This window comes from Phascolarctos cinereus, unplaced genomic scaffold, assembly GCF_003287225.1.
Source record: "Phascolarctos cinereus isolate Bilbo 61053 unplaced genomic scaffold, phaCin_HiC Scaffold_3;HRSCAF=262, whole genome shotgun sequence".
In the NCBI taxonomy this organism is placed as follows: domain Eukaryota; kingdom Metazoa; phylum Chordata; class Mammalia; order Diprotodontia; family Phascolarctidae; genus Phascolarctos; species Phascolarctos cinereus.
The window spans coordinates 90508351-90580439 of NW_027555736.1; positions in this window are offsets into that span (position 1 = coordinate 90508351).

A 72089-nucleotide genomic window follows, 5' to 3' on the forward strand; every position below is an offset into this window, starting at 1 on the left:
TTCATATAGTCCTCTCTCTCTCTCTCTCTCTCTCTCTCTCTCTCCTGTCTCTGTCTCTCTCTGTCTCTCTCCCTCCTTCCCTCTCTCTTTCTCTTTCTCTCTCTCCCTCTTCCTCCCTCCCTTCCCCTTTTCTCTCTCTCTCTTGTTTCTTCCTCTCCCTGCCTCTCTCTGTCTTAATCTGTGTCTCTTTCTGTCTTTCCTTCTCTCCCTTCCTCTCCCTCCTTCCTTCTATTTTGAAATCAAAATTATGAATAAACATCACCCTACAGTTCTCTTACAATGAGCTCATCTCCCAAGTTAAGATAAAAAATACTATTTTAGATTGAGATACAGACCTCTGTCCTATTTAAATCCTGTGAATTTTAAGCTAATCACTGGTATCCTCCAATTTGACTTCTGCTCCCCTCCCCCATTCCCCAACACAATTAATATACAGGTAAGCATCATAAAACAGTTATGATAGAGTGTATTTAGGAAAACATGAAATAAAATAAAAATTAGGAAATAAAAAGATCCTAATAAAATAAGGAAATCATATATAAAATGCTTGTTAGCAAACAGATAACAGGGATGGGAGTTGAGGGAGTTAACCTTTTGCTCAGTCACTTGAAATGGATGGACACAACCAGCAATCTCTTGTCTCAGAATCTGTTTCACTAATGTCTGCAGAGGCTTCTCTCTCTCTCTCTCTCTCTCTCTCTCTCTCTCTCTCTGATTGCTGTCACCATTGCCACCTTGGTAGCTACTGCCAGTCTCTCACTTCTTGGCAGCTGTTTGCCCTCCTTTTTGCTCTCTTCTCTCCACAGTCTCATTAAAGATCTCTTGGTTTGGCAAGAAAGTCCATCCTTGAGATAGATTGAGATAGATTCAGTTTCTCCCAGAGTGACAAGAGATCATTTTCCCTCTGGTACTAAAATTCCCAGAATTTATAGTTACGTTTTGTATCTTATTCCCCACTCTGGGGAAATCAGACTGACTACATCCAAACCCTTTGTAACATATGTGCAGTGGTCTGTTGGGGCCAGCTTGAATTGGCTTTTGAGAACCAATTGTTAAATTCTCGGTTTTTACACTGCTGCATGTGTGTATGCTGAAAAGCAACAGATAAGATAAGCCCAGGCACACTTGAGCCCTGGCAGAACTGATTGGACAATCAGGAGAGTGCCTCACTTACTTCTCCAGTCTTACTCCAGAGGGCCTCCCTTCATATATTCTTCACTTCAGTCAAGCTGGCCATACCCTTTGACCCAGAGATTATACTACTAGACTTATCTCCCAAGGAGGCCATTAACAAAAAAGAAAGCCCTTATATTTATAGCAGTACTTTTTTGTGATAGCAAAGATTTGGAAACAAAATAAATGTCCACCAAACAAATTGTAGTCCGTGAATGTAATATACTATTACTGTGCTATTAGAAACGAAGACAATGATGAATACAAAGAAGCAAAGGGAAACCGATGAACTAATATAAAGTAAAGTAAGTAGAACTAGGAATATAATATACACAATGATCATGACATTATAAATGCCCTGAACAACAACCACAAAACAATCACAAGTGAATATTGCAAAATTACAAAGAATAAGCATGGCCCCTAAGAATAGAGATGAGGAGTCACTCCTACTCCCCTCCTTTGCAGAGGTGAGAAGTCCAAGGGTATGGTGTATTACATATATTTTCATAGTTTTTCGATGCTTCGACCAGTTTTGTTCCTGTAGATTTCTATAGATTTGGTTTACAATCCAACCTCTGTTTCTGACATGACCTTGGAGAGATTACTTCACCTCTCTCTGCCCCAGTTTTCTCAGCTGTCAGCTCTTTATGATTTTGTCCATGGGGCTACTCTTTCCATTGGTACAGATTGCAAATTCTTAGTGCCTCAGTAGATTGTCTTCATGAGTTACTGTGGCTGACAAAAATTAATCAGATGCTAACCTTCCTGTTGATGAACCATTTGGAGCGCGGACCCTACTAAGAGCTTTCAGGCATGACGGGATACTCTAGACGCCATGTTCCACTGCCATAGCCTTCAAGAACCCAGAGTCATCTTCATACCATGATGAGATATCTGAAAAGTCAAATTCTGCCCACAGGGCAAAGTCAGGAACAATCAATGGAAGTGGCAAGGAGGCAAATTTAGGTTTGATATCGGGAGGGAAAAATCTTCCTAACAAAAAGAGTTATCCGGAAGTTGAATGGGCTGCCTCAGGAAGTAGTGAATTGTTTGCTTCTTTTTTCAAATAATATTTTATTTTTTCTTCAATTACATATAAAAACAACATTTTAGCATTTTTTAAAAAAAGTTTTGAGTTCCAAATTCTATTCTTCCCTCCCTCCCTCCCTTCCTTCCTCCCTGAGGTGGTAAACAATCTGATATAGGTTATACATATGCAATCATATAAAACATTTCCATGTTAATAGTTTTTGTGGAAGAAAACTAGAACAACAAAAAAGAAAAAAAGGAAATAAGGAAGTGAAAAGTAGTATGCTTTAGTCAATATTCAAACAATATCAGTTCTTCTCCTGGAGGTGGACAGCATTTTTCATCATGAATCCTTTGAGATTGTCTTGGATCATCGTATTGCTGAGAATAGCTAAGTCATTCACAGTTGCTCATTGCACAATGTTGCTGTTACCATGTACAAAATTCTCCTGGTTCTGCTCACTTCACTCTGTATCAGTTTATGGAAGTCTTTCCAGGTTTTTCTGAAATCATCCTGCTTGTCATTTTTTATAGCCCAATAATATTCCATTACAATCATATGCCACAACTTGTTCAGCCATTCCCCAATTAATGGGCATCCCCTCAATTTCCAATTCTTTGTCACCACTAAAAGAGTTGCTATAAATATTTTTTACAAATAGGTCTTTTCCCTTTTTAAAAAAAATCTTTTTGAGATACAGACCTAGTGGTATTGCTGGATCAAGGAGTATGCACAGTTTTATAGCCCTTTGGACATAGTTCCAAATTTCTCTCCAGAATGGTTAGCTCAGTTCACAGCTCCACCAACAGTGCATTAGTGTCTCGCTGGCTGTTTTCAGACAAAGAATAGACATTCACTTATTGAAAATGTGCAGAAGGGTTCTTTCTCAGATTCAAGTGGGACTAAATGACTGCTGAGCTCCTTTCCAAGTCTCGAATTCTGTTATTCTGTGAAATGGGGATGATAATTCCTATCTTCTCTACCCCAAAGAGCTATTGTAAAGATCAAAGGGGCTAAATGACATAAAGGCCCTTTGACAAGTATAAAGAGCTGTATAAGTCTAACTGAAGGTATTCTGAGAATGTCAGACAAGGAGACAAGAATGTCACTATGGTCTCTCAGTTGCAAACTATTTCCCACAAAATAAGTAACTTTCCAACAGCATGATTTTATTTCACACCAATTGATAGGTGCTGTAGAAGTTGGGCTGCAAGTGACTCACTTAGGGCAGCTGTTAATGTTTGGTTCTCACAAAGAATTGAAACCTATGTTTGATTGTCAGGAAATGGGGCAGCAGTCATAGAGAGATGTGGAAGAAAATCACAGCATCCCAGAATCTCAGAGAGGAGAGGGATCTTATCCTGCCCAACCCACTCTTCATAGCAACGAATGGTTATCTAGCATTTGCTTGAAGATGTCAAGTGAGGGGGAACCTACTACTTCCCAAAGCAGCCCATTTCACTTTTGGATAACTCTAATTGTTTAGAATTTTCTTTTTTCTGCTGAGTGAAGTGAGCAGAACCAAGAGGACTTTGTCCACAATAACAGCCACGTTATGCAATGAATGACTAATATTGTTAAACTGAACCCTTCTCAGCATTATGAGGATCTAAGACATTTCCAGAAGCCTCGGGATGGAAAATGCTGTCCACATCCAAAGAAAGAACTATGGAAGTCGAATCGCTATCACTTATTTTTACCTTCTGTTGAGTTTTGTTTCGTCTTTCTGATGGTTCCTCCTATTGGTTTTAATTTTTACTTACAACTTCACTAATGTGAAAATATGTTTAATGGGTATGTAAATGTAAAGCCTATATCAGATTGTGCGCTGTCTTGGGGAGGATGGGGGGGGAGGAAGAGGGAGAAAAATTTTCAACTCAAAAGCATGTGGAAGTTATTGTTGATAAATCAAAATAAATTAATAAAATTTAAAAAAAATAAAAAAATAAAAGCATATTTACATAAAAAAAGACTTTTTCTTTTTTCATCCTTTGAATAATATTTAATATTTTCCTCCAATTACATGTAAAAACAATGTTTAACATTCATTTAAAAATCTTTTTTGAGTTCTAAATTATCTCTTTACCTTCCTCCCTCCACCCTTCCTGAGACAGCAAGCAATTTCATAAAGGTTATACATGTGCAATCATGAAAAACATTTCTATATTATTCATGTTGTGAAAGAAAACATCCACAAAAACATGAAAAATATAAAAAAATGGAAAACAATGAAAGTAGTATTCTTCAGCTTTGGAATAGATCAGAGCCATGGTAAGAGCCTGAACATGGGCACAGGGATCATGTGAGTGGAAGGAAAGGGATGCATATGAGAAATTGTGGAGTTTATCACATACTTTCTTTCGTTCTTTCTTTTTTTTAAGGAAATGGATTTTTGTTTTTTTGCTTTTTGGTGAGGCAATTGGGGTTAAGTGACTTGCTCGGAGTCACACAGCGAGTAAGTATCAAGTGTCTGAGACTGGATTTGAACTCAGATCCTCCTGACTCCAAGGCCAGAACTCTATTCACTGCACCACCTAGCTGACCCCATACACTGTTTCTTACAGTGAAATAATTCCATGATAAATTACAGATAACAGAAGAAACATAGGAAGAATTGTATGAGGAAGAATGAAGTAAATACTACCAGGAAAACAATATACCTAATTCAATTCAATAAACATGTATTAAGCACCTACTATGTGCCACGCACTGTGATAAGTGCTGGAATGACAACAATAAAGTAGGTAGACAAACTCTAAAACAAAGACAAATGCTGAGTAATTGTAATGACTAGTCCTAAATGTAGGGAAGAAGAAATGTACCCGCCCTATCATCTTTTTGTAGAGAAATGGGGGACTATAGGACAAGGATGTATATAATGCCACATCTGGTCACTGTATTGTTTGGTTTGGCTTTATTGTTTTTCTTTGTTACAAGAAAGGGTGGGTCCAGAAATGACTGTGATATAAAATTAAAAAATCATCAACAAGGTTATTTTTAAATAATACGTAATACAATGAAAACATTTTTTAAAAAAATGTTATGGAGGTTGAATCAGCAGTTTGGTAACTGATTAATTAAGGATGGGTGAATAAGACAGAAGAGTTGTGATGACTTTGAGGTTATAAACCTGAATGACTGAGAAGATGATGATACCATTAACAGAGGAAAGGAAATTAGGTAGGTAGAAATGTGGGTCGGGAGTTATCAAAAGACACTCTGAATCCATTGATTTTGGAATCAACTGCATAGACATAACACTTAAACCCATAGCTACTGGTATCATTAAGGAGGATAGCATAGAATGAGAGGCCCGGAGAAGCATGGAAGCTCTCAGGGGAGGCCATTCCAGCTCTGATTGTTAGGAAGTTTCTCTTTCCATCAAACCTGAAGGTATCACTCTGCTACCTCCAGCAGCTCAGAATTTAAGAGATAGAAGGGCCCTCAGTGGCCACTGAGGCCAGCTCATATATAGAAGGAACTCTGACTATAACATAGCTGATATGATTATCCAGCTTCTGCTTCAAGACCTCCAGAGTTGGGACAATTCACCACCATTGGAAGCAACCCATTGTTAGAAGCAACCTAGTTGTTAGGAAGTTGTTCAGCTTTGATGAGCATGTCATCTATGCCCTTATCCAGTCATTGATTAAAATGCTTAATAGTACAGAACTAAGCAAGATTCCTGAAGCACTCCACTGGACATGTCTGCCTTGGTGACACAGAACCATTTAAAAATACTCCTTGAATCCAATTATCCAACCAGTTATGAATCTATCTGACTGTATTATTGTCTAATTCATATCTCCCTATGTTTTCCACCAGAATAGTATAAAACAATTTATCAAAAGCCTTTGCTAAAATATAGATAAGCTATGTCTCTACCATCCCTCTCATCTTCTAGTTTAGTAATCTGGTCAAAGAGGGTGTATGGGCTGTTCAGGAGGACTAGCACCTTCAGTGTGAGGACTTGCTGAATGCTTTTCAGAGCTGCTCATCTACCTTTGGTGTCCACCTGATTCACCCAGCTCTCCCGTGTGGCTCCAAGAAGCATGCACAGGGGCCCTACCTGGTAAACCATCTCAACAAATGGGCTAAGCCAGGTTGAGAGTAACTGACAGGCCTCAGATCTATTGGTGAGTTAGGAGGATGTCTACCACAAGCACATGAAGACTTTCCCTGGTGGAATGGGTGGATTGGAACAATTTGTTCCGATGGCCATGAAGGTGGCTGAAATAGGCGCCTTGGAACACTTAAGAGTTTTTTTTCAGGCATTGAAGACCCCAAGGTCATCTACTGCATCCTGAGCCATCACCAGTTATCTTGACTTTTGTCTTGCCACTGGACTTTTGATGACTCTGAAGAGAGAGTGAGGCTGACAATTTTGTACAACTCTGCCTCACTGAAATCTAATTCATGCACAAGTCAAGATGTCACCCATGATGTCACTGGTCTTCTTTGAAAATGAAAGACAAAAACAATCTGGTCAAAAAAAAGCCTACCAAATGCTAACAGACATGTTCTCCACACACCTGGAAAGTGTCAGAGCTAAGACCACAATGCAGGTAGCCTGATTCCCAATGGAATGTTCTTTCTACTTTGACTCATGCTAACCCTGATAGGTGGCCTTGATGCTAGTGTCTGGTGATTCTCTACCCTTCTGCTCTTGTGCTTGGGTGGGTGGGGGGAAACCAGATTTATTTGGATTTATCCATGTTACCTAGCAGCCTCATCATGCTTCCTAAGCAGTGGGCCACTAGGTTTGTCTCCATCACTAATTAGGCTGTGTGGCTTTGAGCAAGAGGCAGCATGGCAAGGTGGGAAGAGCCCTGGATTTGGAATCTGAAGCCCTGGGTTTGAATCCTAGCTCTGTTTTCTGCTACCAGTGTGATTCCGAGCAAGCTCTCCAGCCTTCAATTTCTTAATCTGTAAAATAAGAGGATTGTGTTAGATGATCGCTCACATTCTTTACAGTTCTAATTCCTATGAGCCTTTAATCTTAAAATCATTTAAGATCCCTGGGCCACCATTTCCTCATCCGTACAATGAGCTGGAGAAGGAAATGGTAAACCATTTCAGCGTCTTTGCCAAGAAAACCCCAAATGGGGTCATGGAGAGTCAGACATGACTGAACCACAACAAACAACAAAATGAGGAACTTAATTAAATGTTCTCAAAGGTCCCTTCTAGCTCTGAAATTCAATGTTGGATCCAATCTTCTTCACACAAAAGAGATTTACACAAAAAGCAATTTCCCAGGCCTCTTGTGGCCTGTGAAGCAGTCAATTTTTAAATGATTTAACTGAACAAAACATTTGATGGGTGCACATTTGGTGCAGAGCACCATGCTAAGCCCTGGAGTTATATAAAGATTTCTAGCAGTCTTTACCCTCAGGGAGTTTATAATCTAGTGGATGATGTCATACATAGATAAATAGCTGTACTACAAGCTAAGTCTACTTGGTGGGCAATGGGAAATCATTAAAAAGTTTTGAGTAGAGGAATTATGACTAAGTCTGTGCCAAAAAAGAACCTTGTGGCCTTGTATATTTTGGAGGGGGAGAGACCACAGAATTGTTGAAATTAATTTCACTGACTTTTACCCTTTTATACCGGTAACTATTAGCAATGAACTCTCAAAACAACAATAACAAACTCTGAACCCAGACATACTTCTAAGTACTTCCATATCATTAATATTTTTGTCATCACTTTCTTAGGTCTAGAAATCAACAAAACAATAAATCAATCCCCGATTTTCAGTTTGCCCATTTCTAAGGTGTAGATGCTCACACCGAAAATGTAACAGTTGACTCTGGATCCAGCTCAGTTGGCTTTAGCACTCCTGTCCTACTCAACTAGGGAACTCTCAAGCCTCAGAGCTTACCTCTTTGATAAGAGGTTCCTCCTTCTTTCCTGTCATAACCTCTCTTTTGAGGGATAGCCCCTGACTCCCACTTTAGAGTTTTAACATGTACCAGGCTGTCTTCTGAATAATACTTTTATTAGTGACTCAATTGTAGCTAGCAGGCTTCTATAGCCTTCAGATCTTTTGAAGCCACATAGATGATCTGCAGTTCATCCCCACCATGTCCATTGGTGAGTTTTGTAATTCATCTGCTCTGTGTGCATTTCTACTGAGCTAGATCTTACATTCCTCCAAACAAATGAAGGCCACATGTCTAGCGGTTCTCTGGACTTTGCTTTCAAGATCCAGGCAGGGAAGAGGTTTTGACATTACATCCTGCTTACAACTGCATTGTAAGCAGGCAAATCTAGGTATTCTCTGGGGCCCCTCAGACTCTGTGTGTAGGCTGGCTTTTTATTAATATAGATTAATGGGTATAAGCAGGGCTCTTGATTACCCCAGAAGAAATGGATTTCTAATGGTTACTCTAGCAACCACCCATGGCTCTGTTCATTATTATAGAGAAAGTGATTAAACCTGGCAGGATCTCACCTAATTGGTCATATTTTTAGCAGCATTTGGGTTTGTGATGGTGAAAATCTGGGGGAGAGTGTTGTAGGGGGTACTTAACAAGGTCTGATTCTTTCAAAATGAAACAAAATTAAAGGAGATAAAATAGGGCAAGATTGACTCAATGTTGGAATAATTTCTTATCCTGGCTTCCAACATCTGTCTGACAGGCCTTAGGGTATAAAGACTGAAATTGTAGTCAGATGACCTGGGTTCAGATCCAGGTTCCAACATTTACTATCTGGCATGACCATGGACAAGTTGTTTAATTTTTCCAAGCTTCAGTTATATAATCTATAAAACGGGAATACTAGCACTTGCATCATCTACCTTTCAGGGTTGGTGGGACAACAGTAAGCTTTAAAATTCAATAGAAATCTGAGTTATTCGGCATGGTGGAAAAATCACTGGATTTTGAGTCAGAGGACATTGATATGAATCCCACCTTTGCCTCTTATGTGCTGTTTGGCCTTGGGTTTTTCTCTGGACCTCTGTTTCCTCATTTGTGAAATGAAGGGTGTGAACTAGATGAACTCTAAGGGACTTCTCAGTTCTAAATCTACAATTAGAACCAAACCTGATAATCTATAATGCCATTTCAAGGACAACTGGTATTTTCCCAAAGGCTTTCAAAAACATTTAACAGACAGCGACTGAATACTGATCATGAACACCTCAGTTTTTTCTTTCTGCCAAACAGAGAAAAAAATCCATGTCGTACACCCTACTCTACTAAGGGATGCAGCGGCCCCATGTGGTTGAGCTGGCCCTGTAAGCCAGGAGCTGTCCAAATTGCTCTCTTTCTGACAAGAGAGCTGTGGGCATAACTGTCAAAAGTAGTTTCCCAGCACGGGGAAAGCTGTTAATGCTTTTTTAAGGCTCTTCTGTCAGGCCAGATGCCTGGTGGGTCAGTAACCTAAAGATTTCCCATCTTCTGCATGGGCCTTTTGTTCTTTTACCTAGAGAGAAGATTAATGTTTTTCCTGTGGAATTGGAGGCTTTCTTAGTTGGAAATCTGATGCTTTGAGCTATCTTCCTGGGAGTATTCTCTGTTCCTTTGGAAGAATTCTAGCATATTAGAGCTAGAAGGAACCTTAGCAATCATCTAGTCTCATTTTATATATCAATAAAGTGAGACCCAAAGAGGGCAATTGACTAATTTGAGTTCATACAGTTAAGGGTAGAGGGTAGTTACAATGGCCTGGTCTGAAATCATTATATCCTCCCTCTATCTGATAGATAGGATGTTAGAGGGCCTGGTTCAACCTAGAAATGATTTATTTCCTAGGTGAACTTTTCAGGCAGGGCAAATCAAGACCGGGCATGCCTTCTCAGGGCTGATATGTCTTTAAAATTCATTCATTCATTCATTCAACAAACATTAATTTAGTACCTACTATGTATTAGGCACTGTGCTAGGCACTGGGGATATAGAGACAAAAATGAAGCAGTCCCTGTTCTCAAGGATCTTACATTCTCTTGAAATAGCATACAAATGTGAACACAAACCATCTACAAAGCCAACGCAAAGAAATAGTGTGGAGTCACTAACAAATAGGGGAAACAGGAAAGGCCATGTACATGAGGCGGTACTTGGAATGAATTTTGAAGGAAGGTGGGGATTCTGATGTAACACTGTGCCTCAGATTCTCTCTTGGGCTTTGGCTGATTGTATCTGCGTGTGAAAGGACCAGGAACACTACTAAGCAGGCAAAAAAGATAAGAATCTTGCCCCACTGGTTTTAGCATTATCTCTGTGTTTTTCTCCATCCCATCTACTGAAGAGACTTAAGGTTGGAATCTAAAGGGTTTTGTGGTTATTGGGTAAATAATCGTTACTTATTTTATAATCAGAACTCCAGAGATTAAAATTAGGAGAAATGTGAAGTGTTCAGCATAAACTAGGGTAAGATGTCTGATAGCAAGATCTAAGTCTCTAGAATAGAAGAAAAATTGCGAAGAAAAAACTGTCTGAAGACATGGGCTGGGGAGAGAAGGGAAAGATCCTGCTTTTTGTGTCTGAGGCTGGATTTGAACTCAGGTCCTCCTGAATCCAGGGCCAGTGCTCTATCTACTATGCCACCTAGCTGCCCCTAAGACCCTGCTTTTTGTTCTAAAGAGCTTGGTGCTTAGGTGAGAATGTCTTTTTTGCGCTTATGGTGTTTAACCAGGACTCTGATGATAAACAACAATGAAAACAATAAAACCTACAAAATTCAACAAGAGGAAATGCTTCTTGCTGATTCAAGGCAATAATTTATGCTTTTTAAAAGAGTGGCAACAGGAACAGGTTTTAAGCTAAAAGAGCATGGTTGTGCCTAATCTTCCCTTGAGGAAAGAGATAACTGAAGAATTCAGCTGAGCCAGAAATTGGAGGGAAAGAGAAACTTCATGCCTTCTCATCTGGCAGAACAGTATCCAGATGTGTATCAGTCAGTTGAGCAGTGTCTAGAAGAAACTACCTGATCAAAAGGGAGCAGGAATTGTGGGATTAATGTAATGGCGTTACTAGAAGACACCAGTGGGCCTCCAGTATTAGATGTATAAGTTGCTTTTCTACATGTATGCTCTGGCACATGTGTTCCTTACATGTGAGCCTCTCCACACATGTTCCCTACAGCTGTTTACTCTTCCCACTGATGTTATATTTCTTCATGGAAGAGTATACCTCAGTGGCAAAGAATTGGAAATTGAGGGGATGTGCCCATCAGTTGGGGAATGGCTGAACAAGTTGTGGTATATGAATATAATTGAATACTATTGTGCTATAAGAAATGGTGAACAGGCAGACTTCAGAAAAACCTGGAAAGACTTGAATGAACTGATGCTCAGTGAAGTGAGCAGAACCAGGAAAACATCGTACACAGTAACAGCCAAAATGTGCAATGACTAACTTTGATAGACTTATCTCTTCTTAGCAATGCAAAGATCCAAGACAACTCCAAAGGACTCATGATGGAAAATGCTGTCCACATCCAGAAAAGGAACTATGGAGTCTGAATGCAGATTGAAGCATATTATTTGCTCTCTCTTTTTTTCCTTTTTCTTTTTTTTCTTTCTCATGGTTTCTCCCATTGGTTCTAATTCTTCTTTACAGTATGACTAATGTGAAAATAGGTTCAATATGAATGTATATGTAGAGCCTATATCAAATTGTTCATTGTCTTGGGGTGGGGGTGGGGGGAAATGGGGAGAAAATATGGTACTCAAAATCTTATGGAAGCAAATGTTGAAAATTTAAAATAAATTTTAAAAATCAATAAAAAAGTATACCTCAGGTTTACAAGAAAAATACTTAGTCATTATTTTTATTACTGTGTTATTTTATTACTTTGCCTATGCTTTGAACCAATTGTGTCTTCAGGCTGACTGTTAAAAGTAAAAACATTTGGTGGGAGCTCATGGGCTACAGTTTTATGTTTGAAGACCCACAAAGGACCTTGAGCCCAAAGCAGCCATTCTCTCAGGGACTGGCCCTATGTGTTGGGATGTGTATACTGCCAGATACTACCCCAAAAGTCAGAGGTTTGAAAAAAAAAGAGCTGTATCTGAGGCATGAGGGCAGAGGCATAGAGGCATAGAGGCATAGAGATGAAAGATAGCATGTTTTGAATGAGGACCAGCTAGAAGGCTATTTTGGTTGTACCATAGAGTACATGAAGGGGAATAATATGCAACAGCCCTAAAGGTGGATAGTAAAGGGCTTCAAACAACAGAGAGTTTTGTGTTTATCCCAGAGACAAGGAATTTCTTGAGCAGGATAGTGACACATCCTTGAGGAATATAAATTTGGCAGGTAGGTGGGAGATAAATTCAAAAAGGGAAACTAGGAGCAGGGAGACCAGTTAGGAAGAAGTCCAGGTGAGAGGCAGTTGAGGGTCCAACCTAAGATGTGCAGAGAAGAGAATAAGTTTCCTTCTGGCAGAGTTATAACTGTCTACCTTGAGACCTGGTGACTTTACTGGGGCTGAAATTCATAGAATCCTACATTTAGAATGAAAAGTGACCTTAAATTCCATCTTAGTCAAGCCCAAGGGTGGGAAACCTGTGGCCTTCTAGGTCCTTGGGTGTGGCCTTTTGACTGAGTCCAAGTTTTATAGAACAAATCTTTTTATTAAGGGGATTTGTTCTGTGAAGTTTAGACTCTAAGTTAGAAGCTAGACTCTAACCTCTTTATTTTATAGATGAAGAAACCGAGACAGGAAAGATGAAGTGATTTGCCAGTAGACCATCTTGTAGCAATGCTTTCAAGCAGAGCCTCCTAACTAGCAGTCTGGTGCTCTCTCCACTGTACTCCAGACATGTCCTTTAGATCTCTTCCCTTTCTGTTAAGTTGGCAGAGTCCCTACAATCTGGGTCAAAGACGGAACGGGATTCTTTCTTTCAGAAGGAATTTAGACTATTTCCAGATCCTCATCTAACACTGTGTTCTCAGCTGTGAAAATAAAAGATTCAAACACAAAGTCCCCTTTATACATTCTCAGTTCCAGTTGGACTGACTTTAGAGACCTTTTAGTCCATTCATTTTATGGATGAGAAACTAAAACCCAGAGAAACTGAGTTAGGTCACACAGACAGCAAGCATCAGAGCTCAGCTCATGTGACTCCAGTGTCCGAGTACTTAGTGTACTGCCCTATCTCACAGCGGGACATGGAAAGAACGTGCATCTGGCAGTTAGGAAACTGGATTCTAGTTCCAGCTCTGCCAAAAACTTGCTGGCTTTGGATCCTTTAATCTCCCCGACCATCAGTTTCCTCATCTGTTCAAAGAGCAGAGACTGAATCAAATGGGGGTCTAGGACACTTAATTATTATAGGCAAAGAACAGATATGCTAAGTCTGCCAAATTCTTGCTCGGTGATGCAAAGCCATGATTAAATGTCTAATTTGTGAACCTCTGTCTCAGTGAGTGAACAGCCACCTTCTTTGCCCTATTAACAACACTTAATGGTTCCTCCAATTTCTATCTGTGGGATAGATCTGCTGTGCTACCTGATAAGTAAGTCTTTGGTGACCTTTAAAATCAATTGCAATGGTAAGTACTCTGACTTCAGGCTCACTGGGTGGAAAGAGGCTGGCATTTTCCATTTGTCTGTGTCTCTTGGTGATAGGACATTTCAAAGAGACCCATTTTGACTTGTGGCAAATGACAATACAATGGGACACCCCAAATCTCCTCCTGCCAGGGTAAAGGGTAGGATTCAGAGTGGGGAAAGTCAGATGATTCTTCTAATCATTCCTTCTCAGCTACTTTCTGACAAGCCACATACAGCTAAGGCCAAAAGATTTAGAACTATTAAAAAATCAGTGTGTTTCTCTTAGATAAGAATTTTTCCAATATGACTTGATAGACATATACAATACTGAAGCTGGAGAGGATGATGGTAAAGACCACCTAGTCTAGCTCTTCCCATTTTATAGATGGGGAAACAAAGAATGTCACACAATTATAACTTGAGTCCCCAAACCCATTGGCATGAGACTTTTTCCTCATTGTGGAAGTCAATGTCCCAAGCCTGCATGAGAGACAGGGTAAAGTTGGCAAGAGCAAGAGAGAAGAGAATCTCTTTATTTTCTTTGGGTCTCTTGAGTCTTTTGGGGGTTCTGTAGTTGTTTCAGGTGCTTCTGACTTCCACCTTCAAGAGAGAAGGTGGATGATGCCAACCCCACTTCAGGTTGCTGAAGCTCCTTTCTACTCTGGGAAGACTCTGGGATGTAGTTGGCATGAGAGGAACTGGCAGTCTCCGTCATGTCCCCATCTCCAGTTTGCTACACTAGAGACCTCAGGGAGTTTCTCCTAGGGTAAGATCTAGGATTCTTTATTGAGTGGAGTTGCCTGACTACCAATGGTAAAGCTCCTTCAATCTGTATTGTCTGATGAATAAATGAATGAGTGAATGAATGCATACTTTCTCTGATTTCTGTCATGCTATCAACCTGAAGAAATTAGTTTCTTTACTAATTGCTTTGTGTGTTCAGTGTGTGTGTGAAGGGAGTTGAGTCTTGGATATATAAAGCTTGGATATAAAGCTCCTCCCTTCTCCCTTCCTCATTAATGAACAGCAATCAGAAGTCTGGCTTGAACCTGAAAATGATATCCCCTAGACAAACAATATTTAAGTGAGCAGATAGATATAATTCTAGTCTGGCATCCCATTTCTCTCTGAGGAGGGCAGAGTGGCCAAGCTTCTGGCCCTTAATGTCCTCCTTCCCCTCCTGGCAGGACCTAAAGTTTCTCTTGGAAAAGGAGACTAGAGAGCTCTATTTTTGCCTCCCTTCAAGCAACATAACACCACTCCCATGCCACATGTGGGGGAAAGCTTCATTATACAACTATCTAGCGGAAGAACCAGAACTAGGGCCCAGGACTTTTGACTCCCAGTCCTGAGTGCTTTGTAATTGTAGCTGAAAATACTAGAAGAGGTGAGGAACTCTCAGCCACTTTATCACTCTGTTACTCCTTTCCCAGACCAAATGATTCCATCCAATAGCTAGCATTTATAATGATAGCACTTATGTTGTGCCTACTGTGTACCAAATGTTTTGCAAATATCATCTCATTTGATCCTCACAACAACCCTGGGAGGTAGGTGCTATTAAGGTCCCCATTTTTCAGTTGAAGAAACTGAGGCACACAGAGGTTAAGTGGCTTGCCCAAAATCACACAGCTACTGAGTGTTTGAGGTCAAATTTGAACTCAGGTCTTCCTGACCATGCTAGCACTCTATCCACTGTGCCACCTAGAAGTCTAATGATCTAATATTTGCTATCATTTACATAACATTTCAAGGTTTGTAAAGTGCTTTACATATAACATCGTATTTAATCCTCATGAGAACTCCATAAAGTAGGTGCTATTATTCTCTACATTTTACAGATAAGGAAACCGAGGCTGAGAAGTTAAGGACCTGTACAGCGAATAAGTACATGTAAGAGGATTTGAACTCAAGTCTTCTTGACTCCAAACCCAGTTCTTTTATCTCCTTAGAATTACCATATCCCCTCTCACAGTATAATTAGGTATCTACCACCCAGGGTTGTGGTGAGAATCATATGAGAAAATATACTTAAAAGCACCTTGCAAACCTTAAAGCAGCTTATAGATGTGAACTATCATTATTATTATTAGACAGATGGCACAGGGGATAGAGTGGCAGGCCTGAGTTCAAATCTGACCACAGGCACTTACTAGCTGTGTGACCCTGGGCAAGTCACTTAACCCTGCTTGCCTCAGTTTCCTCATCTGTAAAATGAGCTGGAGAAGGAAATGGCAAATCACTCCAGTTATCTTTGCCAAGAAAACCTCAATGGGGTCATAAAGAATTGGATATGATTGAACAACAAAATTATTGTAGCTTATTCTAATCTTTTGGATGGAGTTACCTTTCTAATTTTTATCTCATTTATTTTATCTTAGTTCCTCAGAGTTCTCATAGAAACAGTCAGGAAATGCTGCTAGCCTGCTGTTATTCTATTAATAATATGACTACATTTTGTAATTGAACAAAAGTATTGGGATGTAAGCTCATTGTCTGTAAGCTCATCATTGAAAGCATCTTCAGCTTCAATAGCAGATAGACTAGATATGTTCATAAGAGGAGCTCTGTTTTTCTTTCATTCTCGTTGGGGATGGGTGAGAGAGAAGGCAGATTTTTAAAAAACAAAATTTAATTAAAAACCTTTAATAGCAGATAGAATGACAGGGCCGATATATACTTTATTCTCTTCCTTTGGTTTTAAATTCCTTTTATCCTTCATTGTCTTATACCAAATAGACAGACAAAGTGAGGAAGAACACAATGTGAAGAACAGAAACTTCCATCCCATTTTTCTGCAAGTTTGCTATGTTGGGGGCCTCCTGACATACTGAGCTACAAAGTTTCTTTTTCTTTTTCTTTTTTTTGGCTAGGCAATGGGGTTAAGTGACTTGCCCAGGGTCACATAGCTAGTAAGTGTTATGTGTCTGAAGCTGGATTTGAACTCAGGTCCTTCTGATTCCAGGGTCAGTGTTCTATCCGCTTTCAAAATTCTTTCAACAGTTCAGAGAAAGAGGAATCAACAGCAAACAACAGCCCTTAGACAGTTCAAATCCCTTCCCCTCTCTATCTTTCTCGGTTTTTCGGGGGGGGGGAGGAGGGGGCTTCTACCTGAATTTATGGTTAACATACTTAGTAAACCCTGTTTGAAAGGTAGCTTGGAGTAGTGGGAGGAGCCCTGGATTAGGCATGAAGAGACCTGGATTCTAGCTCTGACTCTAGCCCTAACTCACTCATTTCACCACTATTGACCTTCATTTTCTCATCTGTAAAGTGGGTTAGGGGGTAGTGAGTAAATCTTTTCTAGGGCCCCCTTCAGGCCTAACATAGTCAGTGAACAGTGAAAATAATGCTGTACCTGGAGTTAGGAGATTTGGGTTCAATTCTGTTCTTAGACATTTTTCTAGGCAACCACAGGCAAATCACTTAATCTTTCAAAGCTTCAATTTATCCAAAAAAAAAGGAAGTTGTAATTCTTACATTACCTAACTCATGGGGTTATTATGAGCTAAGTATTCTGTAAATCTTAAAGCATTATTAATTATTATATTAACATTATAAAATGATATGTTATAATCTATATCATAAATTATATAATAATAATTATTATTATCATCATCATCAACGGGCTATAATCATAACGGTCAAAGTGACCTGTCCCTTGCAGAATCCACCTTGAAGCTATAGCTTTCCTATCCCAGGGTTTATCCTCATTAGCCATTCTAGTCCTCAGACATGGTAAATAGAACCATAACTAGGAAAAGGCAAAAGAGACTTTGTCTCAGGGCACTATTTTTAGAAGGCTCTCATAGCACTTCGACAGAGTAGAAGCCATGGAGCTTAACAACTAGTTAGAAAAAATAATTAGTTAAATGAGAAGTTAATGGATGGCCTGGGGTGAAGCCATTCTCCACCCTGCTTTAGTTTCTGCACCCTCAGGCGGGTCTCAGTCTCCTCCTCTCCCTTCTAGGGGTATTATCTTATCCTATTTTCTTCTCATCTCAGAAGCAAAAATTCCTAATTAGCACCTCCTCCTACTGTTCCAAAGAGAGGCTAGATTAGAAAGAACCAAAATGTGGAGGCTCTTGGAGCACACCCCTCACTCCTCCCTTATTTTCTAACACAGTGGCTTCAGAGAGTGTCCTACATCCAGTCCTATCAGCTTTCTGCTCCAGGAGCAAACAGGGTCTGCACAATACAATGGTTGTTCTTAGCTGAAGAAGAGATGCTGTCACTGAAGCTGTCGTTTCCTGGTTACCATCCCTGAATGTTTCTGATTAAGACTTTAACACCTTATTGTCTCTCCTACCTGCCCTCAATATTCTATAATTTTATCAGCACTACTGTGTCACTGTTATATCCCCCTTGTTATTTTATCAATTGAGCTGGGAGGAAATCAATTGACCAAAGGTCAACCTCCTCCTTCTCTGTGCTGCACGCCCCGCCCCCACCCGAAAGCTACTATGCTCCATTCTAGTACTCAAAAATCTGGTATGGCTTCCTATACCACTAATAATGAGAAGTTCCATTTTTATAGCAATTTACTGTTCATGGGGCACATTCATTTCAACAGTCTTGGGAGGCAAGTAGGTGCAGGTATTATTAACACCGTTGTTTTATAGATGAGTCTACTGAGGTTCAGAGGGATGGAGGGCACCGCTATCTTCCTACTCATTCAAGTTTTCTACCCCAGAGTTATTCTCAATTCATCATTTTTCTTCACTCCCCCTCCCCTCCACGTTCAATAAATTTCCGAGTTTGTCCATCTCCAAAATCTCTCATATCCGGGGGGTGTTTAACAACCAGTTATCTGCAAAATGAATGAATGAAAATTTTAAAATGCCCAACTATTTTTAAAGTTTAATCTGCAGTATTAACATTGCTTCCTCAAGTCTAGACGATGAACGACACATTAAGTCAAGCCCTGATTTGTAGCATTTGCCAATTTGGGAGGTATAAATGTATCCCAAAGACTTAAGCTTTCTGAGATTAGGGAGCTTGCTTTATCTTTGTCTTATGCATCTCATATCTTTTGGTACAATGCTTGGCCCACATAAATGCTCAAAAGTTTGTAGTTATCAGTCACTTTTTTTTGACAAATATTTGTTAAGCACTGACTGTGTGCCAGGCTCTGCGGTAAACTCTTGGTCTACAAAGCCAAAAATAATGAGAAGTTCCATTTCTGTAGCAATTTACTGTTCATGGGGCACATTCATTTCAACAGCCTTGGGAGGTAAGTAGGTGCCATCAAAGAGCTTATGTTCTATCTTTGTCTTTCTTCTATGGTTTGTGCCAAGTGCACAAGGTTTGCTTTGTGTCCTGGCTCAGACATTCATGAAATGGGAGATCTTGGGCAAAGTCTTAGCTTATCTAAGCTTCAGATTCTTCATCTGTGATCTCCTCTTCTGAAGCTTCTGAATGAAATTGGAGGAAGTCTCTCAGCCATGTTAAATGAGGACGTTAAAAATTTATGTTACCCACCCTCAAATGGGCCTTTACTGCAGCAAACTGGTCATTTTTTCCCTTAATGCATTGCTTATCTCACTCACCGCAGAAGCCATTCCAAATTTTTTCTTCCCTCTTCAAGCTCCCCCATGCCTCCTCTCACCTCTCTCTCTCTCAGCTGAGGACCTTACCTCTTAAAAAATTAAGATCATTCAATGTGAATTTTCTCTTCTCTTAATCTCTTTTCCTCAAACCCCTTTGACATCATTTCCTACTTTTTCCCTCTTCCTCCCAGTATCTGACAAAGGGATGACCCTTCCCTGTGCCAAGGCCAAGCACTCTACATGTGTACTTCAACCAAACCAGTAGATTACATCACCAAAAAGTGCCACCACTCCCTGTAATCTTCTACCTTATCCTTTCCTGTTGCCTTCAAATAGGCCCAAGTCTCCCTAATCCCTTAGGAGCCTTCACTGTACACTATCATTGCTGTCCCACATCTTTCTTCCCATTCTCAGTCAGTCACCTCCTTGAACAAGTTATTTACACTCACTGCCTCCATTTTCTTTTCTCTTAGTCACTCCTCAACCCTTTGCAATTTGGCTTCCAATCTCATAACTCCACTGAAATTCCTCTCTCCAAAATTACCAGTGATCTTTAATCACCACATCTGGTGGCTTTTTCTGTCCTAATCCTTTTGACCTATTGCATTTGGCACTGTTGAATGCCTTCTGTCCCTGGGTAATTCCTCCTCTCTTGAGTTTTCATGACACGATTCTATCCTGGATCGCAGGAATCCAAAAGAGGGAATAATGTCCAATCAGACTAGAAAAATAGACTGGAGAGTTAGATTAGGCTTCCTAATTGTTTGACCAATGCATCTTAGTTCCCTTTGCTAGCTCCTCATCTGTACTGAAGGTGTTCCCTAGGGGTCTGTCCTAGGCCCTTTTCTCTGCTGCCTCTCTATTTTCTCTCTTGGTAAGCACATCAGCTTCCAGAAGCGTAACTACCATCTCTATGTGGCTGCTCCCAGATCTATATGTATGTATCCAATATCTCTCTTCTGAGTTCTAGTCTCATATCACAAATTGTCCTGGAAAGATCTTGAACTCAACATATCCAAATCTGAAGATTCCTTCTCCCTGAGCCTTTTTTTCTCTTCCAAAATTCCTTATTGCTATTGAAGGCAACAATATCCTGCTAGTGTCCCAGGTCCATAACCTTGGTATTCTCTTGGATTCTTACTCTCCCTTATCCTACATTTCCAATCAGTTGCCAAATACTGCTTTTTCAACCTTCACAGCATCTCTCACATCTCACTTCTTTTTTCCTCTCACACAATCTACCACCTTAGTTCAACCCTCATCAGCTCTCACCTAGATCATCACAACAGCCTGCTCTTAGGTCTTTCTGCCTCAAATTTCTCTCCATTCCAGTCCATCATACACACTGTTGCCAAAGTAATTTACTTTAATTCAGATCTGTTCGTATGACTCCCCCAATCAATCAAATTTGATGACGTCCTTGGCCCCAATCTATCTTTTCACCTCATTGGACATCATTCCATCTTCTGGACTCTGCAATCCAGCCAACTTGGCCATGCTTCTGTTCCTTTCCCATGATCCTCCATCTCCAGTCTCCACACCTTGGCATCAGTCTCTGCACGCACCTGGAATGCCCCCCTCTCTCCTTCTACCTTATAGAGGCCTTCTCTTTAAGTGAACTCAGGTGCCATCTTCTGCATGAAAACTGCTAGCACCCTCCCTCCCCAGCCACCATTAATTACATTGGACATGTTGGTATTTATTAAGTTTAATATTTATGCCATATATGTTTTCATATGTAAATGTCTCCACTATTAGAAGTTAAGCTCTTTGTGCATGGGGATTGTTTTGTACTTTCTATCTATTCCAAGCATATAGCACAGTACCTGACACATAGTAGGCTCTTACCTGTTGATTGATTGATCTGTAAAATGGAACAATTTAATTACTTAAAGGATTTGGGGAAGAAAGTACATTGTAAATCTGAAAGCACTCTCTATCAATGTGGACTAATTTCTTCCTTTCTCCTTCAAACCTCAGTTTTCTAGATGTTGTTCATCCCGTTGTTGTGATTCAGCCTCTCTGTTTGCCCAAACAACATGGTCAAACCATCCAAACGGTTCTAGCACAGCACGTAATTAACTTTCCATTTCTCTGATCCTGGGCTGGACACATTATTTCCTGTCTGCATATAATCGTGTTAGTGTTCTTTACAGCATAATCCAATTTCATTCATAAAATGAAATCTCATTTGCAGGAAAGTTAAGAATTACTGAGAGTTTGGGAAATATCAATAATTCCCAAGGAGTGTTCTGCCAAAGGTAACACTCATCTTTTTTTGTGTGTGTTGTTTGAGTCTATTTTCAAGACAACTGTTTGCTCTTTTTCTCTCTCCTCTAATTGGGTAAATTAGAATAATGACATGTCAGACTTGGAAAGATCTCAGAGAGTCTCCAAAACACCCTTCCTCACCTTTAAAAAATTTTTATACTTTAGGAAACTGAAGCTCGAAATGGGGGTGGGGAGGAGACTTGCCCAAGATCACATAGAGAGTGAGTAGCATAGAGAAGACATGATGGTAGGGGAGGAGTGGGGGGTGCCTACTCTCAATTTGGTGATCCTTAATTTGTCATGGTCAGTCAGAATGCAGGGTTTCTGGCTGAACTTGTGAGAGGAAGAAACCTCTTTAGAAGTTTGCAAAACTTTAAAATCAAAAATGTCTGAGGACATCAACACTGACCCCATGACACTGGCCAAGACATTTAAGCTCACTCAGCCTATCTGTACAATGAGGTCATAGCATCTATCTCCCAGGGTTGTTGTGTTTTGCAAACCTTAAGGCATTATATAAACATTAGCCATTACTATTATTAAAGTCGTTCTGAATCTTCTCTTCATCTTTCAAGGCCCAGTTTGTGTCTTGCTTCCTTCAAGAAGCCTCCTCCAATAAACCCAGTCAACAAAGATTTCTCTTCCCTTTGGGATCCTGAATTGTTTATAGATACTTATTGTCGTTAGATACTTCCCAATTCAAGATACTGCATATTCTCTTTTCATGTGTCTTTCTAACTAATTCACATTCTGAGGATATTTTGTGCCTTAATTTTTTGTTTTATCTCCCACGTCAACAAGGTCAGAGCCTTGCACGTAGTAGGTATTCAATAAACATTTGTTGATTGACCCTCATCCTAGAAATGGTGCCAGATGGATGGCTATAGATCTAGTTTGAGAATAACAGCTATTGACATAGATAAATGAAAATTCATCATTCTAGTCTCTAATCCTTGTTGTTGGGAATGAAAGCTTTGTTCAAAGATTTTCACAGTAACATTATACTTGTAAGGAGGAACTGACATGATTTCTCCCATGTGGAAGAGGCTGCGGAGCCTTTTTCTGGAAAGGCATAATACTGTGTAATGGAAGTGCCTTGCTCTCTAAGTTGGAGCACATGCAGACATTCTGTAACTGGTTCCAAAATAATAATAATAATAATAATAATAATAATAATAATAATAATAATAATAATAATAATAGCTGGTTTTCATATAGCACCTACTATGTGCCAGGCACTATGCTAAGCACTTTGAAAATTACATCTCATTTGATCCTCAAAACAACCTTGGGAGGTAGCTGCTATTGTTATCATAACCATTTTACAGTTGAGGAAACTGAGGCAAAAAGAGGTTAAGTGACTTGCCCAAGTCACACAGCTAATAAGACCATATATGAACTCAGTTCTTTCTGACCCCAAGACCAGTGCTCTCTGCATTATGGCACCTAGCTGCCAGTGTACTGATCACGAGATAAAGAAGCTGGCTATTGATTGGCTATGTAGCTGGAACTGGAATGCATCCAAAAGACACTAATGAGGGAGGGAATAGTACTTGGACATCTCTTTATTTTTCCTGTCTGGCTCTGTTTTGGTGAGTGATGATGCTATAAGGGAGTCTGACATGTGGCCCATGTTTTTTGTCTCTTTCCATATGCTTTTTCTTTTTTTTTTAGGTGAAAGAGATTAGAGAAGGCTATGGTCTTGTGAGCTTTGAAAGTTGTCAGTCAATAAACATTTATTAAGTACCTACTATGTGCCACACACTATGCTAAGCACTGGAGATACAAAGAAAGGCAAAAAATAGTCCTGTCCTTTAGAAGCACATAGTCCAACAGAGGAAACAACATGAAAATAACTATGTACAAACAATATATGTGTATGTGTATGTATGTATGTATATACACACATACACACATATACACATACATAAAGATACAATAAAATAGTATAAATTATATATACTATACATAATAAATTGAAGATTATTAATTGAAGGTTAGTGTTTAGGGGAATCATAAAAGGCTTCTTGAGAAGCTGGGATTTTAGCTGGGACCTGAAGGAAGGAAGTTAGCCAGAAGGCAGAGATGAGAAGCAAGAGAATTCCAGGCATGGAGACAATCAGTGAAAATACAGCATTGGAAGAACTCTATGTGAAAAATAGGAAGGAGGCCAATGTCCCTGGTAGAGTATCTTGATGGGGGAGGGAGGGAAGAGTAAGGTATAAGACGACTTGAAAGAAGGAGGGGCCAGTTTATGAAGGGCTTTAAATATAGGTCAGGAGAAGAAGGCACCAGAGACTAGGAGCTGAAGTCCATGACGGAATTTGCCAAAGGCAAAACAATGAGGAGCTCCTAAATGACCTGCCCTGCCAGGGCTACTCCAGTAGTAGCAGAAATGAGAATTCATTCACGCATTGGTTATGCTGCATTTGGAAGTGAACTTGGCTGGGCAAATGTGTTAAATTTGAGCAGACTATCTGATGGGATATAGGGGAAGAGAGTGACCCTAAGTATGGGGGCAGGAGGGGGCGAATATTCTGTTCTGTCTCAGGAAATATCCCTTTGTAAAAGCTAATCAATATCAATCAGTTAAATAGAACTGGGGCATTAATCAAGGATAATTAAGGTTAAGGGGCACACATTGGGAATGGGATAGCATTATAAACTGAAAGCATTAGAGGAAACTAACCCATTACTCCTAAGAGGTACCCTAGGACCCTGAGGGGAGATATAGTGGGTCTCACTGTGGGAGAATGTCTAGAGGATCGCCATGAGGTGATTGTAGAATACTGGAAGCAACTCAAACATCCAACTACAGGGCTATGATTAAAAAGTTATGGTACATTAATAAATGAAATACTATGATGCAATTAAGATAGACAAGTATGAAAGAATACAAAGAAATCCTGTGGGAGATAGAGAGTAACAGGAAAATTATTACATTATACTTTATGCAGTGGAATGAATGGATTAAAATGTAAGTAGTTACTAAACAAGTTTGGTTAGTTATATTGATGTTCAATATTGTTTTTGAACAAAGAAATAGTCTAGCTCCACAACCTGTTAGATCTGCTCAATATTCATTCTCAACTGGTGTCCATGGCATCTGGCTGAGCCTTTTGGCAAGTCAGCTCAGTTGGGAAGATTTCCCCAAGGATAACTTTGTAATGGCCCTTTGTTCAGTATGTTTGGCCATAGAAGCAGCAGCTTCTGTCAACCCGTTGGGGGAAAAGCTCTCTAGTTTCCTCTGCTGTTTAGCATCTCTACTCACCAAGTGGTCTCCACCATTCCTGAAGATTGCTTTTTACTATTTGTTATCTTGACACTTGGCTTCATCTGAGGGAAAGAGAACAAGATACAGATTTGCCTGCAACAAATAAGCAAGACTCCATTGGGTGATTCCCAACACATTTCTGCCTTTCCCTTCTGCCTGCTCAGGGAGCCCTGGGTATTTCTAATCTGCATCCAGGCACTTATCCTGGAGACAGCCAAGTTTCCGTTAATTAGCCAGTTGTGAAGTGTTGTAAGACAGAGACTATCAATTGTTTTGAAAGGAATTTACCCTTCTGGCAGATAGGAAAAAGAGACAGTTGACAGCTTGTTATGACTGATCTGCATCTCCAGATTACAGGGAATCAGGCCCCAAAGGAACGAGCCTTTCAAAGCTCAGAGCCGCAAGGCACCATACCAAAACAGGAGGGAGGATGCAGAGAAAAATACATTTTCAATGAAGCCAGGCTATTCTGAGTCAGGCAGCTCGCTATGGAGAGGAGGGAGGGAGGAGAAGCAAGAAAGATCATTTGGAACAAAACAGTGATGATGTTCAGGCCCTTTCACGAACAAAAAGCTGACAATTATAATCAAAACACACCTCAGAGTTTGACGATGGTAAGCAAGAAAAGAACACAAAATTGGATTCTCAGGATTTTTCTTAGAAAAGGTCTCTGTGTTCTTTAGCTCTTGATAGAAGTCCAGGGAGCTAGGGAGGTAAAAAGGTTCTAACAAAGGGTGGCATGTATCTGTGGTCTTGGTGCTAATAAAGACCACATTTTACAAAGGAGAAGCATGGAAGAATATGGGAGTCTATATAAGTAATGACCAGTATTGGACAAAGCCATATTCAGCCCACCTGAGACTATTGTTCAGCTGAACTGAGAAGCAATGCAGAGAATTGCTTCCTCTTACCTTTGACAGTGTTTATGTGGAAGAGATGCTGAAACCAAATAGGAAGGGCTACAGGGAGAAACATGGGACTTAACTGAATCCAGAGACAGGGTCCCATAGTTAGATGAACTTGAGACTTGCTGAAAATTCACTTCCTCACCTCCTCCTCTCACCAACTCCAAATGCATCTAAAGATAATGTTATTCTATTTTATCAGATAATTCAATCAAAATTAAATTGTCCAAGAACAAGGTTAATATTCCTAAAGAAGAGGTCTGACCAGATCTCCCCAGAGCCAGTACTTCCCTATTTCCTCTACCGAGAATAAAGTACAGCATTTGAAGTGTATTACCATCTGGCTCCAACCTGTCTTTCCAGACTGACTTAGCATTGCTCTCCTGCACGCACACTATCTTCTTGCTAAACTTGACTGCCTGCTATTGTGTCTTGCCCGTGGTGTTCTGTTTCTCAGTTCTCTCTATTTGCACAGGCTATCCCCCACATATAGAATGATCTCCTCCCTCACCCCCAGCTCCCTTCAAGGTTCAGCTTTGGTATCTTCCAACATGAGCCCTTCAACCTCCCTCCCAAAATTATTTTCTATTTACCTTGTAAGGCAATATGGTATAGTTGTGAAAGATTTAGTCTCAGCTAGGAATCTGGGTTCAAGTTCTGACTCAGATACATACCATCTGTGGGAGCCTGGGTATGTCACATTTCTTCTCCATGCTCTGGGCAGCTCTCTGAGACTATAGGTGCAGAGAAGTTATCGACCTGCCTTGGTTGAGATTCCCAGATTCTTTAGTACCTCTTCTTTGTAAAATGTGGCTGTTATTAGATGAGCCAACTGGAGCCTTCCCACCAAAACCACAGATCCATGCCAGCCTTTGCTGGACCCTTTTCATCTTTCTATACCCCAGGAGTTCTCTATATCAGTGAAATCACAGGTCCAGTCCCTTGTTTTACTTATTGTAGGTTTGTCTATACAATACCTGGCACTTTTAATAAATTCTTTTTCATTTATTCATTTCAACCATCTGTGTACACATCAATTGCCCCAAGAGAATATAAATTCTTTAAGGGCAGAGACTGTTTCATTTCTGTTTTCACATTCCCAGCACTTAGCACTGAACCTTGTATTTGCAATAATAATAATAATAATAATAACAACAACAAATAGGTGCTTAATAATTGCTTGAGGAATTGAATTGAAGGGTCACTTCCAAGGTAGTAGCAGAGGCAGAGCTAAACCTCAGGGCATCTGTCAGGGTTTTTTCTTACATGGATGCTCTGATTGGCTAGGTTCTAATCCCTGTAAGGATGCCTCATTTCTTTAGGAGTTCTGTGGTGAGTTCCATTGCCTCCACATAGAGAGAATTCAAACTGATTTCATTGGAATACTGTGGGGAGGGATGGGAGAAACTAATTTCAAGAGGCAGGGCGCCTCTCTGGGGTACTTGCTAAATGCTTTTTGGTTGCTGATAAAATAACCTAAATCTTCTAGTCATGAGACTTTGAAGCTACTGGTTCTCCTTTTGAGGTGATTTAGTAGGATAATTTTCCAAGTCCCATTAAATGCAGCTCTTGCTTGAAAGCAATGTAGCTGGCATTAGAATGGCTCTCAAAGGGTTTGGGAGGCACCCAACAATGTGTTTATATTTTGGGAGGATGAGATTGTTATCCTCAGTTCCCTTGGGTTTAAATGATAGCCTCTCATCACATTAGGGTGACAGGGTTCAAAGGTTCCCAGCCAGCTGACTGAAAGCTTAATTTGCATAAAAGACCTGAAGGGGGGAAAAAAAGGATTAAATTACTTCCAGCCTTTGTCTTCTCCTCTACCTCCCATTCTGAAATGGGAGCACAAGAACCAGAAGCGGAAGCCCGTCATTAAAATTTGGGGGTGTGTATCAGATGGAATAATATATGTGAAAGCACTTTGGAAAGTATACATTGAGATTGGCTGTTGCTCAGTCGTTCAGTCATGTCCTACTCTACGTGACCCCTTCCATGTTGTCCATGGGGTTTTCTTGGCAAAGATAATAAAGTGGTTTGCCATTTCCTTATCCATGTGCTCCAGTTTTACAGATGAGAAACCCAGGGCCACATAGCCAGTGAGTGTCCGAGGCCAGGTTTGAACTCAGGTCTTCTTGACTCCAAACCCAGTGCTCTACCCACTGCACCACCTGGTTGCCCCTTATACATTGATATACAAATATGATTTTGAGAATTATTACAATTTTTGAGCCATGACCAAATCTTCCTTGCCATGGGATAGGTTAGGATAGGGAGGGGTTGGATCTTGGGAAGAACTTGGAGAAGCCTCAATAATTACTCAATTGATTCGAGTGGCTGCTATTACCTTGAGTCCTTCATAACATGGTATCTACCTATTTTCCAGGCTTCTTACACTTTATTCCCATACACATGCAACTATTGTGGTCTATTTCTATTCCTCCCACACCATAATCCATCTCCCAACTCCACGTCTTGCACTGGCTTTGTTCCATCCCTGGAATATTCTTCTTCCTCACTCAACAATTCTTGCCTTCCTTGGTTCCCTTCAAGACTGAGGTTCCCATTTTCTGCAGAAAGGAAGCCTTTTCTGGTCTTGACTCCTCTCCACCCCAGGCTTCTACTCCTACCCCCACCCAATGCCTTCCCTCTCAGATTACCTATTTCATATGCCCATAATTATTTACATGGTGTCTTCCCCATTAAATTATGTATGCCTTCAGGGCAGGGATCATGTTTTTTGCCTTTCTTTGTGTTTCCAGTGCTTAGGACAGTGTCAGGCACATAATAAATGCATAATTACTTTATTTTTTTTTTCTTTTTGGTGAGGCAATTGGGGTTAAGTGACTTGCCTAGGGTCACACATAGCTAGTAAGTGTCACCACTTAGCTGCCCCTAAGTGTTTAATTATTACTGGTCAGCTCACTGACAGACTCACCTAGTGGCTTTCACTACCTAGCCCTTGCAATTTCTGATTCAACAAGGCAGGACACCAGCCTTATACAATATTATCCAAGAAGGAAAGGTCAGTAACTGAAGTGGAGGAGATTGACATAAAGGTCTTTCTTTCAGTAAGGGTGGTGTTCATTGGCTCATTTGAAAGAGTACCTTGCCTATAGTCAAGAAGACTCATTCATCTTCCTTAGTTCAAATCTGGCCGCAGACACTTACTAGCTATGTGACCCTGGGCAAATCATTTAACCCTGTTTGCCTCAGTTTCTTCATCTATAAAATGAGCTGGAGAAGGAAATGGTAAGCCACTCCAGAATCTTTGCCAAGAAAACCCCAAATGGGGTCATAAAGAGTCTGATATAACTGAAAATAACTGAATAACAACAACAATAACACATAGGCAAGGTGTGACAGATCTGTGATTTCAACTCAAGTCTTCTGACCCCAAATTCAATGCTCTTTCTCCTATAGACTACAGCAAGGCAGAGATAGGTTAGGCTCAAGAAGAGCTTTTCTGGCTGCCCCTCCCCCTCAGGTTTGGGGTAGGCTTTGCAAATTTCCTCTCTGCAGGCCTTTAAAGAAGAGAAGAGAAAAACCATGTGTGTGGTTGCTTTTAGCTGCATTTTTGCTTGAAGACACTGGGATGGATAAAATGACATCCCCAGCTTATTTCTAAGCTTTCAAATAGATGTAACTGCTTTTTAATGATCTCTCTTCACCAGGACTGAAATCTCTCCTCCTTCCCAATGACAGTAAAAGCAGTTAAGAAGCAAGACAAATCCTTTCTCCTGGGCATTGACTGCTCTACCAATCTGCTTTGCCTTCCTGTCATAATAGCCTGTGGAGGAAGGCTGGCTAAAGGGCCAGTTATCTGCCAAAAAAGGACAGGCCAATTTCAAGCACTTTCCATCCAATGGTCCCTCCTTTCCTTTCAGACGTACAACACATGAAAATTACTTGGTCTTGTAGAAGGAGAGAACTCCCTGTAAGTTCTCTTTACAAGGTAAAGGGTAGGGCAGGAGTGGGGAACTTGCAGTCTTGAGGCCACACGTGGTCCCAAACAGTCAAAGGGCCACACTTGAGGACCTAGAGGGCCACATGTGACCTTGAGGCCACAGGTTCCTCACCCCTGGGGTAGAGAGAAAGAGTTTCTGATGTTTGAAATTTTCCCTAGTTACAGAGCAGAAATCCTTGCTTAGGATAAGATCTGGCTCTCTGGCAAAGCAAAGAACAGGCTCATCCCTCCTGTGCGTTTCAACGTCTCCTCTCCCCACTTCTGAAGTTTGCACTGCCCTTTCTCATCCCACAGCCATCCATTGGGAGGCTACCATCCAAGTCTGGATCTTTCTGGACATATCCTCCCTCAGTCCTCCGCCTCTGTCTCATTGCTCAGAGCCTTGCTCTGTGTTTGAGAATTGCACATTGATACATAAAAACACCAGACTTGGAGTCAAGAGGAGCTGGGTCCTCGTATTGTCTCGCCTGCTTCTTTCCTGGGTGACCTTGGACAAATAACCCACCTTCTCCACAGCTCAGTTTTCCCATAAGTAAAATGAAGAACTTGGGCAAGATGACCTCTAAGGCTTTTAAGTCATTGATTACTAGCTGAGTGACCCTGAGCAAGTCACTTAACTTCTCTGGGTTTGGGTATCAGGTTTTTTGTCTGTCAAGTGGAGGTGCTGCAGGAGAATGATCCCCAAGTTCTTTTATACTTTAAATTCTTTTGTTCTAAGACCTTTCCCACCCACCATTCTACAAATCTATGGATCTCAAATAACACTTGCATTTAATAGATATTGATTTTAACAAGTAACCTAATTGACTAATATGAATTTCAGGGATTCCTTCAGGGCCAGAGGGAGAAAAGAAATATTCTCCTTATATAAAATTAGCTTTGCTTGCCCCCCTGTTTCTATCCATGGGGAAAAGCTGAAATTCATTCATTCATTCATTCAAATTTATTAAGTACCTACAGTGTTTTACACATTGATCTAGCTTCTAGAGGAGATAGAAGGAGAAATAAGGCTGTCCCTTCCCTTAAGGAATTTAACAAAAATAGATCAGTGAAGAGGCTAGGTCCTTAAGAGACTTTTCTCTCTCCCGGGCCCTTCTAGGTTTCCCTAGCCTTGTCCTTCCAGCAAGAGCATTGCTTATGCAGCTCATTACTTTGGGAACGTGGAATGTCCTCTGCAGAGGTACAGCCGGGGACCAAGTGGAACAAATGGATTTCTGCTTGAAGCAGCCTTCTCCTGGCCTCTCAAGGACAAGTGTTCTTCCTTCCAGCAGCACCAGGCTCTGTGGTACATGGTGTTCTCCACGTTAAGAGCACTCAGCCTGTAGTTTGGCCTCCTTGGCTCACAGCTAATAACAGCAACATCAAAGATGCTCTGAGACCTGTCCAGCAATTGGGTATTCAGAGCCAGGAGTTGCTTAATTGATGGAATAATTGTCAGAGAGTAGGGGCAGGAGGGAATACTCAAATCCATCCATACGTTTAGACTCTGAATTTTTCCATTATGAGTTCATGCTTTAAAAAAGAAGATGCTGATTATCCAGGGTCTGGAGAAATAATTATGGGCTCTCAGTTCATGAGAAGGAATTAATGCTGAGCTACAAAAACTGGGCAGTATCGCCCAGGTGCACCAGGCGCAAGTTGACAAAGTCTGTAAGCGGAGAGTCAAGAAATCTAGGGGATTAGGCCTGGTGAGCACAAATTTTCTGCTGTAAACAATTAAACTTCTACCCTAAGAAAATCACGAGGCCTCAAACAAGTAGTGCTCACTGTGAGAATGGTGAATCGAAGAGCTGTTGAAAACAAAACTAAACAAAACAAAAAAGTTGGGTGAGAGGTAGAGGATTTTCTAAGTGTTGTCCAATGAAGGTACAGCTTCATTAGACATTTAGACTAGATACTCTAGTTTAAAAATACTTTCTCTTGAGAAAGAAGATTCATTTCTATGAGCACTGCTAAGTAACTGAAGCACCTTTGACATCCTACGTGATCTTTGATCTTTGGAAGGCTATGGTGTGTGATACTTGTTAGATTTCTAAGATCATGGAAGCACAGATCTCAGAGCTAAAAGGGATATCAGCAAATCATCTCACCATCATGCCCATTTTATGGATGAGGCAGCTAAGGTCCAGAAAGCTTATGTCCTGGTTTAGGCTAAGATCAAAACCCCAGATCTCTTGTCCCAGAGGAGGTATAGTATAATGGAATAAACAGCAGAAGACCTGGGTTTGAATCTAGGTTTTAAATCGCTAGTTAGTTGACTATGGGCAATTTGCTTAACCTCACTAAACCTCGTTTCTTCATCTGTAATGATATTTGTATTATATATCTCCTAAGACTCTTTTTTGAGGAAAGTATTCTATAAGCCTCAAAGTGTTATGTGAATATTGTTATCATAATTATTCATAGGAAGATGTGTCATATAAATGTATACCCTACCTCTCAAAATTCTTTTCATTTCTTCCCTTTTCTTTTTTCTCTTCCTCTTCCTTCTCATCCTCTCCTTCCTTTTTCTTCTCCTCCTTCTTCTCTGCTTTCTCTTTTCCATCTTTCTGGACACATGAATTGGAGCTAGCATTGTTACCCTATTTAGGGAGGTGGGGTAGTTGAATGGTACGAGCAGGAAGGCATCTGCTGCTGTCAATGACCTTAAAAAGGATGTGGGGTCAGCCACACATATATTAAAGACAGGCTTGTTGCAGGCCACATATGAATATTAAAGGTAGGAATGTGATTAGATTGGAGGAGTACAAAAACTTTGCTCCCTGGGTTTATTTTTGCATTTCTTCTCCTTCCCACCCCTATCATTAAAAAAGTTTTGGAATTGAGAAACCAGAGGAATCTGGATCCCTAGAGCCCTAGAAGTTTCTGGAAAAGTATTCTCTATAACAGCTGTTCTCAAAGTATAGTCTATGGACCCCTGGGGGTGTCTGGGACCCTTTGAGGGGGTCTGAGAGGTCAAAATCATTTTCATAATAATGCTAAGATTACTATTAAAATACTCCTCCCTTTTCTAACTACATAGCTGTGTGAGGTTGCATTTTCTTCGTCTATTTCAGCAAAACAACATATCACAACAGATTGAATGCAAAGATATGAACATCCAGCTGTGTCTTCTATTAAACCAGACATCAAAGAGATTTGCAAAAAAATTTAAAACAATGCCACTAGACTAATTTTTATGGAAATAGTTATTTTCATAAACTGTAATTTATGTTAATATGTAAGGGGTTTATTGTTATTTTTAATGAATTAATAAATATTTTAATATTTATCCATTCTAATTTCCAGTACAATAAATATTGATCAGTATGACCCACATAAACAAAAGCTTTTTGAGATCTTCAAGAACTTTTAAGAGAGCAAAGAGGTCCTGAGACCAAAAAGTTTTAGAACTGATATTCTAAAAGGGTGCTGATTAAATATAGGGGTTTTTTTTGTTGTTGTTGCTGTTCAGTTGCGCCTGGCTCTTTATGACCCCATTTGGGATTTTCTTGGCAAAGATACTAGAGTGATTTGCCATTTTCTTTTCCAGATCATCTTATAGATGAGGAAACTGAGGCAAACAGGGTTCAGTGATTTGTCCAAGGTCACATGGCTGGTAAGTGTCTGAGGCTGAATTGGAACTTAGGTCTTCCTCCCTCCAGGCCCAGTTCTCTATCTGCTGCTCCACCCAGCTGCTCCACAGACACGGTTTAGCCACAGCAAATTAAACAAGTTATATGGACTTTTTGATCCTAACTCAGAGACTTCTGAAAGACCTTGTCCTTGGTGATAACAAATAGGAGGTGTTTTTTTTTTCTAAGGCTGATTTAATCCTGCTGGCAGCAACTAGTTATGATGGCTCTGTGCCAAGGAGCTTGACACCTTCAGCATGGAAACTTCTTTTGGATAGGAAATGCCTAGTCCAGTCAAAACTTAGAGAAACAGGCAGGCCCATAAAGAATGTCACAGAGACTTCCTCCCTTAGTTAATGACAGGGTGTTTGAGATTTCTGTTTTTAAAAAGAGTTGCTGGAATACTAGTGTACTGTAGGAAATGAGCAAAAAGATGATTTCAAAGAGATGTTGAAGGACTTGTTTGAACTGAGATAGGACAATTTATACTATAACATCAAGACTGTAAAAAAGGAACAGTTTTGAAGACTTTTATGAACCAATGAAGGATGCAGTAAGTAGAATCAGAACAGCATATGCAATAATAACAACAATGTAGCCACAGAAAACTGCAAAAGCCACGAACAACACAATCACCTGTGTGATGCCATTGGTCCTCTTTGAGAATGAAGGACACACAATAACAACAGCAGTGGCCATCCTTGATTCCAGAGGATCAGTGATGAAGCACGTTATCCACTTCCCGGACTCAGGGTACAGCAGGAGATATCTATTTTTTTGGATGCAAAAAATGAGGGGACTCGTTTTGCCCATTTGTTGTGAGAATTTTGCTTTTGCTTTTCTTTTTTTCAGTGGGGGTAGGGACTAATAAAGAGAGAAAATAAATTTTTGTTGATTTAAAAATACAATTTTATTTTAAAAAGTAAAAATAAAAGAATTGTAGCAGGAAGTCCTGGACTGTGAGCAAGAAAGAGATTACACCCCCCCACCCAGGAATTCAGCTGAAGTTAGAATCTGGAAGCTGAGAGAAGCTTCATAATCTCATGCTGAGGAAAGCTGCCCATAGCAATGATTAGCAGCTACACAGAAATAGTGGAAAGCAGCCCCCAGCACCAGCTGGGAGCAATGCTTAGCAAAGACTTGGGTGTAGCTGAGTTTGAAGACCACACATGACCAATAAGAAGGAGGGCCAGTGAAGGCTGTGAGATGATATCCCAGAAGACATTGACGGTTCTGTGTTGTCAGAATATGAGTTGCCTGCCTGTCATAAGCCGCTACCGATGTGGGTGGCCACCAGCGAGGGCTGATGAACACAGGATTAACTATAACCAAAGTCAATTTTAATATAGTGAGAAAAGTAGTATTAAAATATTTCCTCCATAAGCTTGGGATATACTGTCCTGCAAATATCTTCACTAAAAATTGGGAAGAGTGAACACATGTAGGGATTATGTATGAAGAGGCCCATAAGTAGGGAATACTATAGCTAGGGTCCACTTGGGAAGGGGCTCACATGTAGGAGACAGGGATAGGCAGAGTGCAGGGTGAAAGTGCACATACATAAGGAAAACATGAGTCCAAAGAAAATGAATGGAGAGGCAACTATTACTCTGACAACATGGGGCCACCATTATCTCCTGGGGATTGTTGGATGGACGGAATAAGCATTGATTAAACATCTACCATGTGTCAGACACCGTGTTAAGTTACAATTATCATTGCATTTGATCCTCACAAAAAACCTGAGAGGTAAGTGCTATTATTATCTCCATTTTACAGATAAGGAAAGTGAGGCAGATAAAGGTGAAATGATTTGCCCAGAGTTGCATAGCTAGTGAGTGAGGTCAGAATTGAACACAGAGCTTGCTGACTCCAGGCCCAGCTCTATTTACTGAGTCATCAAACTGTCTCTGGAACTAGGTACTGAAACTGGACCTGGAGTTGGGAAGACCTGCCTGAATTAAAATCCAGCCTCAGATACTTATGAGCTCTGTGACCCTGGGCAAGTCATTTAGCTTCTGCTGGCCTCAGTTTCCTCATCTGTAAAATGTGGATTAAAAATAGCATATCTCCCTAGGTTGTTATGAGGATCAGATGAGGTAATTGCAATGTGCTTGTCATAGTGGCCGAAACATAATGGATGTTTTATAATAACGATGATGATGATTATGATGATTTAAGAAAGCTGAAGTTACAACTCAGGTTATCCACATCCAAATCTAGTACTTTTTCCTTCATAAAATGACCCTGATAGAAATGTGCAGAGAGGTCAGAGTTTAAAGGGGGTCTTGAAAACATTAGGGAAACTTTCTTTCTTTCCCTGAGCCCTAGTGAGAGTCCTGTTGCCAAATATGTCTGCATGTCATTGTTCCTCTAAATGGGGCTGAGGCCTTTGGCAGCAGAATCAATGCTCACTTCTCTCCCTGACTGAGCTGCGCCATTTTGCATTTGGGATCTACCTGAAAATTAGATCCAGCTGGAGGCTTAGAAGCATCGTGGTCAATGCCAGCAACATGCAATATTCCAGCACAGCTGCAGTGATGTTTAAAGGGCTCGGCTCAAACGGAGCCTGGTTAGTACTTTGATGTTATTGGTTGTTTGCTTGTTTTTAATTTTCTTTTGTCTCTTTTGTCCTTGCTCCACCCTCTCTAAGTTTGGAGAGGGAACTGTGTCCCTTCATGACAATAGACTGTCCTTGCTGGAAGGAGTGGTACAAAGAGAATAATTTCCTGAGAAATGCCAAGGTTGATTTTTCTATGTGCTTTCTTACATTCTCTCTCCAGAGCTGCTAGGTCTCACTTTGTCTTTGATGTTTTGGATCATAATAAAAGGACCATAGCATTAGAGCTAAAAAGGAAAGTTATAGGCCTTTTGGTCCAAAGGCAATGTCTGAGCTGGCATTTGAATCCAGGTCCTCTGACTCCAAGTCTGATGGACTTTGTGGAATTTCCTTCCCCTGTATCTTGATGTTTCTGTTTAGGGCTAAAGCTAATTGCATGATCTTCTAAATCACCAGACACTGTCTGTACATGGCCCTGTTCAAGGCAATGCAGAAAGCCCAAGAGATGGACAATTCTGCCCTCTCCAAGGTTCTAAACTATAATTCCACCTTCTCCATCAGAAGAGCTTGGTAGCTACAAGTGGAGATAGGAATTTCTTTCAGGGAAATAATCTGATCCAGGAGAGAATGGTCTGAAAATTGGAATTAGGGTGACAGTACCACACCTAACATAGAATCCTGGTCTTTCTCACTTCAGTGGTCTTGCTCACCTTGCTTCCTTGATTCCCAAAGGGCTTTCCTCGTGCTCTTTACCTATCTAAAACTTAACTATCCTTTAAGGATTTATTAGATCTTATAATATGGAATGTTAGAACCTTAAGATTGTCTAGAAGTCAGATCTGTCTGGGGGGCCCCTGAAACCTTTTCAGGGGGTCCATGAGGTTAAAACTATTTTCATTATAATACTGAGACAGTTGGGGAAACTAGGTGGTGCAGTGGATAGGGTGCTGGGCATGAAGTCAGAAAGACTCATTTTCCTGAGTTCAAATTTGACCCCAGACACTCACTAGTTGTGTGTCCCTGGGCAAGACACTTAATTCTGTTTGCCTCAGTTTCCTCATCTGTAAAATGAGCTGGAGAAGGAAATGGCAAACCACTCTAGTATCTTTGCCAAGAAAACTCCAAATGAGATCAAAGAGTCAGACATGACTGAAATGCCTGAACTACAACAGCTAAGACATTGAAATTCCTAGTACCTTAAGCATCAATAGATATAATCCACGTACACAATAGCACTTTAGGGAGGTCTTCAGTAATTTTTAAGAATGTATAAGAGTTCTAAGACCAAAAGGTCTGAGGATATGGGTCTAATATTTCACTTTCCAGAAGACCGTATGGAGGTGGGACTAGAACCCAGTTCCCTGGTGATCCGATCTAGTGCTCCTTCTATTGTACCAGGCTGCCTCAAAGCTCATCTCTTCCAAGAAGCTTTATTCCCACAACTCCACTTTGTGTTCTTTTTCCTTCTTCACTACCCACAGTTCTTTAAGTAAAATTAATTCTGGCACGAGAGTATGCTGTCTAGTATTGTGCTCTAATATGGGAATATATAAGTTTTATCTCCCTAACTGAAAAATAACTTACTCTTTGCAGTCAGGGACTATACAGTTACCTCCCTTTTATTGACCAACAATACAACAATGCTAGGCATGAAGCAGATGGCAGAACTAATTCTGTAGGAGTCTGAAGGCAATTAGTAACTAGTCTTATCTGGTTACTAATCCTTTTGCATTTTCTTTGGTTCCATTAGCAATAATGAAGATGACTATAAGGTAATGCATGGGTCATCTTTAATACGGACGTACTGTAAGGCCAGTTGGACATTATGTTACAAGAATAAACACCAAATGCATGGAAAACATTCAGGTTTGTTGAGCTTAATGGCTACTGAGTTTCAGTGAAGCACGACCAATTTTTGTAAACACCACAAAATGGAATGGTAGGGACGCTGTCATCCCCTTTAATTGGAAATAGCATTTTTCTATTTCAGAAAGGTCCTGTGCCTGGGAGATCAGGAAGGCTGGCAGCCAGGGAGGGCATTTGGGAGGATACCCAGATTGAGTGCTAGTAGGCAGATGTTATAAGCTCCTATTTGAAAAACCAGAGTACCACGTTCAGACCTTCTCTGTAGTTCAGAGCCATTATTCATAATCACATTGGTGATAAACTGACCTCGGGGTTAGAAAAGTTCTTATGAAATGCAGTCTAAAATGATACTTGTGCTGAGTGCGGAGACGGAACTGTAATTGCTTTATATCTCGCCCAGTGACTGGAAAACTATGTCACTGATGAACAGGCAGTGCAGGTGTAACAGGCTCCCTGTAAAATAATGCCATAGAAGACTGTGAAGCCTACTCCTAAGACTTGTACTCTCTAATGCACAGCTGTTTCTGGGCAGAATGGAAGCACATACATGGTAAATTGGACAGAATGCTGACAGAGTCAGTTTAGAGACATGAGAAGCCCTCAGGTTGAACCCTCTCCATTTCACTAAGGAGGAAACTAGTCCAGAAAGACTGAGTAATTTGTCCAAAACCACACAGGTTGGAATTGGATCTTCTAGGTCTCCTCTCTGATTCTAGATCCAGCACTTGCACTTTCTACCATTCTGCCTTTCAGTTAGAGGAGCTCCAACTAATTTTTAGCTCTGCCACTTATTACCTGGAGGTCCTGAGCTAAGCAATCACTTAATTTCTTTGGGTCTCGGTTTCCTCATTGGTACAATGAGGGCTTTGGGCTAGATGAAAGTGAGTGGGTGTGGATGCTAATACCATCTTCCCTCAAATTCCAAATTCCAACTCACACCCTCATCCTGAAGCAGCGTCAAAATACACAGAAATGGGTGTGGTCATGGGGGAAAACAAACAATCCCTCCCTGTCTGGTCATGCTTGTATAGGATTGGTCTTAAGATTTATTATGGCCATATCCCCTTATAGAAAGCTCTCTGCAGGTGACCAATAAACCATAAGCTAAATCAGGGGTGGGGAACCTGTGGCCAGCTACATGTGACCTTCTAGGTCCTCAGGTGCAGCCCTTTGACTGAATCCAAACATCACAGAAGAGATCCTTTATTAAAAGAATTTCTTCTGTAAAACTTGGGCTTCGCCAAAAGGCTACACCCAAGGGCCTAGAGGGTCACATGAGGCCACAGATTCCCCACCCCAGAGCTAAATCATCGCTTTCACTGTAGAATGTTCACATCCTAATGAGAGGCACTATATGTCACTGGGTACCACACAAAAATGATTTCCAGGCTCATACCATTGGAAGGGTCTTCAGAAATCATGTGGTATGCACTCCTCATTTTGTGGGTGAGGAAACAGTCCCCTAGAGGGAAACTGAGTTACTCAAGGTCACAAAACTTGGCCATCAAAGAGTTAGGACTAGAATTTAAGACTTTTGACCCCAATCAAGTGCCTGGCAGTTTCTTGCTGAGAAATAGAGATTTGGAGTCAGAAGATCTGGGTTTAAGGCCAGAACTTACCTGACATGAAATGGACTAGATTAAATACTCAGCTAAGATTTCTTCACAAAGAAATAGACTATAGAATGCAATGGCCACCAATGAGCACATATTTAAGGAGGGGAAACAGATCTTTTCTCAGAGTTAGTCAGCTTTTTAGTGGACACAAGCTCTAAAAATCTAGCATCCCATTACATCTTTTCCCAATGTACATTACAGGCCGTTTAGGATGTCTGACTAGGGGTGTCCCTAACTTGCCTAGTCTCGTCAGCAATGCAGTGGCCATTTGCCGCACACTGACTGGCACAGAGGCCAATTTGACCTGTTGTGTCTTTCTGATTTGAGCCTGTTCGCTCCTTCTTTAGGCATCCTGATGGAAGACTCACTGTATCTGTGCCAGATTTAGTATAGACACTCTACTGGTTTTGGTATTGTTGTAGCTCAGTACTCCTGAACTCAATCACTCTGCTAGTCTCAGCCTAATCCAGTAGCAATGATTTCAGCCATGGGCCACCATGCCAGGCCCCTGGTACATTTTTAAAGCAGCCTCTTGGATTGATATAAGTAGCAAGAATCCCTGCTTTGCTTTTCAACATTTGGGGAAGAAAGCTGTTACGTATAGACTAGATACTGCTAAGATAATGGTCTGATTGCATTCAGAAATGCTTTATTCTAAATGATCGATTGTACCCTCTAGGAAAGAAATAGATGTGTTCGCTTTATCTACGCTGAGAGCTTCCAATTTCCTGCCCAGTTTCCCACTCAGTACCTTGATGATGAGCTCCGGAGTGACCCTTCATGCTCTTTATGGAGGGCTATGAATGCATGCAGAATCTGGACCTTGAACAATTACCTTAATAGCATTTGTAGTGAGCTCCCCATGAACAGCGCTCTCAGGAGTGTGTATACCATTGGTTTTCTGATTAGACTCAGGTCAGGTCACCTCAGCTCGTTCTCCCCAAGTATGTACATTGTACTGGTCTGTCTGAGAAATTGGGTCTTCCAACAAGATATCAGGCAATGAGCCCAGTGGCACTCTAAGTGATGGTGACTAAGCTGAGGTTTCGTCATACGCTTAATCTCTGCATGAGATTAAGGGACCTAGAATTTGAACAGCTACAGCCTTGTGGCTCCTGAGGCTTTAAACTCAGGAAGAACTCTCCCAAAGCCTCACTGTACTGATTTTTAGTATCAGAATTTTTATATAGTTGTCAGATTTGGAATTGACCCTTGGAGCCCAATTATATGGTTGTCATGATAGGAAAACCAAAACCCACTGGGTCTGGTCCCATAGATCAGAAAGATAAGCAGACTGTGAAGATTTACCTCTACCAAGGTCAGAAGCATCCAAAATGATGTCTGTTCCAGGAAGGTACACCAAAGAGATCATCCTGGTCATATAGCCCCTCTCCAGGTAAGCAAACTCTTACCCTACTCAGTCAGTGGAACAAACCTTTATTACATGCTTATTATGTGCCAGCCACTAGGCTAAGCTCTGGGGATATAATAATGATAACAATGGCAAAAACCATGGTCCCTTGCTCTCAAGGGGCTCGCATTCTTAATGGGGGAGACAACATGCAAATGATTACATATATACAAAACGTATAGTATAAATGGGAGATGCTATTGTTGTTTATCTTTGTTCTAGAAAAGAACCATGTCTTCAGGAAATGATGCCATGACTTGTGAGTTAATTGGATTTAAGTGAGGGAGGGTTGTGCAAAGTCACCAGCCTCACTTTCTCCTCTGGAGCCATCTGGGTCCAGTGGCAGGATATAGATTAGGACAAGTGGAGATGGCCCCCATAAATGGGAGATAATCTCAGAGGGAAAGTAGTAGTATTGGGGGTTGGTGGGTCAGGAGGGAGGAGCTGGGGAGGCCTCTTGCCTTCCCAGGTAAAGGTAGGATTATTACTGAGGCTTGAAGGAAGCCCAGCAAGCCAGAATGTGGAGGTGAGGAAAGAGAGCCTCCAAGCATGGGGCAGAGCCAGTGAAAAAGCACTGAGTCCCAAAGTGGAGTGTTGTATGTAGGAATGGAAAAGTCAGCTCTCATTGATTCCTTACAGATTCACGAATTGTTAAAGCTGGAGAGATCTATCCTGATTCCGCCATTTTACAGAGAAGGAAACTGAAGACCAGAGACTTACCCAAGATCTCACAGTTCATTGCTAGATTGCTTAGCTGCCCAATGCCCATGGATGTCACCTGCTGTTCCAGGGACTTGCCCATTCCTATGTTGCAGTTTCTTATCTCTGAAGCTAGGATTCTGGCGTCCCTGTGCTCCATCTGTAAAATAGAAACTGATGGTTTTATGACATCTTCACATAACTTATCTACTTTCTAAGGGATTTTATCAATCAATCAATAGAAAAATACAAGCTACATAGTCATGTGGCAGAAATGTAGACCTAAGACAAGGGTATGGGACCCACCATTGACAGCCATACATTTGCTTTCACCCAGCAGCTCTGAGAATCTTCTAAGAGGCTCCTGACTCCCAGACATAGTTATTTGTCTCCCTCAGAATAAGGCATATGTATGATATATGATATACATAATACCTGAACACTATTTAACAGAATGGCTGATGCTAAGGCTCTGGGAAACATAGTGGTTGTATTGTGACTGTGATCTCCTTCCTTGCCCCATTAGTCTCTGTTGGGTAAAGTGGAAAGAGCTCTGAACTACAAGGCAGGAGACCTTGATTTAAGTCTAAGTTCTGCTATTTACCTTTGGTCAATCATTTTATTTCTTTAGATCTTAGCTTCCTCATATGTAACATGAAAGAGGTGAAGTAGATGGCCTCCAAATTCTCCTCCAGTTTGAAATCTATGCTATTGAGTCTATGTGGAACAAGTTTAGCTGGTCTCTGACCACAAGAATAGGAGCATGTCTTAAGGCCAGTAGCATTTGGTTTGGGTTTTAAAAACTTATTGCCTATGGGAAGTAAGTAATATCAATAAACCCCTGTGAAATCATTGAAAGTATTGAGAACTTTGAAGAGACATTAGTGTAGATGGAGGTTAGCTCCACCCTCTCTAGTCAATTTTCTTCATCATTATTTTCTCCCTATGACCTATCATCTATTCAAATCACACCAAGGCTCAAATCAAGTCCCAGGTCCCCATAAATCCATTCCCAACTACTTCAGACCTCACTGATTTTCTCCTCTATGAACTTCTCACTGTGATTAGTCAGGTCAGTAAGCATTTATTACGTGCTTACTATGTGCCAGGTGATAAGCTAATACAAATACAAGCAGAAAGACAGTCCCTGTCCTCCAGAAGCTTATGTTATAATGAAAGAACACAACACATAAAAGGAGTCTGAAAAGGTGTGTTTGTTGGGAGGGGGATGTGTATACTCAGCTACCCAGAGAAAGAGAGCATAAGGTCCAGGAAAGCCAAGAGTGCTGCCTGGAGGGTAATGAAGACATGGCACATGGTCTGGGCATTGTCCTTAGAGTAGAAGTTCTAAGAAGAACAAGCCAATCAGAGGGAGAGGCCACAGTGACAGAAGATAGTTCTGATGTGTGAAGTTCAGGGGTGAAGTGAGCTTCCAGGGTGAAGAGGTTTCTGGGGTATTTTAAATCGTTTTATATTATAGTCTATTTTTACTTATTTTCTTAAACATTTCCTAATTACATTTTCCTTTAAATATATTCTATCTATTTCATTAAATATTTTCTAATTAAAAGGAAATTTTTTTTTAGCACTCATTTGAAAAATTTTGAGTTCCAAATTCTCTCCCTCCCTCTCACTTCTCTCCCCTCCTTGAGAGGGCAAGCAATTTGATATTGATAATACATGTGGTGTCATGCAAGATTATATTTCCATATTAGCCATGTTGCAAAAGATAAGAGACAAACAAGAAGAAAAAATAAAGAAAATTTTTAAAAAGCATGCTTCAATCTACACTCAGAGTTTATCATTTCTCTCTTTCGAGGTGAAGAGTATTTTTCATCATGGGTCCTCTGGAATTGTCATGGATCATTGTCTTGATCACAATCACTGTCTTTCACAGTTTATCATCCTTACAATATTGCTGTTACTGTGTACTATGTTCTCCTGGGTCTGCTCACTTCACTTTGCATCAGTTTGCATATACACACATACACAGGTATACACACATGTAGCTATTTTTAAAGCTTAGAATGGCACTAAGACTTTTGAGACACACCACATATGTTGTGTGTGTGTGTGTGTGTGTGTGTATACATAGACATAATATGGATTCAAGTGTGGCAGCTATGGTATATGAGATATATATATATATATATATATATATATATATAAACATATATACATATATACACAATATATACATATATACATATGTGTATACATTTCTGTATCTGTATCTATATTTTACTTGAATCTACTGTAACACTGATGATTTTCTTCCTGGCAACTAGTCCCGTTATCAGTCGTCAGTTTCCAAAAAGCATGGTAGGTCAAGGATCTGTGGGCACTCATATTCTTCTGTGCAGAGCAAGAAAGATCATGCTAGGTCTCATTATTAAGGCACTGAGTAGAAAACTGGCCAAGAAACTGTAAGCTCTTCAGCATAAATTAAAAAAGCACATCTACTTCTTTTTTGAAGAGTCTAACTAATCATATCTGGAATAAAACATTTCTGAATGCAATCAGACTATAATCAGTAGGAATAAGCTAGTCTCTGGGAAATAGGAAACCAGGAGAAGCATGGACCCTAGGGACCCAAGTTATCTGCTTGTTTCACCTTTTCATTTGCATGTTCTCTTAGATTTATTCATGCCATAGTAGATGAACATTTTTGTCTCAAAAGGAGCTGTTTGAAAATCTGGGTGATGTTTTTCAGTTTTGTTTTTCTTGGTTTGGAGTAATCTCATTTGAAGAAGAACATCTGCCAGCCATTCTCCTGCTTCATCAAATAACCATCTCCTGTTTAAATTCTTCCCCAAATAGAACTGAAGGTGGAGGGGGGCGGGAAATGAGTAATATCTGAGAAAAACATAGACTAGATGGGGCATGTGTTTGTGTAACAGCTGTATTAGGTTCCTGAATTTGTAGCTGAAACTTATATGGTAAAACTAATTGTCCTGTGTGCTGATAAGCTTATTAGGAAAGGCAGCAGAAAGTGATTGTTCTTGATCCATGGCTTACAACCCCAAACTTGAGTTTACACGAACCAGAATCATTTGGAATGAGGGAAGGGAATTTCCCCACAAATAACTCTTTGGCTCATGCTGTAACTCAGGATTTCTTCTAGGAACGTCAGAATTTGGCTCCTGTCTAGGTCTCTACAGAAAATGTTAAAAAGCCCTTGCATACCATGCAAGCACTCAGGCTAACAGTGTATATCAAATATAGGTCAGCCTTTATTTAGGCTATTCGAAACCTAAAGGATTCATGGGAGCTCATAAGCCACCAATAAAACTCTTCTTACCTTAAGTGAATCCTATCTTCCTTAATATAGAGCAAAAGCTCTCTCTGTCACTTACTTAGCACACACACTTCATAGTCAGTCTCGATGGTTCGGGAGTATTCATCGATGAGAATACACCTAGCTGGGCTTATAGACTTTTTTTTCTCAACTTGTAATTGTTCCTTTGGACAGCTTGGTCTTAACACACATTTAAGACCCTCATGAGACTCAAATGCAAATGTTTTTGTGATAGCTTACGGTAGAGGTTCCAACAGAAGGAAAACATACTTGACGTCCATAAAGAGAAGGCCCTCATCTTTTGCTATTCCTCATCTCCCCTCAGGTACCTGTACAATGTAAAATATTAAGTGTGCTATACTAAGGTTGAAGTCCTTCCTCTCTCTCCTCTCTGAAGAAATTTGTACTTAGGTCATGGGAGAGTCAATTCCCTTCCCATAAAGTATGTATAGTCCACAAAACTTACAACAGAGATCAAAGTCTATATTTGCTTCTCCACGTTGTCCCCCTATCTCTTGCTACTTCTCCAGCTTTAAGGCCATGTTCTTCTGCCTTTGAGCACTGGTCCAAGTAACTCCCAATCTTTTCTCTAGGAAGCTGGGTCTAGAAGCTCTCCAGGAATTCTTCCTTTCTCTAGGAGGCTGGGTCAATCCAGAAACTCTTGTCACCCTATCCATCACTGCATGTCCCTGGCTGCTGTTACCTCTTCTCTTCTGAGACCATGTAGTTTCCCCTCAGAGCGCCTTAACTACTTTCCATGGCTGCTATCTCTGGTGCATGTGTGTGTATCACATCTATGTACGTATGAATTAAAATATATGCACATATGTATTAAATATATGCATATTCCTTGTGATTAAATCTCCCCTTTTTGTGCCAATGATATTCTTTGCTAATTGTTCCTCCTTCTCTCTGATCCCTCTTCATCTCCAAAAGGGAATAAATATTAAGAGGAGATAGATAATGGATAGAAAATAAATTATGAAGTGTATGACCAATTATTCTATATGAATGTTAGCTACCTCCTGGAAGAGGGGTAATGGGCCCAGAGTCTTTGTAAGAAGCTGAGCTGTCTTAGTCATATGTTCCTTCCTTTCCCCTCTTCCCTCCTACCCTGTTCTAAGATGATGGTAGTAGTTTCTTTTAAGGTCATTCTCACGATAATTATTAGTACTTAAATTGAGTAAACTGCCTGGAAAAAGATAACAGCCATTTTCCAAGGTCGCTGACTGAATGCCATCCTTAGACTAATTATGAGGAACTACTCATTATAGGCTTTTCCATCATCCCCAGATGGAAGCCATCTGCATTTGATCTGATGAGGGCCTTCAATGTGTGTTAAGGCCAAGCTGTCCAAAGGACCAAGTATGAGTTCAAGGATAAAAAGTCTATAAACCCAGCCAGGCATATCCTCATTGATGAATACTCCCAAATCATCAAGACTGATTGTGAAGCGTGTGTGCTAAGCAACAGGCATCAGAGATGGAGCTTTTTCTCTATGTAAGTCAGAGCAAATTAGCCTCGGATTGCCCTCTGCTGAAAATCTATGCTGGTAATATTTAGCCTCCTACTGAAGAGTACTCAGCTGAGAACTGTTGTTCAAGTTCCATTCTGTAGCCCACCCTCCACAGACACCTTCCGCTGGACAAGAGCTAGAGATTCCTCACAGTCCTGAGAGTAATATCAAAGGATGTCTCAGTGCAGAACTCTTCCCCATCATCTTAGGACTTGACTGGTTAGTCTATAGTTATTAATGAATTCCACTAGGATATTACTTTTTAGCGGCATAGTGATAGTGCTTACCACATAATCATTCAGAGTTTAGCACAGTTCTTGGCACACAGTAAGTGCTTGATAGTTGCTTTTTTCATCCATTCATTTGGAGAACTTCTATTGCTAAATGTCAGGTAATAAACAGGAGAGACTGATCACTTGTTTAGCTTCTGAAATTATCTCCTTGGACTTAGGACAGGGGCCCCCTCTAGTTCTTTTGAAATTGTGTGGCTACCAATTGGGACAACATGGGCCATCTTTTGTCCTCACCATACGACTAGCCGACTTTATTTTACAGTCATACATACATATATATATATATATATATATATATATACATATATATATATATATATATATATATATATATACATATATATATATATATATATATATATATATATATATATATATATATATATATATATATATATATATATATGTAATAACTTCCTTTGCACTCTTCTCTGGGTCTTGTTTGGTAAGTTGTTGTAATCTATTCAAACCAACTACATTCCTTTCCATTATAAAATCAAAACTTCATGTGTTGAAAATCTGGTATGTAAACCAACAATAAAGGTATCTGTCTGATGGTCTTTGAGAATCACAAACTTCTCTGTTAAAATAACATAAATTTAAGAAGAATTAAATAAATCTTCTGCTTCATAGTAGTATGAGGTTTATTTGTTGTAGTGGTGGTTGTAGTTGTTGTTTTTAGGTCTTCAGTTTTGAGTATTGATTAGCCTTGGAGTTGGAAGACTCGAGTTTTGGTTTTAGCTCTGCTTCTTGTAATATTAAGCAGTGGAACTGTAGATTCAAATGGAGGCTTTAGCTTTGGCAAGGAAGAAAATTGAGATTGGAGAGAAAGAACAGAGGCTGAGTAAGAATGTTGAGATGTTAAAATGAATGGAAAAATCAGACTTTAGGATCTTAGAGGCAGAACAGTTTCAAATAATAGTAAAGCCAAGGCTATGAAGGAGTTAAGGGATGTCTCTGTTGAAATGTCTTAATCTTTTCAATAAAGCAAAAGACAACATTATCTGTTGAGGGTGAGAAAGGAAAAAGTAGAGATGTGGAGGAGAGAAGATCTAGAACCCATGCTATAGTGAAAGAGATGGAGAATTAGTAAGAATAAAGGATTGCAGTGTTTTTTTCCCCCCTCTAACCTTTAATTTATGCCCTTTATCTTTACCTGAGTGTCATCTCTGGACACAGCTCCCAGATCCCACCTGAATGGAGCTCTCCCTCAAAACAAATAAAACCAGTTATCAAAAATAGCCAATATACAGTGAACACATCTGAGAATGCATGCAACACTCCTCTCAGTCCTCTGCCTCTGCTGAGAGGAGAGAGGTATGTTTCATTATCTGTTTTCCAGAAACATTATTGGTTTTTCAATTACTCAGAATTTTCATCTTTCTGTTAGTGATCTTTTCATTATAGGGTTATAATTATTGTGAATGTTGTTCTCCTGTTTCTGTTTATTTTCCTCTGCATCAGTACTATTATGCATATGGCCCATTTGAAGTAAAATAGCATATATTTGTGCTTGAGAGTTAAACAGTCCTGTTGCCTGCCCATTTTCCATTATCATTGTCTCATCCACTCAGAATTTTATCCATGTTGATCTCCCTCTTGCCTCCGACATGGTTTTTTTTTTTAAAGATCTAATTTAACATTTAGAAATCATTCAAACTTTCAGTACTCCTGTATCTATGGAGTTCTGCTACTCTTTTGTGGCATTTTTCCATTACCTGCCAAGTTGGTTGATGAGTTCCTTACATATACATAGTTTCTTTTTCTCTGAAAACTGCAGAATTGTTTATTGATGCCTTTTGTTTATATGACAACACAGTCTCCCCCACCTCCTAACATTACAAAATAGCAACATGAACTTATGCGGTGATTGTTTCTAATTATGACACATTCCATACTCACTAGTCCTCTACAACTCTACCAAGAAGAGGGAAATGAGTTTCTTCATCTGATGTCTGGGACTGATATTTGTCCTTACGTGAAATTGTTTCTATTTCTAGTTTCAGAGTTTTATTTTTGAGAACTTTCTATCCCACTTGGGTCAACCTCACTTCTAAAATTTTAGTTTATGGATCCTAGACACCTCTGAATCCTTTGAAATCTACATCTTCATCAGTAGCTGTTAAAGTGGAATTTTCACTTCCTCCCAAAGTTCTCATCATTTTTACTTTAGCAAACAGGTTTGTTCCACCACTTCTTTTACCCATTTCGTCCACCTCTTTTAAATAAGGCTCGCTCTAATAAAGCCATACCCCAGTCATGAGTCCCATTCCTCCAAGCCTCATTGACATCAGTGAGGAAAAATTTATTGCACTACCTTAGTCTCTAATTGTCCTTGTTCATCACCTGTATTTTGTGCCTTTGTATAGCTGCATCAGAGAGTCGGGGCTTTCTTGTTGATTTTCATCTTGATTATTAGTTACTGTGAATTACTGGGCCTTTCTGCCAATATCATTTTCCTTATGCTGTACCTGAAATTCTCTGTGATTTTTGGCTTGGCAGATACATGTAAGCAAATTTCTCTCTTTCCAGTTTAAAGCAGTCTTGATTAGACTCGTAGACTTGATTAGACTCATAGGACTATGTCCAAACATATTTTTACTGTCCCTTATTAGTTATACTCCATTTATATAGCCAAGGACCCATCATTCCTATATCATAAGCCATAATCCAGAATTCAAATCTCAGACACTCTTTTTACCTAGTATTAATTTTCCAAATCTACCTTTCTCTCTTGGAAACCATACCTTGAATTGACAATAGTAATGAAAATACAACCTATACCATTAATAGTCTTCACTTCCTTGGAATCAGAGAAGCTGGGTTCAAATTTTGCCTCTGACACTTACTACCTGTATGATTGGCAAGTAATTTACCCTCCTTGGGCCTCAGTTTCCTCATCTGTAAAATAAGGATGATAATAGCACTGTAGGATCAAATGAAAATGTATATAAAGTGCTATTGAAACCTTGGCATAGTAATGTTAGCTATCATTTGCCACATGAATGATCAGAGGTGGATAGTGGTGGTCAGGAGTTCAGAAGACCCTCTCAAGAGGATCCAGATGATCAGGAATGAGAAAATTGACAATAAGTGAAATCATTTTAGTGAGATTTTTTGTGTGTCTTAATATATTGCAAACTCAATATGAAGGAACAATTTGACAGATTGTTATATTTTGCCCTGGTGAGACCATATTGAGAATACTCTGATTATCTCTAGGCATGTTGTTTTAGAAGAGACATAGACAAGATAGAACACATCCAGGGAAGGCAATCAGGATGTTTAAACAACTAGAAATTATGTCATACAAGGATTAGTTGAAGGAAGTAGGAAAGGTTACCCTGGAAAGAGGAGATTTAGGGTGACAATAGCAATCTTCAGATATTCTTAAGAACTATTATGTGGGCTTGAAGTCAGGAGGACCTGAGTTCAATCTGACCTCAGATACTGTATGATCTGGACAAGTCACTTAACCCTGTTTGCCTCAGTTCCTTGTCTGTATAAAATGAGCTGGAGAAGGAAATGACAAACCACTCTGGTATCTTTGCCAAGAAAACCCTGTTAGAGTTAGAAGGGCTTATGTTTCCACAGGTAGGATAATGCAGAGATTTAAAGAACAACAGCTCCAGGAAGTAGTACATTGTAGGTGGGCTCGGGCTTAGCCAATAAAAAGTAAGTGGATTGCTCCAAAAAGACCCCAAAAGCAAGATAAGGGTAGAGCCAGCTCAGACCAGTTAGGGTCAACCTGAGGACACCTGAAAAATGTTAGTGTGCCTGCTTAATGAGCTTCATTACTATTATCTGACACATCCCGCATAAAATTAGAGCCTCATTAACGAGTCATGGGACATATGACCAAGGGAGGGGGAACATACTTGAGCATATCAAGGGGAAACTTGTAAGGAAAGGTGTGACCTGGGAAGGGTGGACCAATCCTGGCCTGGGAGGTTTTGCGCCGAATTCAACTGCATAAAAGCACACTTGCCCTTGTACTCAGGGCCCACCCCTCCTGAAGAGGGGTGGAGCCCGCTTCTGGCCAGAAATGTCTAAATCCTCTGGACTTTCTTTATAATAAATTTTCTTGATACTAAATTTTTGGTGTCAAGTCTATTTCTAACACCCCAAATCAGATCGTGGAGTCAGACATGGCTGAAACAACTGAACCACAACAACAACGACAACAACAAGCTGGTCCCACAAGGCACTAGGTGGAAGTTCTAGAAAATCAGATTTTAGTTTGATGCAGTATAAAGCTCCCTAACCTTCACAGCTGTCCAAAAGTGGAATGGATTTCCTAAGGATATGGGCCTTAAGGGATTCAAGGAGAGACTGGGTAGCTACTTTTTGGTGATGTCCAGAGGGTTCCTGGTTAGGTATGCATTAGACTCAAAAGCCTTTGAAGTCCCTTCTAACACTTAGATTCTGTGAGATGAAATGACATATTTTTTTTTAACCTTTGCTGTTATTATGTCACCACCCACTCACTTCTCAACCTTCTGCAATTTGTTTTCTAACATCACTCCTTGACCAAAATGGTCTCCAAGTTTTAGAGCAATCTCCTAACTGCTAAATCCAATGGCCCAATGGCCTTTTCTTGTAGTTCTGTAGTTTTTGATGTGGATCAGTGACTGTCTCTCTAGTACCATTATTTCAAGAAAAGTTCCAACCATTCTTCACTTCAGTCCCAAATGTTCAACCATCTTCTTCTCTCTAGCCTCCTTATCACCTAGGAGAACATTTTGCCCTAGGATCCCATTCTCTTGATTAGCCATTGCCTATTTCAGGTATAAGGGGGGAAACCATTGATTATACCAACTACTTAAAAGGAATCACCTTTGTTAGGTAAGAACACAATTGAGTCAATCAATCAGAACTCACAAGGAATAGGGCCTGTACAAAGCCCTTGTGTGAGAGACTTAGTTATACCCTAAGACAGAGGAACCATCTCTTACTGAAGATCTTTTGTATTCTCCCTACTTGTTAGTGTTCTCTCTCTTAACCCCTCTTCCAAATTATTTTTTATTTACTCTGTATATATTTGGTATCTAATGTACAATATGATAATCTATGTGCGTGTTATTTTCTCGTGGTAGAATACAGACTCTTTGGTTGCAAATACTTTTTCATTTTGTTTTTCTGTCATATTCCCAGGGCCTTAAACAATGCCTAGAATATAATAGCTTTTGATCAATAAATGCCTGCTGAATTGTTATGGGCCACAAAAGAAAAAATTCTTTAGACTTAATAGAATAATAGTCAAAAAGAGATTACAGAATTTACCTACTATAAATCCCTACACAACAGAGAATTCTCTCTCACAGCATCTCACTTAGCCTTGACTTAAATACTTCAGCGTTCACTGCCTCTCATAAGGAAGGTCATAACACTGTTTCAGCTCTGCCAGTTACTAGCTTTGTGACCTTGTAGAAATCACTTCATTTGTGTGGGTTTCAGTTTCCCCATCTACCAAACAAAAGATTGGACTAAAAGGTATTTAATGTCCTCTGATAGTCTGTGATTGTTGGACAGCTCCAGCTATTAGGAAGATTTTTAAGTTAGATTGAGGTTTTTCCTCTTTTAACTTTGACTCATTGGACCTAGTTTTTCCCTTTGGGGCAAAGGTTGCTTTGATTGAGGTGTTATATTCTACCCTCAGTCTTCTCTTTTTCTGGCTAAACATTCCCATTTCTTCAACCATTCCCCACTTAGAATAAATTCCTAAAGGGCAGGTACTGTTCATTTTTGGTTTCGTATCTCAAAAGTCTAGGGTGAAGGAATAAAAGACATATTATTTTAGAATCAAAATTTGTGGCTAACTGGCAACCATATTCATTGTCTGGGAGGGGCATTTCAGCTACACTAATTGTCTGGTTGAACAAGCAAACTGCATAGCAAACAGTTGAACTTCCTACTTGGGAAGTTCAGTGATCAACTTTCTGAATATGGTAGAACAATACTCCATTGGTCCAGTCAAATGCCACAAAATGCTGCTGATTTTCCATGTACTCTTTTTTTTTTAAAGGCAATTGGGGTTAAGTGACTTGCCCAAGGTCACACAGCTAATGTCAAGTGTTTGGTCTGAGGCAGGATTTGAACTCAGGTCCTCCTGACTTCAGGGCCAGTGCTCTATCCACTGCGCCACCTAGCTGCCCCTCATGTACTCTTAAATGGACCTGAAAATCAATAAAAACAAATCAGCACATTGAGGGTGTAGGGATGAGTGGGGGGCCAGGAACTGGTTGCTATCAGCAGACCATGCACTAATAAATTTCATTTCCTTTAAGTTTGGGTACTACCTTTATTTGACCTCCAGTTTTGTGGACTTGCTGGACTAGCACAGTACTTGGAATATAGTAGGTGCCTAATAAATGCTTGTGGATTGATTGTTATAACTATTCCAGTGATGGACTGTATATCTTTTGGCTGAGGGCTAGTCCAGCTAAGAGATCAGTGAGCCTCATCAATAATAATAATAATATAATAATGAGTGGATTTATATAGAGTCTATTATGTGCCAGGCACTGTTAAGTGCTTTACAAATATTATCCCATCTGATGCTAGCAACAGCCCTGGGAGGGAGATGTTATTATTATTTCCATTTCACAGTTGGGGAAACTGAGGCAGACAGAGGTTAAGCCACTTGCCCAAGGTCACACAATTAGTAAGATTCTGAGGTCAGATTTGAACTCAGGTTTTCCTAACTCTAGACTCAGTGTTCTATCCATTGTGCTGTTCAACTGCCTTCTAGTGTTCTATTCACTGTGCTGCTTAGCTGTCTCATTACCAGGTTGGATGCAAAATGATGGATCACTTCATCACAAATGAATGAATTCAGGGCATGCTTTCAAGACCATATACTAACTTACAAAAGGGTTGCAATCTGCATTGGTGGAGAGAGTACTCAAGATGAAATTACAAATCCTTGAAGTCCTGGAATATACCTGATTTGACATTATTTATAGACCCTTCACTATCTTGGCTGCCTTTCTCCAGATATACTCCAGTTTGTCAGTAGACTTTAAAAGGTGTCACCCAGAACTGAACTCAACCGTCTAGGCAGCTAACCAGTATGGAACAGAACTGAGAATCCAATGGGACTATTACTTCTGCTCTTTTAAAATACAGCCTAATGTCACATTTGCCATCATATAGATGACTCATATTAAGCTTGTGGTGAACTAAGACCTCTTTTTTTTTTAACATGAATTATTGCCAAGCCACTGGAAAAATACCAACTTACAGAATTTGACATTAAAAAAAAAAGACAAATGAGGCACAATTATTCTAACTCATCAACTTCAAAATGCAGAAAATCTTTTTGGGAAGATTTGAATTTTTCATCAGTAACATTTGAGAATAAGAGATTACCATACTCTTGTTATATTGGAAACAGACATATTTTGTCAGGCACTATGATACTTATAGTTATTACTACCAAATTTATGTAAATTATAGTAATAGTGTGTGTAGATGAAATTCATCTATTTATACTTGCTTATTTAATGTCTCTGTGTTTGATGTGTTATTACTGTCTGTATTATGCCATATGACTGTTTCACCAGAACCTTCAGTAGCAAATTATATCAATTAATTTGACTTTCACAAGAGAAAGATGATTTTATCGTACCAGCAGGCCATGTTTTCATCTGAAGTGGAAGGGTTATTTACTTGCATTTTCCATTATGTTGAATTAGAACTTGGTGCCACTAATAACTTCCTGCCAAAGGTAGTCTGACTTTTATTGCCAGACATCTATTTCAGAATTGGCCTTTAAGATCTTATTTAATCTGTGTTCCAAATATAGACCTTTTCTTTCACCTTTGAAGTTTCTATTTCTTTCTTTCTTTTTTTTTTTAGGCTATTGGGGTTAAGTGACTTGCCCAGGGTCACACAGCTAGTACATGTCAAGTGTTTGGTCTGAGGCCAGATTTGAACTCGGGTACTCCTGACTTCAGGTCCAGTGCTCTATCCACTGCGGCACCTAGCTGCCCCCAAGGTTTCTATTTCTTGAGTGTATGCAAGCATGTGATGAACTTCTAGAATCTAGAAAACTAAAATATATCTTTTTTTCTTACCATTTCTTAAAAAAGAAGCCCAATGATTGAGAGGCCAGCAATAGTATATTGGATTTAGAACTGGGCTCAGACTCCCAAAATCCTGGGTTCTACTCCTAGTTCTGTTATTTAGTAATAGTGCATCCTTGGGCAAGTACTATAACTTCTCACAGTGTCAGTTTCCTTATCTGCTAAATGGGCAGAATAATATTTGTATCACCTACCTCATTATTACTACGAAGGAAGTACTTTCTAAGCAGTAAAAAGTTATATCAAATGTGAATTATTGTTGTTGCTATTCTTCTTCTCCTTCCTGTTTCCATCATGCCCAATTGTCCCTTCTTCTTGATGGCTTTCTTTACTTTTTCTTTGCTAACTCTGCTCTGTCTTGTGATCCCAAATCTCATTCTAAGTGCATTAAGACAACAGGGAACTGGAAGGAGATCTCTGTGGGAAAGAGAACAAAGAGAAAATCTAAACAATTCCTATTTAGCAACACTACTGTCCTACAAAACAGCTCCAAAAGCTGACCTACAGTTAGGTGGCTAGCTAGTACATTGAACAGGGCACCAGAACTGGAGTCAGAAAGATCTGAGTTCAAATCCAGACTCAGACACTTGCTAGGTGTATGACCCCAGGCAAGTCACTTAGTCCTGATCTATTTCAGTTTCCTTAACTGCAAAGTGGGAGTAATAATAGCACGCACTTCACAAGGTTGTTGTGACCATCACACAAATTCGTATTGGTAAAGGGCTTCATATAGTGCCTGGCATATGGTAAGTGCCAAAGAATACTTGTTCCTTTATCTTATCACCATAATAATGGGCTGTAGAAATGTCATGTTAGCTCAATAGATCTGAGTCTATTTTCTGCTGTGGGCAGTCAGGAGCCACCCTGCTCTTTTAATTGTGGTTTACCAGAATCTACTGCACGATCATATACAATTTAGAGTAGGAAAAAAAAGTGAACAAGCCCTACAAAAATCAATGCTCCCTCTTTAAGAAATTAAGTGATGGAGCCAGAGGCAGAATTTGTGGAGCACAGTTAATGCAATCTCAGTAAACCCTCTTTTCTCCTATGAGGAAAATGTTTCTTTTTCTCATGCTGCTATAATTGGCTGAATAAATAATATTTTGTCTCATGTATTACATTACCTCCTCCCCTATACACTCATCCACCTAGCAGTAGGATGTTACTTCCCTGGGGGAGCTGTTTTCATTTTTTGTCGCCTAATTCTTATCAAATTCATATATCTAGTTGTCAGCCCAGCGCCTGACACATAATAGGTGCTGAGTCAATGCTCAATTAAATTGAATTGCATAGCTATGCTATTCTTTATTGTTATTCAAATAACAAATGGAATTGATAGAGGTTTCCTCATCTCCACTCAACCCCAAGTATTCATTTGTTAGTCCACAATTATAATAAGTACTGTGGTAAATACTAAAGAAGGAAAGAAATTGGCCCCTGCCTTCAAGAAGCTTGCCCTCTCTCTGGTATGACAAAACATACCCATGCAAACAATTAGAACACACTGATGGATTCTAATTGAGAGAGAGTTGGTGCAGAGAAAGGATGATGGGAAAATGAATTAGAGTGGTCTGGAGAAGTTTCATGAAAAAGATGATACTGGAGTGTGGACTTGAAGGAGAATCAGAATGTCAGTGAAGAGGATTAATTCTGGTAGTGAGGCAGAAGGGGACAGTGAGAGGGAGGGAGAAGACATTTACCATATCAACAAATGCAAGGAAGCAAGAAAGAACCTGGCTCCAGCCTTCTAGCTTTCTTGTTTGCAGACACACATGCAGAATGTCTTATGATGGGAAGTCAATAGTATTTATTGTCATTTTCAAATCTAAGAAAATGAAGAAAGGCAAAGTAGGTTTGGAAAGCCAGGTAGGATTAAAAAAAAACTTCACATAGACAGGACCTTCAAGAAACCTTTCACAAATATAGTGGAAATATCACTGGAATAGACATGAGCTCTAGTTGTAGTTCTGCCACTAATGAGCAATGTGACTTTGATCAAGTCATTTCTCTGAGGGCCTCATCTATATAATGAGGCTGGGGTTTGTGCTAGATGGTCCCTCAGGCCCCTTCCAACATTAATACATTTATGATGCCAAACACCATTTGGATTTTAGGATCCTTGGGTTTAGAATAGCAAGAGACCTAGAATCAGAGGTATGCTAGAGGCAGCTTATACCACCAGGGCTGATTGTTAAATTTTCTTTTTCTGGAGGCGATTGGGGTTAAGTGATTTTCCCAGAGTCACACAGCTAGTAAGTGCTTGAATCCAGATTTGAACTCAGATCTGCCTGAATTTATCCAGGGCCAATGCTCTATCCACTGCTGTGCTGTGCCACCTCTCTGCCCCTGATGATTGTTAAATTTTCAGTTGTGAGAATTTATACCTAAGAAATTGGTGAATGCCCTCAGGGCTTGACATTGTTTTGTCAAGACTTAAGAAAGTAGTAGAGAAAAATGTTATAATGCACAATAAATTTTAAAATTATGCTTTTCAGAGAGCCAGTAGTTAAACATTTACCAGCACACCCCTGCCTGGAATTCAACCTATAACTGAAGTATGAATTCCCTGGACAACATACAAATAGGTGGCTACCTATCTTCTGATTGGATATTTCCAGGGATAAACAACTCACTACCTGTAAGATAATCCATGTTTGGACCAATCTAATTGTTAGGAAGTATATTATGATTCTGAGCTAACCTCTCTGTCTCTGTCTCTGTCTTTTTCTCCCCCCACCCCCATAGAAGTTTCATTTAAATTTGATACGCATTTATCAGTGGAAGCCACAGTAGCAGGTGCTGGTGATACAAAGACCGAAAAAAAATGTCTCTGCCTAGTCCCAGACCCCACAGAGCTCCAAAGATCCAGAGAATGAGTTTCTAATTCCTCTTCTGTATGAAAACCCTTCATAACTAAGTGGATATCTGAATATTGTAATCATGTTGTCCAGAAATAATTCTTTTCCTTGTCATGAAAACTCCTCCAGGCCATTGATTGACCCAGTTCTGGTAAGGGAGGGTTTTGAGTCTCTTTGCTAACCTGAGCATCAGCCTCGCATCATCCTCTGGACACCTTCCAGGTCATCAATAGACTTCCTCTGATGCTTTGTCTGGAACTGGATTCAGTGCTCCAGACATGGTCTAATCAGGGCAGAGTACTTAATGAAGGACCAAAATGTTCCCAGGGAAAACGGTTTGCTGCTCTGCCACCTTAGTCTTCTACTAATAAGGAACTTACATAGGAAAAACTCCTGGAAGGACCTCTAGCTGTGCTTAATTTCATGTGTCTGAGGTAAGAAAATGTACTGCATCCCTCAGGTGTTAGGTTCACAAGTCCATTGATGTGAAAGAAATAGCAGGCTGGGGAGTTAGAAGACTTGACTTTTGAATGTGTATATATATATATATATATGTAAAATTTATATTTATATGTGTATATGTATAACTGTGTATGTGTATACACGTACATATACACACATATACACAATGCATATCTACACATACACATATACGTTTGTGTGTATATATGTATATGTGTGTATATATATATGTATATATGCATATATATATATATTTTTTTAAAGGCTGCAGTCTTCTTATAGATGGAAAAACTCAACCATACCCTGTTCAAGAGAACTTCTTTTGATTGGCTTTGGCAAATTGTTGTATTCATAGGGAAAGTAATTTACTACAGTCTTAACGAACTACAACAGATAGACAAGATAAGTTTCTGCACAATGCTGATATAGAGGAAACTGAATGCAGTCTTAGAAGAGGTAGAGCTGGACTGCTATTATATCAATCAACTCATCCTTCGGTGATTTTTCTGATGTAAAGGTTTCTTTGAAAATCTTGGGAGTGAAGGGGAGAGGAAAAGGAAGAAGCTGTGTAAACCTCCCCATCCCTTCACCCATTTCTCCCCAAAAGCAGGCACAGGAGTATGTAAATTCAGTGCTTTCTATTTATTTATGGTCTAGACCTGTGATTTCACTGGTATAGAAACCCCTTTCACTCAGTGCATCAAAGCATCAATAAGTTATAGTCTTAGTGAGCTGCCAGGGGTACTGAGAGGTGAAGTGATCTATCTGCCCATGATCCAACAGCTAGTATGTGTCAGAGGCAGGATTTGAATCCTGGTCTTCCTAACTTCAATGTCAACAGTCCTCTATCTGCCACAGCAAGGCTGCTTCTCATCCTATGGCAAGGAGTAAAAACAAAACCAGCTTCTTCTTTTAAAGTATCACGGGCTGGTGCAATGAGGAAAGCCTACTTACCTAGTGCCTGAGCTGAGCCTGAAAAGAAGTTGGGGTTGCCAGAGGTGGAGTTTTAGATGGAGAACATCCCAGCATAGGGTGCAACCCACACAAAGCACAATGGCAAGAGAGATTATAATGTCTTGTAGTGGGACATCAAACAGGATAGTTTGTCTGGAACAGGAGATGTGGGAGATGGAATCACTGGTAATCAGCCTGGAAAGAGAGGTCAAAACCATTTTGTGAAGAGCTTGCCAGATGTTAGTCCTGCTGGGATAAACTGGTCTGCCTTGTGATAGAATCACTGCATAGCATTTATCATGGTCCAGCCTGCATAGTGCTTCTGTGCTCATGTGAAGGGTAAAATCATTTATGAATTCATTCATTCAAACTTGCATTAATTCATTTGACATTATTAAGTGTCGAATTATGTGAAATACCCTGGAATCATTAGAAAATTGTTAAATCACCCTAGGTGAGCTTAGGAGAATTGTGCAAAAATACTGGAATTACAAAAATTAAGATCAGATAGTCCTTGCTTTCAAAAGCAGAGTTCTCAAACAAACAAACAAAAAAAAAAGAGGAAAATCAGCTTTCTGTTCCACAATGGTACAAACACAGCTAAGCAAAGAGAGTGTGTGACTAGTGCAGCTCCTAGGCTGCTGTTGTAGAAGTGTTACCATGGAAACCTGAGCACTGGTAACACAGATGCAACCCTTAGTCTTGACCTTTTTCAGAGGCATCACTCTAGCATGGTGTCACCATAATAGTCTACTTGTCCTTTGCCACCTTCTCCTCCTCCCCCTCCCAACTTTAGACTGGAAGCTCCAGGCCCATTGTAATGACTTTCAGCCCACTCTGGTTTCTTTTGTGAACTTTTTGAATCTTGACCTTAGCAGGGCATTCTATTTATTTTGGATCATAGGTTGAATCAAGTTTGGAGAAAATGGCCAGCGACCCCATGTGGGTGAGTAGCATCCCCAAGCCCTGGGACCCAGAATGCCAGACCACTGAAGAACTAACTTGTTTTTGGGGAGTCCTTGGGGTCTTACAAGGAGCTAATAAATAATTCCAGAAGTCTCATGCCCCAAGGTTCAATCATTGCTTAGGCCCAGGAAGTCCAGCACAATACAAGCTATTTAGGGTTCCAGGAGAAGACAGCCTGGAGCAATGGAAAGAAAGCTTCATTTGAAGTTAGAATTTGTAGCTGATACAGCTCAAGGAGCACTAGTTCTGAAGTCAGACTTTAAGCTCAAATCCCATCTCTGATGGTTCCTACCTGTGTGAACTTGGATAAGTCACTTAAACTTCTTGTGCCTCAGTTTCCTACTATGTAAAATTAAGGGTTTGTATGAGATGGTCCTGAAGGTACCTTTCAACTCTAGATCAGTGGTCCAGATTCTGGTTATGCTATTTAATACCAATGTGACTTTGGGCAACTTATTCTGTTCCTGTGAGCCTCAGTCCCCTCATTTATAAAATGACGGAATCAGATTAGATAAAGTTTGAGGTCCCTTCTAACTCTAAATCTTTGGCTCTTCTTTCATTCCTAAGCATTATCCACAGTCAGAGGCCATGTGGTCTTTGTAGCATTCTGCTTAGCAAGAAAAGAAGGTTTCTGGGCTACCCCTACCTCATGGAGAGCTCTGCCCCACATTGGACAGTATGCTCAAGGAGATTGTTGACATACCACCTGGTTCAAGATTGTCACAGTCAGTGATATATGAAAGCTCTTAGAAAACAGAAGTACCGAAAGATGGAAGAAGGGCAAATGTCTCACTTTTCAAAAAGAGAAATAGAAAAGAGTCTGTAAACTATAGGCCAATGAGTTTGATTTCACTTTCAAGGAATGTTGGAGTATGGGTATTGAGCCATCATAGCTTCGCTGAGGACAGGTCATGCCAAACTAACGCTCATTTCCTTTTTTAACAAGACTACTAAACCAGGAGATGATGGGAAAACTGCACGTGGAGTTTACCTAGATTTTAGTAAAGTTTTTGATAGAGTATCATAGTATTCTTGTGGAGAAGATATAAAGAGAATGAATTAGACAAAAATACTATCAAATATATTTAGAACTAAACAGATGGCAGGACTCAAAGAATAGTTGTTAATACTTCAATGGCAACAGGGCATTAGGTCTCTGCTAAGGTACTCCAGAGATCTGCGCTTGGCTCTGTGAACATTTTTATCAATGACTTAGATAAAGCATTGATAGTATACTCATCAAATTTGTAGATGACACACAGGTGAGAAAAATAGCTAATGCAGTGGAAGACAGAGTTGGGATCCAAAAGGATTTTGACATGCTAGACTGTTTGGCTGAATCTAAAAATATGAAATTCAATGGAGATAAATGTAGAAGTCTTGCATTTGTGTACAAAAAATTACAAATGTAAGATAATGGAGGTATATATAGATAGTTGCAATTCTGAAAAAATCTTAGGGTTACAGTGGACTACTTCACCATCCTTTGCACTTTGAGACACCAAAATCATTGGGTAGATGTGCTACTATGAAAAATGGAATCTAGATGATGGGAAGATTGGTTACTCCCAACAGAATTTTTTCTATGCTGTAAACTTTTCAGTCAACAGATTTACTAAATGTTTTACTAGTAGAAGGCATAAAATGCTATTCTTTGTTCAAACTCTTTCAGTGTCTATACCCAAAGGAGTTTCAGTCTCTGATAAGCTCAGGCTCCTCTGAAACATCTGTCTCTTCCTCCTGAAGATGCTCAAATGGGCAGTGCTCTGTTTCTGCCTTGAAAATCTGTCTGCTAGCCACATGGACCTGTTCAAAATCTTCCATATCATCAGTTAGGAGTTTTGGTAGCCATTCACAGGACACAACATTCGTCAGTATGTACAATTCTTTGTGTATGCCCAGGGGGGTCTTATGAGAAAGTTGGTGGACTGACTGCAACTTCTGCGGACTCCTTCTGCATCTTTTTGGAAGACCCATATAAAAGAGCTGGCCCTATTCTAGGAATATGTTATTCTGATAGTGCTATACACATTACACTAAGATGGCTCCCTCCCCTGTGCTACTTCCTTCCATCACTGTAGCTATCAGTTCCTGAAGGAAAATTTCCAGCTCTCTATAGCATATAAATAGTAATTGACTTTGTTCCCCCAGGGAACAGCTCCTGGCTGTTCTCTTGAAACCCACATACCAATGGACATTTCAATAGTGCCATTCTTAACTGTTTAAGTGATGAACTATTTTTTTTTTTAAAAAAGAAGAGGCACTTGAGATTTGGGGAAGTTAAGTGACTTGTCTGCAGTCATATGTCTAGTAAATTTCCAAGGCATGAACTGAATCCAGATCTTCCTGGCTCCATGTCCAGCACTGTATCCACTAGGTCATGTAGCATCTTATAGACTAGTCCTGAAGAAGTATTCTAGGGGAAGAATGCATCCTCAGTGATGTGGTCAGAGTTGATCTAAGAAGGGGTGTGTTTAGCACTGGACAATCACAAAAGAGCAGAGATTTTGTGTGAGAAAAACTAATTGTCCTACACCTTTTACTTAGCCTTCACAGGTAAAAGAAGGAAAGTTGTTATTTCATGCAATTTCCTTTCCATTCCCATTGTAGACTCTATTTCACAACTGTCTAACATCCTGGAGTGGCCTATCTCCCAATGCTTTTGGCTTTCATCTTTATTCTCCATCCTCCTCACCTTTAAAATCACAAGCCCATTGTCTCCATCCCTGGCCCTAGTTGTCCCCCCCCCCCTTATCCCTAGACATAGGAAACAGGAGACCCAACAGTAACTTCTTTTAGTGATTTCTCCATTGAGGAGCTTCTCCCATTGGGACAGTATTTGGGGGGATTTTAAGGCCTTAAAGCTCAATTTGAGTCAACAGAGTGTTGTAGCAGCCACATTAGCAATTGCAATCTTAGTTCATATTAAGAGAGGCACAGTGCTAAGGCTTAGGGAGGTGATAGTACCAACATACTCTGGCCTTGTCAGATCATCCCTGGAGTATTGTTTTCAGTACTGGACGACACATTTTGGGAAGTACATTCACTCTACTTTGCATCTGCTGCCCTACCTGGTTTCAACTTCATGGAACAACCTCTTGTAATAATAGGGTTGGAGAGTAGCAACTGGACTCTTTACTCACTCCACTTTGCATCTGCTGCCCTGCCTTATTTTAATTCCAAGAAACAAGATGCTGTAGCATCAAGCCCCACCCTGGTGTTCCATTCCCTGCTTTACTGACTCCTTTTGTATCTTGCCTCCCCCTTTAGATTGTAAGCTCCTTGAGGGCAGGCACTGTCTTTATTTTTATTAACTGCACTTAGCACAGTGCTTGGCACATATTAGGCACTTAATAAATGTCTATTGCATTAGATTGGATAAGCTCTAGAGTATACAGAGATGGGGCACTGGGACAGGCAAGGGTCTCCTGAACATGTCATATGAAGATCTGTTGAAGGACCTGGGAATATCTGACACAGAGAAGAGAAGACTTAGGGACACATGATAGCTTTCCTCAAGTATCTGAAGGGCTGTCATTGAAAAAGGATTAGGCTTGTTCTGTTCAATCTCAGAGATGCCAATTAGGAGAAATGGGTAGAAACTACAATGAGGCAAATATCACCTCAGTGTCAACCAAACTTCCTAAAAATTAGAAGTAGAACTTGTTGATTCAGGAGATTGTGAATTTCTTCACACTGAATGTCTTCAAGCAGAGGCCAGATGACCCCTGGTTGGACATGTTGTTCAATTCCAGTATGGATTAGACTCCACAACCTCCAAGATCCCTTCCACTACCATTCTATTCAACCAACATTTATGATGTTTACTGTGTGCCAGGTACTGAGCTAGGTCCTGGGGGAACAAAGACAAAAATGAAGTTGTCCTTGCCCTCAAGAAACTGACATTGTGCAACCCAACTCCAAGATCCTGTTTCTGTGATTCCCAGTTTCTGCTGAATCTGTATTCCCAACACCAGCATTGTTCTTTCTGAAAGTTTGTTGTTCATAGAATCTCATGGTATCTTGGTGATCTTCTAAACTAGTGAAGCTGAAAACTGCACTAAGACATTTGGGCCATCCTCATTTGGGCCATATTTTAAGCTATGAAAGCTATAATAAGACTTTTAGACTACCCTTTATAATACTTTTTTTTAGCAGACACAAAAACCATTAGAATTTCATTGGACATGGGATAGCTGTGATTTAGGACATATTTTTTGGCTCCTTCCATAGGCAAGATCATCCCAGTGCTCCTAAGCAGAACTGCTCCATAATACAGGTTCTCTCTTTTCTTTTTCCAACACTCTGAGCATATTATTTTCATAGGACTTCAAAGGTCTTAGGCACTCAAGAATATCCACTGAAGCTGTTTCATCAATAGTGATAATGGATCTTAATGGTCATCTTATCCTTACCCTCTTACTATTGCATGTTATGATGAAAAGCAATCACTCAATCAATAAACGTTTATTAAATGCCTACTATATGCTAGGCTGAGCAGCTATGTAATGCAGTGGATAGAGCACTGGCTCTGGAGTCAGAAGGACCTGATTTGAAATCTGGCTTCAGATACTTACTATCTGCGTGGGCCATTTAGGGCAATTCACTTAATCTTGTTTGCCTCAATTTACTCATCTGTAAAATGAGCTGGAGAGGGAAATGGCAAACTATTCCGGTATCTTTGCCGAGAAAACCCCAAATGGGGTCATGTAGAGTCAGACACAACTAGAAAACAGCTCAACAACAATAAAAATGTGCCAGGCGCTGTGAGAAGCTCTCACTGTTATATTGTTTACCCCTTATTACCACAGTAAGTCTATGGGCAGGAAATAATTCCTTGTGTTTCTTTCTGAGCAGCACATGGCTGTGGACTCTCATCTTTATATCCTGATTTTGAAGAAGACAACTTCTTCTATTGCCTTGCACATACAAGATACTTAAAAATATTGGTTGACTTGAATTGATCTATCAATGCCAATTTGAGCTCAGTATAAGGAAGTTTTCTAACAAATAGACCTGACAAGATAGTGACCAAGAACTACTTTGGAAGACTGATGATGAAATGTGCATTCCATCCCTTTGCAGACAAGTGATGGACTAGAGGTTCAGAATGGGACATCTGTTTTCAGATGTCCCCTATGAATTGAATTGTCTTGCCTGACTACCGTTATTTGTTACAAGGGAGGGCTTCTTTGGAGGGACAGGCAGAGTTAGTGAGAAGTAACAGATATGAAAAAAAGAGAGAAAAGAACATTAATGAAACAAACAAAACAGAAGAAAACAGAAAGTTCAGATGGCAACATAAACAATCAGGGTGAATTTGTTACTACTGAGTTTAATATACAATTAAATAAAATTGCACACAACACATTCATACTTTCATATACAATCCTCTTTTTCATTCTTTGTATGTTGCAATATGTTAATGATTATTAAATTCGTAATAAAAAAATTTAAGAAACATGAATAGGCCTAATAATGGAATAAATCTATTTCACAAGGTAATGAGTTCTCCAGGGAGGCATCCAAAAAGCAGTTAGATGACTTTTTGCTGCAGATGCTTAGAGGGGTACGTGGTTGGCCTTACATGATTCTTGAGGTACCTTGTAACTTGAAGATTCCCTTACTCTTATCAAATCACCAGGGTTCATGTTACTAACCCCATAGTTAGGGATTAAGTAGAAAAGAATTCATATTTATATAACTCCCTATGAAATGCTAATCCAGTTCACTCCTGGGAGCTCACAGAGCTCAGCTCCTTTAATTAATAACTTCCACCTGTGAATCATTCATTTCCAAGGCCTCTCATCATGCATGCTAGATTCACAGCCAGTTTGCTCTAGCAGTTTTATCTCATCACAGCCAGCCTATGTTTCATCTGTTCGAATCTAACCTCTCATCATATCCTTCTGGATTCCACATGAGCTTGGGGAAAGACTGGGCCTGATGTTAGATAACATTTTCCTTTTTTATTTTAAAGACCTGGTTTGTTGCTCTCTTCCTTGCTGTTAAGTGCCACTTCTTCCCTTTACTGGCCAGTTTGTTCAGGAAAAGTCTGTCTGATAACTTTTAGAGCCAGCTATGACATAGTGGAAAGGAGCTTGGGTCAGGAGTCAGAAGACCTGAGTTCAAACCTCAGTTCTTCCACTTTCCTGGCTTGGATGAGTCACTTAATATCTGTGTCTCAGCTTTCTCATCTTTAAAATGGAGATGAAGATACCTGAACCACCACCGTTCTAGTTGTGAAATTCAAATGAAATAATATTTGTAAAGTATTGTTTAAACCATAAACCACTATATAAAGATCAGTCAAGAAGAAGAAGAAGAAGACAAATTCCCATACTAAAATACAGACTTCAAAAATCTGTGAGAATTAAACAAATAAACTGTAGTGAAACTGGGCTGTTTTCACAGAGCCCATAATTGCCCAGAGAACAATGATCCATAAAAATTTAAGAACAATATTTTAATAGATGTTATAATGCCAAAAATATTCCTAACCTTTAATTAAATGGAATAAAAAACTTTCAAAGTATGGTCACCCTGGCCAAGAAGATCAGAATCACATGGGAACAAGAAAGAGGTATTATTTCTGTTGTCTTATCTGCTAATACAGTTGTGCATCCAGGATGTTTTCAGAGAACCTATAGAGCATGAGGTTACATACTAATATTTATTCAACTTTTTAAAAAGGTTATTTTGTCTATTCATGAAAAGTTCTATAAAACATTGAATATTCATTTATATCTTTAAATAAACAGATATTTATGGATATTAAGATTATGTATATTTATATTAGAATTATATATTTCTAAAACTATTTATAGATATATAAATATGAAATAAATATATTTAAATATAAATAAAATAAAAAAATAAATATTTACCTATAACTATAGTTCTACAAAACACCAAGTATTTCTTTATATTCAATGTTTCATAGAAGTTTGCATGAATGGACAAAACATCTTTTTTTAAAAAAGTTAATTAAATATTAATATGTAACTTCATGCTCTATAGGCTCTCTGAAAGCATCTGATAGGAGAGGCAACTTAAAATAGTAGATTGAGAACTGGCCTCAAAGAGAAGACCTGAATTTTAGTCTTGCCTCTGATACATCCTGGCTCTGTGATCCTGGGAAAGTCACTTAATTTTTTAACTGTTAATTTTTGACAATTAATTCTCTTAATTCTCAATTCTTAATTGCCCTAGGCAACTATAAGGCTATAAGTTGTAGAGAAAGCACTGGCTTGTGCCAGTTGAGGGAATTTCCTGATCTGGCATTTTTCTCTACCATTATATGTCTAATCCCTATAATCCCTAGTACCGTTCCTAATAGCAGGATGGTGATTTGTCCCAGGACAGTTTCTTTCTGACCCCCATTGCAATAGATAAGAAGAATAAGCTCACATCAACGACAATAATTGTGATCACTGAATATTACTATGAAATTTGATTGTAATGATTTCTTCAAAATAATTTCAAAATTGCTTCCATTAATAAATGTGGGAATGAAGAATTACTTGGAATGCCATGTCCTACTCTCCCCATGAAGCCAAATTTGATTCATTTCTCAGGGCTAGCCTGGCTCAGATACCTGACTCAGAGAGTCACTGCTCTGACTCCCCCAGTCCAAAGTGAACTTTCCCTACTTGGAACTCCTGCAACACCTCCTCATTTGGCATTTATCAACCTTATCTTCAGCTATTATCTTTTTATATATTAAGACTATAAGTTTCCTGGGGACAGGAAATATTTCATTCATCTTTATATGATCTAATTTTGTTTCCCTGGTATAATACTGTTAATTCACGTTCAAAGGCTTTGAGAAAGAATGCACTCCTGGATGAGTATTCCTTCAGTATCACCAGCCAGCTGATGAAGCCATTAACCTCTTCCCTGTAGTTTTCATCAAAAAGGGGACAGGAGGGAAAACAAACTTCATGTTTGTGTGTATGGTGAATGGGAACTTCTTGGTTTAATTTCATTGACTGTTGGGAATCTCTGGTAGCTTAAGGTGAATGCCAATTTTCACCTTTAGGGAAGTTTTAAGAAGATCCCATTCAAATCAAAACCATTTATTAAGACAACTGTGTATTGTGCCTAACATTGGGGAAATACAAAGTTTAGATAAGACACATTTTTCTTTCCAGGAAAAATAGATTAAGTAAGAAGTTACTTGTGTGGTTTGGTTGCTCCCTCGTGACTGAAATGCACTCCCCTCCTCACCTCAGCCCCTTAGAATCTCCAGCTTCTTCCAATTCCTCTAGTTCTTAGTGCTTTCTCCCTTCTGAAATTACTTGGCATTTATTGAACTGTGTATGTGATCTATCCCTTAGTAGAATGTAAGGTACTTGAGGAATGGATTATTCATTCATCCTCTCTGTCTGTCTATATGTATATGTGTATATATATATATATATATATATATATATACATACATATATATATATGGGTGTATATGTGTATGTGTGTATATATAATACATACATACATACATGCACACATATATACATACACACACATATATATGCATACATACATTCTAGCACAGTACCTGGCATATAGTAGTGTGAATAAGCATTAATAAATGTTTGTTGACTGCCTCAGCGATTTCAGTCTTCTTAGCCTTAAAGATCCCTCTGCTCCTTGGACCTCTCTGCAGATTGGTTGATTACTCCTGGAAACTCTATTTAAAGGAAGTAACCAGGCTAGTCATGCTCACTTCTCACTCCTTTCCTCTGGCTTTGAGCCTGACTCTCCAGACTTCTCCACCATGCTCCCTTGTGGGTACTTTCTCTCCTTAACCTTTTCATTGCCCTTTATGTGTTGTCTTCTTCCTTTAGAATGTAAGCTCCTTGAGGTCAAGGTCTATTGTTGGCTTTGCTTGTCTTTGTATTCTTGGTGTTTAGCATAGGACCTGACAGGACATAGTAAGCAATTAATAAATGCTTGTTGACTTGATGACTAAATGTTTGTTAAATTGATTCTGTATCCTCCACAGTACCCATCCTCTCTTGAACATATTAGTAAACATTTGTTAATTGGAAGGGTTTCTAAGACTTAATCAGCAGACACAGTAGGGAGCTAAGCATTTGTCTGGTTTATTTTATTACAGAATTATTTAAAGCTGGTTGGAACACTTCATGACCATTTAAGAATCAAACCTCCTCATAGAGCAGTTGGAGGAACTGAAACCAAGAAAGGCTAAGTATCTTGCTTAGGGTGGCACAGTAATTTATATTCAGAATTTGAACCAAAATCTCTTGCCTCATAGTCTAGAATTCTTTGAACTATACAACCAATATATATATTAGGGCTCAGTTTCCTCATCTGTAAAATGAAGGAGGTAGACTAGAGTGATTTTAAGGCACCTGGGTAGCATGGTGGATAGAGTAGTGACCCTGGAGTCAAGAAGACCTGAGTTCAAATCTAGCCTCAGATACTTACTGGCTGTGTGACCCCAGGCAAATTATTTAACCTGTCTGCCTCAGTTTCCTTAACTGCAAAATGGGAATAATAAAGTACCCACCTCTCAGGATTATTGTGAAGATGCAATGAGATGATATTTGTAAAGTATTTAACCCATTTCTTGGCTTTTAATAAATGCTTTTTTTCTTCTTTCCTAAGGTCCCTTTCAGCTTTCAGCCCTCAAAGGCAGTTTCTTTGCCTGCAATATTTATGTGATTGCCTAAATTCTCCATTTCAGCTACATGTCACGGAATCTCAGAGTGGAAAAGCGCATCAAAGTACATCTGAATAAGAAGCCCTTCTCCCCACAACATAGTCAGCAAATAGCCATCTAGTCTCTGCTTAGAGATGTCTAATGGTGGGGCATAGGTCACTACCTCTGTAGGCAGACCTTTTGGATAGCTCTAATTATTAGAAAATATTTCCTTACATTGAGTTAATTTGTCTCTTTGACACACGGAGAAGCATATATTTAGAGCTGGAAGAGATCTTAGGGGCCATCTAGTTTATCTCCCTTATTTTACAGATGGAGAAACTGAGGACCAAAGAGATTAATTAAAATCACTCGTTCAAGGTCACATGGTAAGCGGCAGAGCCATGAACCCAAGTACTCTGAGCAAATCCAGCCCTCTGCCCACTGCACAATGATGCCTCCACTGAGTACTCCCACTTCTGCCCTCCAGAACCAGGTAGAACAAAGCTAATGCATCTTCTTGGTGACAGTTTTTTGAATACAGTTTTTTTTAAAAGCTATATTTACATAGCATAAGGTTTGCAAAATGTTTTATGCATCTTAACTCATTTGACCTTCATAACAAACCTGTGATACAGATGCTATTATTATCCCCATTTTACAGGTGAGGAACTAAGGCAAACAGAGGCTAAGTGACTTGCTCAGGGGCACATAGCTATTAAGTGTCTGAGTCAGGATTCAAACTCAGGTCTTCCTGATTCCAAGTCCTATGCTGTTTCCACTGGGCCACCTACTTGCCATGAAAACAGGTTTTGACACATCAGCCTCTCCCAAGTCTTTTCTAACCTCCACATTCCTATTTCCTTCAAATGATTCTTATATGATAGGATCTCAAAGCTCTTTATCATCCCAGCTGCCCTCTTGTGAACACTGTGTAGGCATATCTGAAATTAGAAGCTACGTGACTGATAAATGATTGACAGATGAGGGAGAATTCCAGGTATATAGTCAAGTCTTAGTTATCTAGAATGGGAACACTGGTATGAGTAATGCAAAATAACAATAACCCCAAAGATATTTCTATTTGGTTTTGGGATATGTTTGGGGGCTTATGTTTGGATATGGGTATGTCTAAAACAGTAGGAATTCAAGCCAGATCATGAAGCTGTTTTTAAGGTCAGGCTCTGCCAGGGGTGGGAGGCTCTCTGTTTATCATTAACACTGCTTGTCATCATCTGTTGTTTCAGTTGTGTCCAGCTCTTCATGACCCTCATTTAGGTTTTTCTTGGCAGATAATGGAGTGGTTTGCCATTTCCTTCTCCACTCATTTTTACAGATGAGGTACTGAGGCAAACAGAATTACCACTGCTTACCCCCTTGTTATTCCTTTTCTTTCTACTCCTCATCCCATGATGTCATTGTTCAGTTCCCTCTCTTCAGCTTAAGCAGACCTTCTCTTTCTTCCTTTACTTTTCTTCTTTCTTTGTGGACCTCACCTTTTCTGGAGAGAAAAAAATCTCCTTTAAGCCCTAAGGAAGCATTTAGGTTTAAGAGGCCATCCTTTCCAGCTTTGCTCAGCTCCAAGCACAGAAAGGAAGGTTGATGCAAAGTGATGCTGAGGGTATCCATAAGGGACTCAAAGCAGATCAGTGTGGTAAGATGGAAAAGCAAAAAAGACTAAAGCAAGATGTGTCTGGGTAAAAACTGAGACCTAAACACAACCTGATCTGGGTTCTGTTCACCACAGATGATGAATTGCCACTTCAATGGCCCCTTCTCGATCACTACCTTGTCATGGCAGAGGGCTTATGTAGCTCAGCGAAACTGTGAGCTACGCTGTGCAAGGTTACTCAAGATGGACGGGTCATAGTGGAGAGTTCTGACAAAAGGTGATCCACTGGAGAAAGAAATGACAAACCATTGCAGTATGTCTGCCAAGAAAATCCCATGAATATGAGCTTGGATAGACTTTGGGAGATAGTGGAGGGCAGAAGGGTCTGGAATGCTGTGGTCCATGGGGTCCTAAAGAGTCAAACACAACTGGATGACTGAGCAACAACACCTTAAAGGGGATATATATATTAACAGAGGCCAAATGAAGAAGTACTCTGAGAGTACTTCATTGCTATGTACAGTGACTCAGATAATGTGCCATTTAAGCCTTCTAAAAAAGCTTTTATAGTCAAAGGAAAACGTAGAGGTGGGAGGATGTGAACAGAAAGGAGAGAATAAACTACATAGTCCCTGCATTTTTTTAAATGAAAAAGTAATAGAAATGACTTTTTAAGTGTTTTGTTTTGGTGAAGTTAGTTCAGGGTTTAATTTTTTTCTTATTTAGTTATTTATTTTAATGGCAAATCAAAAGACATATTCTTCCTGCTGCATTTCACTCAGATGCCAATAGCCCAAGCTGATGAAAAAATGACTGTCCTAGATGCTGGGGAATTGAAAATGCAAAATTAGCATATCTAAGAATCATAGATTTTCATCCAATTCAATCTAATCTAATCTAATGTAACTTAATCCAGCAAGCATTATTAAG